Source organism: Silene latifolia, chromosome Y, assembly GCF_048544455.1.
Source record: "Silene latifolia isolate original U9 population chromosome Y, ASM4854445v1, whole genome shotgun sequence".
Classification (NCBI taxonomy): Eukaryota; Viridiplantae; Streptophyta; class Magnoliopsida; order Caryophyllales; family Caryophyllaceae; genus Silene; species Silene latifolia.
This window is the reverse complement of record NC_133538.1, coordinates 57,040,706-57,112,794: the sequence shown is the minus strand read 5'-3', so window position 1 is coordinate 57,112,794 and position 72,089 is coordinate 57,040,706. Positions and strand designations below refer to the sequence as shown.

General features: G+C 37.3%; 3 protein-coding genes and 2 non-coding genes across 5 annotated transcripts; 2 read left to right on the top strand and 3 right to left on the bottom strand.

The window, feature by feature from the left end:
- Positions 1 to 32,508: 32,508 nt before the first annotated feature.
- Positions 32,509 to 32,615, bottom strand: LOC141636234 (small nucleolar RNA R71). The gene has a single exon (XR_012540860.1). It is a non-coding gene; the product is annotated as a small nucleolar RNA R71 (small nucleolar RNA).
- Positions 32,616 to 33,236: 621 nt separating this feature from the next.
- On the top strand, positions 33,237 to 34,205 carry LOC141628114 (uncharacterized). Its single transcript, XM_074441293.1, has one exon. It carries the CDS (start codon positions 33,237 to 33,239, stop codon positions 34,203 to 34,205), a length of 969 nt encoding a protein of 322 aa, XP_074297394.1.
- Positions 34,206 to 46,709: 12,504 nt separating this feature from the next.
- LOC141635457 (small nucleolar RNA R71) lies at positions 46,710 to 46,816 on the top strand. Its single transcript, XR_012540146.1, has one exon. It is a non-coding gene; the product is annotated as a small nucleolar RNA R71 (small nucleolar RNA).
- A 5,692-nt stretch (positions 46,817 to 52,508) lies between these two features.
- Positions 52,509 to 52,895, bottom strand: LOC141628113 (uncharacterized). Its single transcript, XM_074441292.1, has one exon. It carries the CDS (start codon positions 52,893 to 52,895, stop codon positions 52,509 to 52,511), a length of 387 nt encoding a protein of 128 aa, XP_074297393.1.
- Positions 52,896 to 53,638: 743 nt separating this feature from the next.
- LOC141628112 (uncharacterized) lies at positions 53,639 to 54,349 on the bottom strand. The gene is made up of 2 exons (XM_074441291.1): positions 54,189 to 54,349; positions 53,639 to 53,996 (listed from the first exon to the last, which is right to left on the bottom strand). The coding sequence occupies exons 1-2, from the start codon at positions 54,347 to 54,349 to the stop codon at positions 53,639 to 53,641; spliced, it is 519 nt and encodes a 172-aa protein (XP_074297392.1).
- Between the last annotated feature and the right edge of the window lie 17,740 nt (positions 54,350 to 72,089).

The following is a 72,089-nucleotide window of genomic DNA, read 5'->3' as shown; positions in this document are numbered from 1 at the left end:
GCCTACACCGAGCCCGAGTCACGAGGCCCATCACGTCAAGACGATGTCTCACCCATCGTCACCCTAGCCCATTTCTTCGAAGGAGTCATGTCTTCTTCATGCAGGCCCAGTCAGTCTTTCACAATCGGACGACGACCAAGCCTGTCAGCTAAAGATGGCCCATTGCTAGCCGTCGAACCCAACCTTTGCCTAACACTTGAAGTCTTACGGTCGGTCCTAGAGTTCTTGTCGGTCGCAGGTCCGTACTCAAAAAGGGTCGAGAATTTTTCTTTGAAGTAAGATTGGTTCAGGAAGCTATCTTGGTGATACTTCCAATCCACATCATCGTCCTTCCGCAGTTTCCTTCTAACTTCAAAAGTTGGTTCGGTAGCCCATTTCAGATAAGAGGGAGAAACCCATGTTATTTCTGGTGGATCTATCATATGCCAAATAATCATACCATTCTAAGCCTGGAGCCATGCTTGACACGTAGAGTAGGTAACATCAAAGTTTGTCCCATGAGTACCTTCAACGGCTGGAACAGTCTGTCACCGGCCGAATTGACAAAGTACTCAGTCAGGGTAGATATAAATGGGTTGATCTAGGCCCATCATCATGATGTACCTTGTTTTATCAATGTCTGAAAGACCCGTGAATGAGTCCAGAGAAAGCCAAGGTAAGACCCAATGAATGTGGGACCCTGCCCCATTAGTCAACATATCGCGCCAATAAGCCGACGTTTGGCCGAATGCGCACACCAGTGATCGAGAGGTGAAGCTGCTCACATAATATTTCTTGGATGGTTGGGCTGATAATCCAAGTCTCTCAAAGAGCCACATCTGTCTAGCAGAAGTAGTTAAAAAGCCAAAAAAAATAAAAAGAAAAGGGGCGAAAAAGAAAAAGAAAAAAAGAAAAGGATGCAACACATCTAGGAAGCCCTAGAGTGCCACCTAAGCAAGGTGTCGTGTGGGCCTCAAGTTGCGCACCCCTCGGGCTGGATGGTGGGCCGCCTCGGGCTTTGTGCCCAGATCATGTTGATTTCGTCGACTTTTGATTTATTTCGCGGGCCGGAATGGCCAATTTACATTTCTACTCCTAACTAGTCGATAGATATTCACACGCCTTTAGTAGGCTAAGTTTTTTTTATGGGTCGTATGAAGTACGAGTCACATCACGATAGTTGTGTTCCGGGAAGAATCTCTGGTCGGACTATATTTTTCAGTTACTTGTCGTTAGGAGCACCTAGACCAAAACACAATTTATAAATTCACAAACAACTCTACAATTAGTAAAGAGGCAAGTAAAGGTTGGATCCCAAGGGACGGGAATTGAGATGAGATTTCTATTGCAACTAGTGGTGTCTTAAGGGGTGTCACAATTGGGGTTTGATGTAGAAGATCACTAAATTAAATAGCAATGAAAGTAAACAAGCAAGATGAATAAAAAGGGATGTAAACAATTGATAAAAGGTACTAGGGTGTCATGGGGTCATAGGGGATTCATGGGAATTGATCATACAAACATATTCTCAAGTTATAAGCAAGCAATTATTGTTGTGATGGATCGAGTTGGTTTATATCTTACAATCCTAGGAAAGTTTGGGCCCCGGAGCCGAATCGATTAGATTGTACAACATCACCTACAAGTCGACTTAATCTTCCCTACTCAATAATATGCATGGTTTAATGAGACTCGAGTTGGTTTATGTCTTACAAGTCTCATTGAAAAGATAGGTGATGGGTAAAAAATGCAAGGATTCATAGGCTCACATTTCATCAAACATAACATGTGCGTAAGTTGAGATCACAACAAGCAAGCAAATAAACTATGAAAGCATATTAATTTAAGCATGAATCATCCCCCATGTTGGTTTCCCCTAATCACCCATTAACCCTAGCTAAGGAAACTACTCACTCATTATCATGTTGAACATGCTAGCAAGGTTGTCAATCATACCAACAAAGTGAAACATGATGAATAAATGAAAGTGATTAACAATAATTAAAGAGGGATTAAGAGAATTATACCTACTAATGATTCCAATAATAAAGCAAAGAATAGAAGAAGTACTTGAATGCTTGATTGAGAGGTTGTCAATCTCCCAATAATAACCCAAATAATCTTCAATTACCCAAAATAAAGGATGAACAAGAGAGAGATTAAGGAAATAAAACTAGTATTAAAACTTGATTAAATGTTGATTACAAGATTAAAGAGAGATTTTATTGATATTAACTACTCTAGGGATTTCTAAGAAGAACATATCTTCTAATTAGACTAATGGGGTATTTATAGTGGGGATTAGGTGTATGAATTAGGGTTAACTAAGGGCTTAAATGACGATTAAGTCCCTTGTTGAGGAAACGCCGGTCTCTTTTGGAAGACTCCGGTCTCTAGAAAAAGATGTGCATCCTTCCTTGAAGCTTGAAGAAGACGAAATGGGACTGTCTGGGAATCCGGGCGTCTTTAGCACGGGACAGGCGGATTTGGCGGTCTCTGCCCGAGCGCCCAGGGGTTGAAGACGGGCGGATTCTGGAGCTTTTGCACGGGCGTCTTCTGGAGAAGCCGCTCGGATTGTGGCTTGGTGGATGGGCGGATTCAAGGCAATCCGCACGGATTGTCAGGCAGTCTTGTTCCTTCTTCTTTTCTTCCTTTTTCTTCATAAAATCCTTGAGGATTTCCTCGGGGATGCAAGGATATTTTCTCATCATTGCCCATCTACTATAGTATGTACAAAGGCCTTTTAATCTTGTCTCTCCTTGATGCTTGGTCATTGAATTCAATCAATTTAGCCTCATTTTGCCATGAAAATGCAAGGTTTGCACTCCTTTCCTACCAAAGATCAAAACCTCAAAGAATATGCAAAACAAATAACTAAAGACAATAAATGACCCAAATATGCACTAAAAAGCATGGAAACAAAGCTAATTCGGGGACTAAATATGCTCTAATTATGGTCACATCAAATATCCCCAAACTGAACCTTTGCTCGTCCCGAGTAAAGAGGTAACAAAGACTAGGACTATTATTTAAACTAACCTAATAACATAGCCGATATGAGACCATTAGCGGGTCTCACTCCGCCCCTTCAACTCATAACAAGACAACCATGAGGTAGGATGCCTTCTTGCAAGGCAAGGTGGGTCTTGCCAAAATGGCGACACATCCAAACATTAAGCACACAAAATCAAGTAATGGATGCAGCTACAAAAGAATAGCCACTTTCCTCATCTAAGTGGCGGAAATTATCTACAAGGGAAGCAATTGAAGGGTACACACTCCTTCATAGATGCAATTTCTTCAAACTACTAAGCCTAGAAGGATACCAATAAATCACCTCCGAGTTGTGTCAAGCTAGAGTACCTTTGTCCTTAATCGTTAAATGCTTTTGTCAAGAGTAGACTCCCTACGGTGTTAGAAACACTGGAGGATCGCGGAATTCCTCCTCTTGCCTAGACAAGAAAAAGGGTCGTCCCCTCTCTACCATGCACAAAAATGGATACGATGGATAAAGGGATCGATAGATATTTGAGTTTCACTTTGGGAGTTTGCTTTTGTTTTTGTTTTTCCTCCCAATTTCTTGTGGTATTTGACATTTGAGAACATTTCCTTGCCATTTCTTTTTGATTTTTGGCATTTCAACACTTGACAACTTTTCAACTTTTTGCATTTCTTTTGAACATTTTCAAAGTCACCCCATATGTAGTGAGGGTAGCTTATATTTGAAGCTTTAGGAGTTCTATTTTTGCTCCTCTTTTCATTTGATGCATTTTGCAAACTTTCTTTCACTTTTCATTTCATTGAACTCAAATTGATTTCTTTTTGTGCCCATTCCCTTTGATGACAAAAATGTGGTAGAACATGGATGATGGATGGATGCATGGTTTCAAGGGTCACCTTGGAATAAACGGTAGCCAAGGAGTTATCACACCACAAGGTACTCTTGACTAGGCCTTAATCCATGGGTCAAAGGATACTAGCATGACACATCCTAGGGTGTTTTACAAGTATTCTAACAAGAAAAGTCTTAAGAAGAAAGAGCATATACTAGGGCCTATATACACTTGTCAAACTTCCCAAGTAGACGTTTTCGCAAAATTTTTCTAACATGCAAACTACATGCCATGATGCAACTACCATATAAACATCCTAATCCAAATGATTCTACCAACTAATATGATATATAAACTAAATGCAAGTCCTAAGTTCACATTGTTATACCGCATCAAATAAAATAAAGCCACATAGTCATTAACATAAAGAGGAAAAAGGAGATTGGAAAGATCATACCATGCGGTCTTCAATATCCTCATGTCTCGGATGTGGCGTAGTCGATCAATGTGAACAAGGATAAAACAAACACAATATATACAACAATATATACATGACTACACTACAAAGAAAATGAACTTGTTTTTGGTTTTTCAGTTTTTCAAATTTTTATGGTTTTTCAAATTTTTGGATTTTTTTGGATTTTTGAATAAAGATTAAGTTAGCATTCCCCATCCCCACACTAATATGGGCATTGTCCTCAATGGCCAAAATGATGGGAAATCATGCAAGCATGATGCATGAATTCTACTCTAAATGCAAGCTATACTAATCTATATACTACATGATGCATGGGTTTTTTGTTTATGACGGAGAGCGTAATTTAGATTACCTCCCATTGCGTATGCATGTACTTCCGCAAACCGAGTTAGACATTATTTCTAATGTCCTAAAGTTGGGGTAGTTCATGCACACAAGATGCAATGCATGAAACTAAATTTGTCATTTTGGATTTTCAAAAGTGGGAACAATGAAATAAGAACACCTCAATGGGGCCGAGGTGTTAGTCCTCTATGTTGTTAGGACTCTCCAACCATGACAAAGTCAAATAATCTACAAGTTAACAAAACATAAACTTCTTTCATGAAAATTGAAACTAAAGAGAGGAGATGAGGAAACTTCACTTAAGCTTGAGATGGGTGCCTCACGCCCGCTCCATCTAGCTATGAAGAGATCCACTAGAGATTGTCGTCATCTCCCTCTAGATCACTATCCCATATTTCCTTGGATGCATCACTTGTATTTGGGTCCATGAACTCGTCCTCTTCACTTCCAAGCTCCACCGTGTCCCCTCCGCAAGAATTGTTGCTCCCTTCCTCTTGTCGCCCGTTTGCCCCTTCATCTGCTCTCTCCGAATTGGGGAAGAGTAAATCCATTTGTTCCCAAGAGGGAAATGCTCCCTCCTCACTAATCTTTCCCCTTTGAATCATATCGTGGTATTGAGGATAGAGTGTATAATAATTGTCCACGGTAGCTTCATATTGTCGGAAGTGCAAATCTTGTAGAATTCCTGTTACAAAGTCATCACGGGGAAGGATAAAGGGGTTGGGATGGTTGTACGTGTTGGGAAATGTGTCCTCCGACAATAATGCGATCACGACTGTTGATCATGATGATCACATGTTTAAAGTCTCGTTTTAAAGAATACAATTGGGAAGTATTTTTTACTGTCAACTGGTCAACATATATCGGTAATGATTGACTGACTAGAGTTTGACATTACTGTCGTGCGACGGTGGTGTCAGTTGACCCCCTAGGTCATACCTATAGGGCAACACTCTTAATTGATCATTTAATTAATCGTATAACGTTACGAGTTAATTAAATTACTTGAAAAATTGACGGACGATTTTGGAAGTAAAATTTACGTATCACATTGAAATATGATTAAATGAGATACGGTCTGAGTAATCAAATTGTATCATTACTCGGATGAAATTATTGTAAAGAAACAATTGAAATTGAATGAATTATTATAAATACAATTTGTTGTGATTTATAAATTGGTAAAATATTTTGGTACAAGTAATTATGAATTACTAAGTCGATTTTTGTATGTGACGTATTTTTAATAATACGTTGATTTTTAATATGTTAAAAATGCACAACAAATTTATGTAACATATGACATGTGACATAAGTCAAAATTGACAAAAAAATAATATGGATCCCATATTATAAGTGTACCGAAATTAAGAGGGAATTAGGCTAAAAATTGTGTTGTTTAAATTTGTGGAAAACACAATCATTTATATTATAGCCTAGCCATGCAACCCTAGTTTGCATTGTGAAGGCAAACAAGAGCATGCATTGGGTCTTTTTCTTCCCCCTTTCTTCCCTCGTACCCGGTTTCACCATAGAAAAGGCAAAAGGATTTTTGTCTTATTTTTGATATACACTACATGCATGAGTGTAAAAAATTATTCATTCATTCCATCTTATCAAAATAAAGATTTTAGAAAGAGAAAATCATCTTCCATTCCCCTCTCTCTCAACCGGTTTTTGAGAGCAAAACCTAAATATTTTTGGGTCATTTTTCTACAAGAATTAACATTATCTAGTACTTATAATATTAATTTTATTAAGAATAAGCTTTGGGTATAATTCCTTGGGAGAGATCCTACATTTGGGTCTTTGTTCATCCAAAAGGAAAGGTCAAGAACAAAACAGAAGGATATCTCTTTTGTGCCCATAAGAACCGAAGTTACAATGTAAGGATGATTTCTTCTTTATTTTGCTAATTAGTTTGCATGCATAAGACCTTTATTAATTTTATGACAAATTAATTTAAAACATATATGAATATGTTATGTATTTAGATCTACTTTTCCTTCAATCGGTATCATGAGCCATGGTTGTTTGCATGCAAATCGGTTAAAAGTTTTTCCGAGTTATAAAGATTAACATATAAAACTTGTAAAATTTGTGTTATTATGATATATCACGAAATTAATTCATGCATGTTAAAATTTCTGGTCCTAAAATGTTTTAGGATATTTTGGTTAAATTTACGGATTTTTATTGTTCATATTATACAATAATGGCATTTAAATATGATTTTATGAGTAAAAATGTCATTTTCGGTCTAAAATTAGCTATACTTCGAATTTTCCAGTGATTTTTGGATATGTTGTCACATATATTATTTTGAGATAATCTGTAAATTTTCATAATTTTTGGACTTGTTATGCTCGAAAAATGGATTTTTCATTATTAAATTCGGATTTAGGTGAAAAATAGGTTAGTATGAGTTAAATCTCGAATCTGGTCATAGAAATTTAATATGTTGTCACATGCAATTTTACAAGATGTGTGTAAAATAATGGGCTATAGTGAAGTCTTTTTGCATGATTTATGGATTTTTGAAGAAAAATAGCATAAATAGTGACATTATTAGTGAAAAATTAATAAAACATAATCTATGACTAAGGAAAAACGTCAAATGTTGCATTTTATTAAATTTTTCAGATCTAAAATTGAAAAGTTGATGAATAAAATTTTTCTCATGTTTTTATGATTATTTTATTAAAAATCGATAAACCGCAACATTGTTTTTCCGGAAAAATTTCGAAATTTTTGACCTAAGGTTTTGAACATTATGAGTGTCATGGTATTTTTCCAGAATGTTCATGAGTTTAAATTTCAAATTTTGAATTTATTTGAAATTTTGTGATTTATTTGAAGTTTATAGCTTATTTTTGTAATTTTTAGTCCATTAATGAACAATTTTATAAATATGAGTTAATTATGGTCAAATTATTAGTGAAGACTAAATTTTGAGTCCTAAGAGGTTAGGGTAATTAACTTATGCATAAATATGAATTTATGTAATTTTTTGTGATTATAAAATGTTGAAATCACGCAAATCCGTAAAAACCGAGTAATATACGATATTGGCTAATTAAAGGTGATTTAGCATAAAATTGGGCATGTTCATACATATTATAATGCTGCATTTTTCTTTATGATTGTCATAATTTTAATTTATGTAATTTTTGAATTATGTAATTTTACTTAGTATGGCCTTAGATTTTAATTGGTATTTCCCGAAATGTATGGGAATATCGATTCGGTTGTAATTTTATTGTGATCTCGTATCACCGTTTTGTAATTTAATAAATTTATTTTATTTTAGTTACAAATGTATAATAGGAAATTATGTAATTTATTGTGTAATTTTATTCATTTCGGAGTTCCGAAAGACGGATTTCTTCAAGAATGGCGATACATAAAGACGGTGTTACATCGAGATGCGTGCCACAACTGAAGTTCAAGGGACCAATTGAGTTGGTTTCCGAATATGTAATAGTTAAATAGTTTTTCTATTTTAGGAAAGGCCATACTAGGATTTATTTATTTTTATGCTTGCATTTTATTTTATGTCGCATGCATCGCTAAATCGCCATAACTAAAACATGCATCTTCTTTCATCGAGTTAATCGACCGTGTCAATTAAAATTATCGTAGTTCACCGCTTTAGTTCACTTAAAACGTGATAGATAATAAATTGACATGACCTCTCGCTAAAACAATTAATTGAGACATAGCCTTACCAAATGGTAGAAACCATGAAAACCTATTTCGCGAGGGAGTGCACTCGGCTACCCCGGGGTACAAACCTTGTTACGTAGGGGAAGTGGGTGATAATTGTCTATCCACTGAATTCATGTTGATAAGGGTTTCATCGGCTACCCCGTGCCTAAGTTGATGTGGGTTTGGATAATGGACACATTTATTCGAAATTTGGATTGAACTCAACAAAAGTTATTGATAAGGGTTTCATCGGCTACCCCGTGCCCTTGTTGATGTGTTTTGGGCTATAGATAAACATTAGAGTAATTTTATCGACCAAGAGTTCTAAAAGTAGAATCGATTAAAAGGTTAATCCACCGAATTATATTGATAAAGGTTTCATCGGCTACCCCGTGCCTAAGTTGATATGAATTTGGGTCTTGGAATCATTTACAATAGTTGGGTAGAGGTCACTATTTAAATGTTCATATCTTGTCAATTTTGCAAGTATGATTTAAGAAAAGACAAATGTTAATATTTCCTTTTCCTCCCTACTTGTAGTTCATTACAATGAATCCTTCAAACGCTACCACACCGATAACTATTGAGTCTTACCACAATGTTCTTGACGACGTTTTCTCCAACAATGATTTCGACACTACTAGAGAACTTTATTTTGGGATAGGTTCGGATGGAAACCTTAACTTCATCACTTCTTATAAACCACCTACTACTACTAGACCTCGTGTGAGTCCGTCTCAGGAAGACTACCTCATACAATCTATAGGGTCTTTTTCTCTGGAAGATAAAGATGCCAAAACTAGTGGGAGCTCAAGCAATCAAGTTCTTGCTTCAAAGGGCAAAAAGTTCAAGAAGAAGGGAAAGAAAATCAAAAACTTCAAGCAAGTTAATGATGAGTTCCATTATTGTTATGGCATAGGACATTGGCTTAGGAATTGTCCCGTATATTTGCGAAATATAAGGGAAGGAATCATCACTCCAAAAGGTAAAATTCCTAAAGAAATTTATGTTATTGATATAAATTATACTTCCACTACGACATGGGTACTAGATACCGGTTGTGGTACTCACCTTTGTAATCATTTACAGGGTTTAAGAGATGTGGAGAGGCTTAGCAAGGGAGATGTGGATCTACGCCTTGGAAATGGAGCTCGGGTAGCGGCCGAATCCAAAGGAACATATGTTTTAGCTTTGCCTAATGGATTTGAGTTGTATTTACATAATTTTTTTATGTGCCTACACTCTCTAAAAACATTATTTCAATCGCCATGCTAGACATGGACGGTTTTTGTTTTGTCATTAAGAACAATCGTTGTACTATTTCAAGGAATGATTTGGTTATAGGCCAAGCTTCTTCCATCAATGGCATTTACATTTTAGAGACCTGAAATCCGACTAATGATATCTATAACATTCAATCAAAGAAACTCAAAACAAGTGACCCAAGTGAAGCGTTCATTTGGCATTGTCGATTAGGTCACATAAACGAGAATCGCATCAAAAATTAATTTCACCTAATGTTATTACACCATTTGATTATCAATCATATGGTACATGCGAATATTGCCTACTTGGCAAAATGACTCGTAATCCTTTTAGTGGTAAAGGGACACGAGCTAGTGAACTATTGGGACTCATACACACCGATGTGTGTGGACTAATGACTATCACCGCTCGTGGAAATTATGACTACTTCATAACCTTCACCGATGATTTAAGTAGATATGGGTATATCTATTTAATGAACATAAGAGTGAAGCGTTTGAGAAATTAAAGGAATTTCAAAACGCAGTAGAGAACCAATTCAACAAAAGGATTAAGGCACTACGATCCGATCGTGGTGGAGAATACCTTAGTCTTGAATTCGATTCACACTTGAAAGGTTGTGGTATTATATCACAACTTTCTCCACCCGGAACACCACAACTCAATGGTGTTGCCGAAAGGAGAAATCGAACCCTACTTGATATGGTTCGATCCATGATGAGTCAAACCGAGTTACAGAACTCGTTTTGGGGATTTGCAATCCAAACTTCAATTCTGTCTTTAAATAATAGTCCCACTAAATCCACCGAAAAGACTCCATTTGAAACATGGAAAGGAAGAGTTCCTAATCTATCCTACATGAAAATTTGGGGATGTGATGCTTACGTCAAGATTAAACCCGACAATAAGCTTGCCCCAAGATCCGAAAAATGCATCTTTGTAGGCTATCCTTTGACCTCTCGAGGTTACTACTTCTACAAACCTCAAGATAACAAAGTGTTTGTGTCTTCCGAGGCTGTCTTCTTAGAAAGCCAGTTTATTTCTAAGAGACAGAGTGGGAGAAATTTTGAACTTGATGAAGTTCAAGAGCCACAAACCGAAGTAGAGACGCAAGAAGATGTTCTTTCGTCGTTTAACGCGGTTGTCCCTCCTCCACTTAGAAGAACGGGCCGAGTTATTCGCCATACTGATCGATATGTGGGACTTATCGAGGAAGATGGAACACTCGATGTGTTGCTTATGGAAAGGGACGAGCCCGCCACCTACAAGGCCGCAATCTGTAGTCCAAATTCCTCCTTAAGGCTTGAAGCCATGAAGTCCGAAATGGATTCTATCCATGAAAACCAAGTTTGGGACTTGGTAGATTTGCCTAAAGAAGCAAGACCCCTTCAATGCAAATGGATATTCAAAATCAAGAATGGCATAGAAGGACATGACGATGTCTACAAAGCTAGGCTAGTGGCAAAAGGATTTACCCAAGTCCAAGGTCTCCATTATGATGAGACCTTCGCCCTCGTAGCCATGCTAAGATCCATACGGATTTTGTTAGCGATTGCCGCATTTCATGATTATGAAATATGGCAAATGGATGTCAAAACCGCTTTTCTAAATGGGTATTTAGAAGAGGAGGTGTACATGATACAACCCGAAGGTTTTGTTGATTCTAAAAATCCTAACAAAGTGTGCAAGCTTAAGAGATCCATTTATTGTCTTAAGCAAGCATCTAGAAATTGGAATCATCGATTCTATCATGTTATAAAATAAAATGGTTTCACTCGAAGTGTTGAGGAACCATGTTTATACATGAAATTCAGTGGGAGCAATGTTGTGTTCCTAATCTTGTCTGTCGATGACATACTACTCATTGGAAATGATATTCCAATGTTGTCTTCTGTTAAGAAGTGGTTAGGTAACCACTTCCAAATGAAGGATTTAGGAGAGGCACAACGCATATTAGGTATCCGGATCCATAGAGATAGATCCAAGAGGATATTGGCACTAAGTCAATAGTCTTATATTGATAAGATTCTTCGACGGTTCAGCATGGACAAATCCAAAAGGGGCTTGGTACCTATGGTAACCGGGACGATATTGAGCAAGACTCAATCTCCCTCCGAACCCCATGATGTTGAACGCATGAAGTTGATCCCTTATGCTTCCGCTGTTGGATCAATCATGTATGCCATGATATGCACACGTCCTGATGTCTCGTATGCCTTGAGCATGACGAGTAGATATCAAGGAAATGCAGGTGAGAGTCACTGGATTACTGTCAAGAACATCCTTAAGTACTTGAGAAGAACTAAGGATTCTATCCTAGTGTTTGGAGGAGACACTGAGTTGCGTGTTAATGGATACACGGACTCAAGTTTTCAAACAGATAGAGATGACTTGAAATCACAAGCTGGTTTCGTTTTTATGCTCAATGGTGGTGTCAGTAGTGAAGAAGCTTCAAGGAAGTCAGAATCGAGGATTCTACAACGGAAGCTAAGTACATTGCAAAGATCGAAGCTGCTAAGGAAGCTGTTTGGATCAGGCAATTCACGGAAGGTCTAAAAGTAGTACCTACCGCCAATGATCCCATCACTCTCTATTGTGATAATAGTGGGACGATCTTCCAAGCTAAGGAGCCAAAGTCTAGTAATAGATCTAGACATGTACTTAGAAAATATCATGTAATAAGAGATTTCATTGAAAGAAAGGAAATTGCGATTTGTAAGGTTGGGACGGATGACAACATAGCCGATCCGCTCACCAAGCCTTTATCGCAGGCTAAACATGATGGACATATGGCGTCCATGGGACTTAAACGTGTACCAAGTCTATGTTAGATTTTGAAATGAAATAAAAGTGTTGTTTTTGTTCATGTTCATAATCACATTTGTCTTTTATCTTTAATTTATACATTGTTACATCCAAACGGGTCGTAGTGACAATTGAACCCCGTTAAAGTGAACACGGATTAACATAGTATTTGCCCATAGTCACTTGTATGAGGTGACGTCTCGAAGTGACTAGAGTGTGATGCGATTGATGGCAAGTTCAAGTGCCATAGAGTCATGTGAGATGACTAGTCGATCACATAGGCAGACTGTTAGGAACATTTTGTCGGGCCTTATGACCGCTTATAGAGTTCTGGCAATTTATATAGCCTGGTCGTGGCGAGAGCTACTATAGTATATAAATGAGTCGATTCTTTTGACTAGAGAATATTCGCCTAAGATGGCACAGTTTCAGATTAACTTTGATTTGTGTTACTACGACCTTCGTAAATAGGGTGAAATGGGCATATTTTGGGTTATGATGGCTGTGGCTAGTCAAAGGGAATGAGTGCGATAGGAATTGTCCACCCCTAGTCAGGGTTATAACAATATCTCAGGGCCACTCGAGGAGTAATGAACTAGAAATGCGTGGCCACGCTCGGAAAATATCTATGATAGATAAGTTCGGTCAATCAGTTATTCTCCAGATCGAGGAAACCACTCTCGATATGATCACTTGCAAGTACAACCTGAAAGACACCTTGCATTGAGTTGGAGATAGTAATAGGACAAGAGAATTGGTGACGCAAACTTGTCGAGGACAAGTGGGAGATTGTTGGGAAATGTGTCCTCCGACAATAATGCGATCACGACTGTTGATCATGATGATCACATGTTTAAAGTCTCGTTTTAAAGAATACAATTGGGAAGTATTTTTTACTGTCAACTGGTCAACATATATCGGTAATGATTGGCTGACTAGAGTTTGACATTACTGTCGTGCGACGGTGGTGATCAGTTGACCCCCTAGGTCATACCTATAGGGCAACACTCTTAATTGATCATTTAATTAATCGTATAACGTTACGAGTTAATTAAATTACTTGAAAAATTGACGGACGATTTTGGAAGTAAAATTTACGTATCACATTGAAATGTGATTAAATGAGATACTGTCTGAGTAATCAAATTGTATCATTACTCGGATGAAATTATTGTTTAAAGAAACAATTGAAATTGAATGAATTATTATAAATACAATTTGTTGTGATTTATAAATTGGTAAAATATTTTGGTACAAGTAATTATGAATTACTAAGTCGATTTTTGTATGTGACGTATTTTTAATAATACGTTGATTTTTAATATGTTAAAAATGCACAACAAATTTATGTAACATATGACATGTGACATAAGTCAAAATTGACAAAAAAATAATATGGATCCCATATTATAAGTGTACCGAAATTAAGAGGGAATTAGGCTAAAAATTGTGTTGTTTAAATTTGTGGTAAACACAATCATTTATATTATAGCCTAGCCATGCAACCCTAGTTTGCATTGTGAAGGCAAACAAGAGCATGCATTGGGTCTTTTTCTTCCCCCTTTCTTCCCTCCTACCCGGTTTCACCATAGAAAAGGCAAAAGGATTTTTGTCTTATTTTTGATATACACTACATGCATGAGTGTAAAAAATTATTCATTCATTCCATCTTATCAAAATAAAGATTTTAGAAAGAGAAAATCATCTTCCATTCCCCTCTCTCTCAACCGGTTTTTGAGAGCAAAACCCAAATATTTTTGGGTCATTTTTCTACAAGAATTAATATTATCTAATACTTATAATATTAATTTTATTAAGAGTAAGCTTTGGGTATAATTCCTTGGGAGAGATCCTACACTTGGGTCTTTGTTCATCCAAAAGGAAAGCTCAAGAACAAAAGGGAAGGAGATCTCTTTTGTGCCCATAAGAACCGAAATTACAATGTAAGGATGATTTCTTCTTTATTTTGCTAATTAGTTTGCATGCATAAGACCTTTATTAATTTTATGACAAATTAATTTAAAACATATATGAATATGTTATGTATTTAGATCTACTTTTCCTTCAGTACGGTTGGTAAGGAAATGGGTAGGGAGGTACTTTGATTTTCTCATCTTGAGGTTGTTGCTCTTGTTGTTGTTGTTGTTGTTGTTGGGCATTTGGAGGTGGTGGTGCTTGCCTTGCTTGGGTTGGGTTTGGAGGGATGAGGTAGGATGGGATTGGTGATAAAGGTCCTCCTCTTGGTGAGATTCTTGGTAGGCCGGTCATTGGTAGGTAGATTGGATCGCTTCCTTTCGTTATCCACTTGATCCTTTTATCAACCCCCTCAAGGGTTATCCAATGATGATGAATAAGAAGAAGGTCTTCATTTATCCTTGTATTTCCGGAAAGAGGAGCATACTCATTATTATCATTGAATCTTGGATTTAAATGCTTTGCAATCTTCGCAATGAGCCCTCCATTAACAATGTGTCTCATCCCATCATCATCACCGTTCCTAAACTTTGCCCATTCTTCGAGTAGCACAAGAGGCGCATTGAAGCGGTACCCACCCCTTCCTTGGATATTGAGATAAGACTCCATGAACACAAGGTCAAGTTCGTTCACTATTGCCGGATCTCGGCGAGCAAGTAGAGTGCCAGAAAGGAACCGGTAAGTAAGTCTCAAAATGGGATTTTGTATGTGGAAAGCTAGAGACTCCTTGATGTACATGAAATCTCGGCCGGTCATGGCCCTCCATAGGGGTGCAACACAATATCTCTTCGGTTTTGATGTCCGGGTAGGCGAGACATCGAGACCAAGCACATTAGCAAATTCCACTAGAGTCATCATTCTTGAAACACTTTCCAACCTAAATTCTATGCATATTGTTCTATTCAAAGTTGTAATCTTCAAGAAGCTCAAAAATTCAAGAACAAGGGATCTGTAAGTTTGCTCATGCATGTGGAAATGGGTAGAGAGACCAAACAACTCAAAAAGAGCTTCCACTTGGTGATAAATCCCAAGTTTCCTCAAAGTATCATGACATAAAAACTTAGTAGGAAGAATGTTCTTACGAAGAAGCCGGTGGAAGACGAGTCTTTGCACATCATTGACGAATTCAACATTTGAGAAATCATCAAGTCTTGTGAGATCCACAATTTCTTCATGCTCCCTTCTTAATGTGTTGACATGGGAGGTAGAAGAACTTCCTCTTACCCTTGGTCTTCTCCTTTCCCTAAAGGAAGATCCCCTAGGTGGCATTCTTTGATTGTTGAGTTGGAAATTTTGATTTGTTAAAGTATGAAGATGCTCCTTGTGGATTGAATGTTGTCTTTGGAACCCTAGAAAATTGGGGCTTTTTGATTTTGTGGGGTAAAAGAGTGATTGGGATATGCTTTGGAGTCATAAGGAGGTGGGTTTTTATAATATAAGTGGAAGGAATGGTGATGTGTCACAAATTGTGTGGTGGGGTGTAATAAAAATAGGAAAACTCGTGGTTGATTCACAGCAGGAAGACGAGCGGATTCGAGCATAAGACGCTCGGATTCAAGCATCTCGGGACGAGCGGTTTTGTGGGAAGACGCCCGGATTCTGTCACAGTTAACTTTCCAAAAATATGACGCCGCCAAGACGTGTGTCTCGACCCCAAGACGCTCGGATTCTTCTGAAAGAAGACGGGCGTCTTTTCCTAAAGAGGGGCGGATTCTGAGAGAGTATCCTTTCTTGAAATGCACTGGCAAAAAGACGGGCGTCTTTTTGCAAAGACGGGCGGATTACTTAGGTCGAGCGTCTTCTTTGCCAAGATGCTCGGATTCTCCAGCAGTCCCAAAATTTCAATTTTACAGCCTAAAAGGACGGACGGATTCTACCTAAAATGCCCGGATTGCAGCAAGACGGGCGGATTCCAGGGAAGACGCTCGGGTTCCTTGCTGCGGATTTTTCTTTGTTTTCCTGGACTTTGACTTATTCTTCCCCACACTTGAAGATTGGTTCCTTCCTTCATTCAAAGTTCGTTAGTGACCCTCCCTCACTTACTCTCATGGGAAGAGTTTATGTTTATAATTACAGGAATGCAATAAAATTATAAATACAAGTTAGAGGGTTAGAATATTTACAAGTGGTGGTTTAGGGAGGACTCCACCAAACTCTCCCTTTGATGGTTCTTTCAAAGATGAGAAGGCCCGAGGTAGGTGACCTCGACCTCTCCAATAAACGCTCCCTCATAGTATGGTTCAACCTTTGACCATTGACCTTGAACTTGCTTCCATTATCCGCCTTGATTTCAAAATCCCCATCCATCTAGAGTTCAACTTTCTCGGAAAGAGTCGGTAGCGGGAATTGAATAGAAGGACTTTATCCCCTTTGTGCAAGGCTTTTTGTTTAATCCTCTTGTCATGGAGCAATTTTGTCCTTTCCTTGTAGATCTTGGCATTTTCGTAGGATTGTAGTCGGAATTCCTCCAACTCTTGAATTTGAATCATCCTCTTTTGACCACTCAGTCTGAGATCAAGGTTAAGTGCTCGGATTGCCCAAAAACCTTTGTACTCCAATTCGATTGGCAAGTGGCATGCTTTTCCATAGACAAGCTTGTAAGGGGAGGCTCCTATGGGAGTCTTATAGGCCGTCCTATAAGCCCAAAGAACGTCATCAAGCTTTGTGCTCCAATATTTTCGGGTCTTGTTCACAACTTTCTCAAGGATTTGCTTGATCTCTCTATTCGAAACTTCAACTTGACTGCTTGCTTGAGGATGATATCCCAAGCCGGTCCTATGTTGAACACCATATTTGGTCAAAAGAGATGCGTGTTTCTTTTCATGAAAATGCGTTCCTCCATCACTTATGATTGCTTTAGGAACTCCAAATCTTTGGAAGATTATTTTCTTGAAGAGTTTGGTGACCGTTTTTGCATCATCATTTGGAGTGGCAATTGCCTCCACCCACTTTGAGACGTAGTCTACGACCACAAGGATGTACTTATTCCCATTGGATGTCACAAACAGACCTTGGTAGTCGATCCCCCAAACATCGAAGATCTCTACCTCTAGAATGCCCCTTTGCGGCATTTTGTTCCTCCAAGTGATATTCCCCGTTCTTTGACAAGCATCACAATGAATGATGAATTCTCTTGTGTCTTGAAATATTGTAGGCCAATAGAAGCCCGATTTAAGAATTTTTGCAATGGTCCTCCTTGCTCCATGGTGCCCACCGTAGGGTGATGAGTGACACCCTTCCAAGACTCCTTGGACCTCCCATTGAGGGATGCATCTCCGGTAGAGCCCATCACTACACTCCTTGTAGAGGTTTGGGTCATCCCAAAAGTACCTTTTTACTTCGAATAAGAACCTCTTTCTATGATTGTGGTTTAAATTTGGAAGGAATACTCTTCCAACAATATAGTTGGCATAATCGGCAAACCATGGGGTGATGTGCCTTTCAAGTTGTGTTTGAATGGCCATCAAGATATCGTCGGGAAATGAGTCATTGATCGGTGTTTCTCTATGTTCATCATGAAACCGGATCCTTGACAAGTGATCCGCCACTACATTTTCGGCTCCTTTCTTGTCTCTTATTTCTAAGTCAAATTCTTGAAGGAGCAAGATCCATCTCAACAATCTTGGTTTTGCCTCCTTATTTATCAAGAGATGTCGGAGAGCACGGTGATTCGAAAAGACAATCACCTTGGATCCAAGTAAGTAGGAACGGAATTTGTCTAAAGCATAGATAATGGCAAGAAGCTCTTTCTCGGTGGTATCATAATTCACTTGGGAGGGATCAAGAGTCTTGCTTATATAATAGATGGCATGAAGAGCTCTACCTACCCGTTGGCCAAGAACCGCTCCAACGGCGTAGTTACTAGCATCACACATAATCTCGAACGGTAGTTCCCAATTTGGAGGTTGAATGATCGGTGCCGAGATGAGTGCTTCCTTGATTCTATTAAAGGCTTCAACACACTCATCAGTGAAATGGAATTGGGCATCTTTAAGCAAGAGTTGAGTGAGGGGTTTCACTATTTTTGAAAAATCTTTTATGAAACGGCGATAGAAACCCGCGTGACCGAGAAAACTCCTCACTTCTCTAACATTCACGGGAGGTGGGAGTTTCTCTATCACCTCAACTTTAGCTTTATCGACCTCGATGCCCTTTTCCGAAATTAAATGACCCAAAACAATTCCTTCATTGACCATGATGTGACACTTTTCCCAATTTAAAACAAGACTAACATCTTCACATTTTTGCAATACAAGAGAAAGATTATGCAAACATGAGTCAAAGTACTTTCCATAAACGCTAAAATCATCCATAAAAACTTCCATTATGGTCTCTAGGTAGTCGGAGAAGACACTCATCATGCATCTTTGGAAAGTGGCGGGGGCGTTACATAAGCCAAAAGGCATCCTCCTATATGCAAAAGTACCATAAGGGCATGTGAAGGTGGTCTTATGTTGGTCGTCCGGGTGTATGGGGATTTGAAAGAATCCCGAATACTCGTCAAGGTAACAGAAGAATTTGTTGGAGGCTAACCTCTCAAGCATTTGGTCAATGAATGGTAGGAGGAAATGATCATTTCTTGTTGCGGAATTCAATTTTCGATAGTCAATACACATACGCCAACCGGTGATCTTCCTTGTGGGTATTAGCTCATTCTTTTCGTTTGTCACCACCGTGGTACCTCCTTTCTTAGGTACCACTTGAACGGGGCTAACCCACAAAGAATCCGATATGGGATATATGATTCCCGCATCAAATAATTTCATAACCTCTCCTTTGACAACTTCTTGCATGTGGGGGTTCAATCTTCTTTGAGGTTGAATGGTAGGTCTATGGTCCTCCTCTAGATGAATTCTATGCATGCAAAAGTTGGGACTTATCCCCTTAAGGTCATCTAGACTATAACCTATAGCCTTCTCATGTTGTTTCAACACATCAAGCAATTTTCCCAATTGGTTCTCATAAACTCTATCATTAACAATCACGGGTTTGGTCTTTGATTCATCAAGGTAAGCATATTTCAAATTTGGGGGAAGGGGTTTTAGAGTATGGATTTGTACCTCACTTTCCTCCTTTGGAGTTTCATTGAGAATTTGCTCCATCTCCATTAGGCATTCCTTTCTCATGGCATATTCAACTTGTTCTTCATGCTCACCAATCTCATCGCCTTCGAATTCCATGACGAATTCCTCTTGCTCTTGAGCTTGTAAGATGTCTTCTAGGATGGATTGCTCATCTTTTATAGGTTGACATGCTTCCACAAGGATGTTATGCACTAATTCGGATTGTGCATGAGTGAGTTCTTTGTTAGCTAGAGCGTCCTCAAAAAGATCTACCTCCAATTCCCAATACATATTTTTAGCCTCACTTGCTTCCAAGGCTTCCAATGCTTGCATGGGATCTTTTAAGAAAGGTATACTTAAGTGGTCCTCTACAAAACAATCTATAAGGTCCATCTTGAAAAATATCAAACAACTTGAAAATAGTTAGAACAAACCTTGAGGAGTTTTACTTCCCCAAGGCAAAGAAAGACACAACTAATAACAATATAAGAAAATCTAAATCAAGTTAACACCGTCCCCGGCAACGGCGCCATTTTTGGTCGGACTATATTTTTCGGTTACTTGTCGTTAGGAGCACCTAGACCAAAACATAATTTATAACTTCACAAACAACTCTACAATTAGTAAAAAGGCAAGTAAAGGTCGGATCCCAAGGGACGGGAATTGAGATGAGATTTCTATTGCAACTAGTGGTGTCTTAAGAGGTATCACAATTGGGGTTTGATGTAGAAGATCACTAAACTAAATAGCAATGAAAGTAAACAAGCAAGATGAATAAAAAGAGATGTAAACAATTGATAAAAGTTACTAGGGTGTCATGGGGTCATAGGGGATTCATGGGAATTGATCATACAAACATATTCTCAAGTTATAAGCAAGCAATTATTGTTGTGATGGATCGAGTTGGTTTATATCTTACAATCCTAGGAAAGTTTGGGTCCCGGAGCCGAATCGATTAGATTGTACAACACCTACAAGTCGACTTAATCTTCCCTACTCAACAATATGCATGGTCTAATGAGACTCGAGTTGGTTTATATCTTACAAGTCTCATTGAAAAGATAGGTGATGGGTAAAAAATGCAAGGATTCATAGGCTCACATTTCATCAAACATAACATGTGCATAAGTTGAGATCACAACAAGCAAGCAAATAAACTATGAAAGCATATTAATTTAAGCATGAATCATCCCCCATGTTGGTTTCCTCCAATCACCCATTAACCCTAGCTAAGGAAACTACTCACTCATTATCATGTTGAACATGCTAGCAAGGTTGTCAATCATACCAACAAAGTGAAACATGATGAATAAATGAAAGTGATTAACAATAATTAAAGAGGGATTAAGAGAATTACACCTACTAATGATTCCAATAATAAAGCAAAGAATAAAAGAAGTACTTGAATGCTTGATTGAGAGGTTGTCAATCTCCCAATAATAACCCAAATAATCTTCAATTACCCAAAATAAAGGATGAACAAGAGACAGATTAAGGAAATAAAACTTGTATTAAAACTTGATTAAATGTTGATTACAAGATTAAAGAGAGATTTGATTGATATTAACTACTCTAAGGAGTGTTAAGAAGAACATATCTTCTAATTAGACTAATAGGGTATTTATAGTGGGGATTAGGTGTATGAATTATGGTTAACTAAGGGCTTAAATGACGATTAAGTCCCTTGTTGAGGAAACGCCGGTCTCTTTTGGAAAACTCCGGTCTCTAGAAAAAGATGTGCATCCTTCCTTGAAGCTTGAAGAAGACGAAATGGGTCTGTTTGGGAATCCGGGCGTCTTTAGCACGGGACGGGCGGATTTGGCGGTCTCTGCCCGGGCGTCAAGGGGTTGAAGACGGGCGGATTATGGAGCTTTTGCCCAGGCGTCTTCTGGAGAAGCCGCTCGGATTGTGGCTTGGTGGACGGGCGGATTCAAGGCAATCCGCACGGATTGTCAGGCAGTCTTGTTCCTTCTTCTTTTCTTCCTTTTTCTTCATAAAATCCTTGAGGATTTCCTCGGGGATGCAAGGATATTTTCTCATCATTTCCCATCTACTATAGTATGTACAAAGGCCTTCTAATCTTGTCTCTCCTTGATGCTTGGTCATTGAATTCAATCAATTTAGCCTCATTTCGCCATGAAAATGCAAGGTTTGCACTCCTATCCTACCAAGGGATCAAAACCTCAAAGAATATGCAAAACAAAGAACTAAAGACAATAAATGACCCAAATATGCACTAAAAAGCATGGGAACAAAGCTAATTCGGGGACTAAATATGCTCTAATTATGGTCACATCAAATATCCCCAAACCGAACCTTTGCTCGTCCCGAGTAAAGAGGTGACAAAGACTAGGACCATTATTTAAACTAACCTAATAACATAGCCGATATGAGACAATTAGCGGGTCTCACTCCGCCTCTTCAACTCACAACAAGATGCCTTCTTGCAAGGCAAGGTGGGTCTTGCCAAAATGGCGTCACATCCAAACATTAAGCATACAAAATCAAGTAATGGATGCATCTACAAAAGAATAGCCACTTTCCTCATCTAAGTGGCGGAAATTATCTACAAGGGAAGCAATTCAAGGGTACACACTCCTTCATCGATGCAATTTCTTCAAACTACTAAGCCTAGAAGGATACCAATAAATCACCTCCGAGTTGTGTCAAGCTAGGGTACCTTTGTCCTCAATCGTTAAATGCTTTTGTCACGAGTAGACTCCCTATGATGTTAGAAACACTGGAGGATCGCGAAATTCCCCCTCTTGCCTAGAAAAGAAGAAGGGTGGTCCCCTCTCTACCATGCACAAAAATGGATACGATGGATAGGGATCGATAGATATTTGAGTTTCACTTTGGGAGTTTGCTTTTGTTTTTGTTTTTCCCCCCAATTTCTTGTGGTATTTGACATTTGAGAACACTTTCTTGCCATTTCTTTTTTATTTTTGGCATTTCAACGCTTGACAACTTTTCAACTTTTTGCATTTCTTTTGAACATTTTCAAAGTCACCCCATATGTAGTGAGGTTGGCTTATATTTGAAGCTTTAGGAGTTTTATTTTTGCTCCTCTTTTCATTTGATGCATTTTGAAAACTTTCTTTCACTTTTCATTTCATTGAACTCAAATTGATTTCTTTTTGTGCCCATTCCCTTTGATGACAAAAATGTGGTAGAACATGGATGATGGATGGATGCATGGTTTCAAGGGTCACCTTGGAATAAACGGTAGCCAAGAAGTTATCACACCACAAGGTACTCTTGACTAGGCCTTAATCCATAAGCCAAAGGATACTAGCATGACACATCCTAGGGTGTTTTACAAGTATTCTAACAAGAAAAGTCTTAAGAAGAAAGAGCATCTACTAGGGCCTATATACACTTGTCAAACTTCCTAAGTAGACGGTTTCGCAAAATTTTTCTAACATGCAAACTACATGCCATGATGCAACTACCATATAAACATCCTAATGCAAATGATTCTACCAATTAATATGACATATAAACTAAATGCAAGTCCTAAGTTCACATTGTTATACCGCATCAATCAAAATAAAGCCACATAGTCATTAACATAAAGAGGAAAAAGGAGATTGGAAAGATCATACCATGCGGTCTTCAATATCCTCATGTCTCGGATGTGGCGTAGTCGATCAATGTGAACAAGGATAAAACAAACACAATATATACAACAATATATACATGACTACACTACAAAGGAAATGAAGTTGTTTTTGGTTTTTCAGTTTTTCAAATTTTTATGGTTTTTCAAATTATTGGATTTTTTTGGATTTTTGAATAAAAGTTAAGTTAGAATTCCCCATCCCCACACTAATATGGGCATTTTCCTCAATGGCCAGAATGATGGGAAATCATGCAAGCATGATGCATGAATTCTACTCTAAATGCAAGCTATACTAATCTATATACTACATGATGCATGTGTTTTTTATTTATGACGGAGAGCGTAATTTAGATTACCTCCCGTTGCGTATGCATGTACTTCCCCAAACCGAGTTAGGCATTATTTCTAATGTCCTAAAGTTGGGGTAGTTCATGCACACAAGATGCAATGCATGAAACTAAATTTGTCATTTTGGATTTTCAAAAGTGGGAACAATGAAATAAGAACACCTCAATGGGGCCAAGGTGATCGATGATTAAACTAATAATATATCCCCAGCGGATACTCCCAATTTCAAAATCAGAATCTGGGCCTTAGGCCCAATTCTTCAAAATTCGTTCAAATCCAAGGTCGAAGACTCAATCTTTTTCCGAAGTGATCTAATTTTCAAAGGTCGATGACCTTGTTGTGTTTTTATGTGAGGTTTATCGATGTATGTGTTGTTTTCCTATGTCTAGAGTGTAAGAGAAAATTCTTCAACTGTGGGCTCTGAAGCCGTTCGCTTCAGAGACCATTATTAAGATAAACGGATGACATCTACCAACGATTCAGGAAAAATTCCTCAGCTGTGCCAAACTACGATGCGAGTTTGATTCCATCACAACGGATACGTAGGCGCCTAAAGATAAGGCTCAACCCACCCTCAATTCAAATTATGGCAAGTCGATGACCCATGATGATTTGATGTGCTGAGATGAAGATCAATCCCGAGCGAAGTTCCAGGTATGATCTCTTCTTATGGCCGGCGAGCTTATATACGCAGGTCTAATGGACCCTAAACGACCCGCGGAATCCTCAGGTCGAGAGGGACCTGGGTATACTTTGACTAGCGCCTTGTCCAAGCCTCAGTCAAAGTGGGGGCTCTGTAGATACCCGTATGTGTCGATATTGGCATCTACGGAAATCCCGTCAAACACCCAATGATGATAGGATAACATGTATTCGTCAGTTGGCATTGTCGTTGGTTGCAGCTCATTTTACGATGTAGAATGGACGTCGTCGACGGTTTAATTTTAAATGAAATTTAAAATTATTTTCCGAATTTATCTTATTGAAGATAAAAATAGATTTTTTGTTGTGAATTTATTTTGATTTGAAAAATCATTTCAAATATGAGTCGTTTTAAAGTTGATTTGGAAAAATCGATTTAAAGTGGTTTTGGATGCTTGTTTCTATACAAAGCCTTTTCTTTGTGTGATTTGGCCAAGAATACCAGCAAGCAACCCCAGCATAGCACTCACCATACCCCCAACTGAACCCAGGTTCGAACCCCCACAGCAGCACCTCCCCGACCCTTTTTTTTCGTCCTTCTGGCTGAGAATTACCCCTTCTCCAAGCCACGAACCTGTCTCATTTTTTAGCCTACATTCAACCTGAGATATAGAGCCTGCCAAAACCTCCAAAATATCTTCATTTTAGCAGCCGAAACCGAACCCTTACCCCCTCCTTAAGTCTTTTATAAACCCTACATTTCCACTCCTATAAATACCTCCCATCAACCACCATTTCAAGAGGTTGGAAAACATTGATAGAAAACCTTCAAGCACACACCCACACATCCTATGAATACCATAGAATCCAGTAGCAAACCACAAGAAAAATTAACTCAAAACCAAGCTCGAATCCTTTCGAATAACCGAGTATGAAGAACTCGGCCTTCGCAAGTTTTCCAGCCGGACCACCCGTGGGAAATCCTCAATTTTCGTGCCCTTCTATTAAGAACAACCAGGCCTCACTTACATATTCCAAAACTAGACTCCCATGATTCAAAAACATATTTTCAATCAAAAAATCTTTGAGAAACGAATTCACAAATCAAGTATCAACCTTTTTTTCGAAGAAAAACGTTGGTTTCAGCATTGCTGTTTCGTCGAAGACGGCCCCTCGAGGTAAGATCTACAATCGGATACGAGAAAAGACTTTCTCAAAGATACATTTAGGTTGAGAGTGCAATATAATCCCTCGTTCTCCCTTTTATTTCAGTTTCTATAGTTTTTATTTCGTATTCATATCATGTTGTTTAAATCGAACTAGAATAGTACGAGTATGAGTTAAAGTACCATTCCAACACCAGCGTTGACTCGAGTTTAAAAGGCATAATTCGTCTAAAGTGATCAATTTGCCTCGCTCGTTTACATATCCTCGTGTTGGAAGAGGGAAATTCATTGAAAATGAGTTTCTTTCGACTTGTAAAACGTTTGTTACTTCTTGTTGTCTGTCGCGCATGGTTTGGCCCTTTGGCCTTATTTTTCTCTACTTATTTTTATTAATCGTGGCACCATTCTCAAGGCAAGGCTTGCTAAAAAACCTGTTTAAATCAAATATTTAAATTAATTCGACAATTCTCAAGTTCATTAGACATTTTAGGACAAGAATTCTTAAGATGTAGATGAATCGATCAACATGTAAATGAAATTTAAAAATTATTCTAATTCAAAATGAATCCATTTTTCTACCGCCTATTTCTCATTAGTATGGGACTGCATGCCTATCATCCTCCCATTTAAACTCGATGACTAAATTTAACGATTTTTCGGCTTGAGTTTTTCCTCAAAAACCGTGTAGAGTCACACGGTTTTTCTCGTTGTTTTGTTGATCAATTTTCAATCTTTTGACGATCCTATTTTCATAAATAGTGGTTGTCTATTTTAAAACGAGGTTTTAATTTGTTGCTTTATGTTAATAGCATGTTTATTGTTTTCATAATTGAATTTTGTTGCGTAGTTTTTTATCAAAAAGAAGCTGTACAGCAGGATACTCAATCGAGTTGGTCAGTACTCGATCGAGTATCCATGTTTTGGTTGCTATTTTGTCTCCGTTTTAAGTTGTTTTTGATTCTGTAGTTAGATACTCAATCGAGTGACCCCAATACTCGATCGAGTGTCCTTTGTTACAGTACATAGTTATTTCGTTTCATTTGTTTACATCTGCCTATTCGTTTGTGTAATATTATATGTTTTTAACTATTGCATATCATGTGAATGAAACCCGACTTGACCTAGATTAGGCCTTGCATGACCTAAATATTGACCGTGGTTAGTGGTTTAGGATGCCTAGATTCACGTGCGTTGTTGCTTTGTTTCATTCGTCATTCGTTGCTTCGTTGCATTCGTTGTTCGTTTTTTAGTTGCTTTCGTTGTTCGTTGTTTGGTTGCTTGCTGTTATAAGTGTTTTATGAACAAACCCCGAACTTTTGTTCATCTTTCTTATGCTAAGCATAAGAATTTCAATCCCTCTATTTTGGTTGCGTTGTTTATTTAGAATGAAATTCGCATGCTAAATCACTTGACGAGTTTTATGCATTAAACGACTTAGAAACTTGCTTCATATGTTAGGAAATAAACATAACGGCTGCATTTTTCTCATGTGCTCATATCCGAAATAGCCATCCTTTTCCATGAGTAGAGACCGTTATTACAACGGGCGGGGTTGGGTGTTTTTTTAATGAAATTATTTATACTTCCTAACACGTAATCGCACACGAATTCATTTCTCTAAAATTTGGTTTCTAAATTTCACCTTAAAATTTAGTGGCGACTCTTTCAACGATGTAAAATGTTTTTTGAAAAGGAACATTTGCGTGGATGAATTTCCCTTGTCCACACATATTAACTCATCTTATAGAACGGTCTGAATAAACTAACAATTCACCTCAAGATGCCAATTACTCATCCAACATATCAATTTAAGACAATAACAAATAAGAGGCATAACAATTGAGTAGTTATCCTACCTTATAAGCAAAATCTTCAATAACACAACTATAAGCAACTAGAAGGCCTCTTCTTCAAATCCTTCACCTAAACAATTAAACATTGTATGTAGTTAATAATTAATTGTATTATATGAATTAAGATGCGAAACTTCCAAAAAAAAGCTAGAAAACCACCCACAACATCCATAACAACCGCCCCCACACAAGGCTCAAGTCACTGTGGCACCATGGTGGTCACGGCCGGGCAACGTCCCCCATGGCCTACCCTCGGTGGTCGGTCCACGGCTTGATCAATGGCACGGTAGTCAAGAGTGATGGTCAATGGTGTTTAATTATTAAGCGTAAACAATTAAATTAAGAGTAAATTATATTTTACTCCCTTTTGAAATCAATTTTTTTTTTATTACTCCCTTCTGAAATTTTTTGCTAAAATTAATCCCTTAAGTTGCATTTTTTGCTAAAACTGCTTCTAAACTCCACTTTAAGTGACTTATTTCGTCTGTTTTTGAACTTATTTCATTTGTGACTTAGCCAATCTAGAATTTGAAAGGTATAACTATGTAGACATATGTAGGGGGAGTTCAAAAACAGAGGAAATAAGTCAACTTAAGTTGGAGTTTTGAAACAATTTTAGTAAAAAAATGCAATTTAAGGGAGTAATTTTAGCAAAAAATGCAACTTAAGGGAGTAATTTAAAAAACAAATTTCAAAAGGGAGTAATTTTAAAAATGTTGGTTTCAAAAGGGAGTAAATTGTAACTTACTTTTAAATTAAAGATGTGATTAAAGAACATACAAATTAGTCTTAGGATTAAAAAGGTGAATGCTCCTCTAATTCTCTTCTTATTTCTCTCCTAGTTTCTCTCTCATATTTTACGTGAGTAACATATGAGGCAAATAACCAATATGTGAAGGGTGGTGGGATTTTTATATAAAATTAGGTGAGATGTAAGAAGTTCTAGGAAGCTCACCTTATTATATTATTTTCTTACTAAAATATCTAATGTAGTATAAGCGTTCCCTAAACAACACCTCCCTTCCCTTGACCTCATTACTCCACACGCCTCACACTTCCGGGTTTTTTTTTAAACTTCCGACTTATATATAACCCATATCTTTTTTTTTTTTTTGCAAAAAGTTATCATTGAAGAAAAGAAATTACAAATTGCAAAAATATCACACTAGGAAACTACTTAAGCAATCACTTAAGCCAAAAATATGCTCTAATTAAGAGCAAAACCTAGCTATCATGAAATTAGACCTCTTCTTCATAAGCATACGAACTGAGACCAGGAACTTAATGCTATTAACAATGTCCTGAACTGTGTGCTCTTGCCCATTGAAAACCCTCCCATTTCTTTCCAACCAAAGCTTATAAACAGCAGCTGCCAGTGTCGTACTAAACCAAATTTTGTCCCAGCCAGTTTTACTCATATGATCAAAGCTCTATTTCATCCCAGTAAGAAGATCAGAGCTGTGGACAGTCAGTTGCTGCCAAGTCTGTAGTTCAGACCAGACAGCATGAGTAAAAGAGCACCTAAAAAACAGATGCTGATGATTTTCCCCTGGTTTGATATATAACCCATATCAACATTTATTAAAATATTTATTAAAAATGCACATTTTCTACTATTGACTTGACCTTTGACCACGTTGACCATGACTAAAAATGCGAGGTATTACAGTCTTCCCGCCTTAAAAAGAACTTCATCTCGAAGTTCACAATACTACTCATCCCGAAAGACAAAAATAATTTAAAAAACTTAGCGAATAAATATGCTATAAAAGTCTGGGTTATTACATTCTAGCCCTCTAAAAGAAAGGTTACATCCCCGTAACCAACCATAGATATACAAAAAGATGGGGGTACTTCTCCTTCATCTCAGTCTCAAGTAGCTTCCACCACATTGTGATCAGACCATAGAACTTTAACCAACGTTGTCTCAACCATTTCTAGTCTTCCTCACCTTTCTATCCTAAATCTCCTTAGCTACCTCTACATAAGACAAACTCTCGTCCATCTCAACTATCTCAAGTGCCAACATATGGGTAGGATCACTCACATACTTCCTTAGCTGAGAAACATAAAACACATTATGGACTGTTTAAAGCTGGAGGTAGTACATGATGGTACGCTAACTTCTCCAACTCTGTCAGAATCTCATAAGGTCCAATATATTTCTGACTCAGCTTTCCTCTTTTCCCAAAACGCATCAACCCCTTTATTGGTGACACCATCAGCAATACCTTGTCCCCTACGGCAAATTTTAATGTCATTTCTTTTCAAATCAGCATAACTTTTCTGTCTGTCTTATGTAGCTCTCATCTTCTGACGAATTATATGAACTTGCTTCGCCATCTCTTGGGTCATTTCTGGTCCCAACGTCATGACATCTGTCATATCATTCTGACAAACTGGACTCTTACACTTTCTCCCATATAAAGCTTCAAAAGGTGTCATGCCAATACTAGTATGGTAACTGTTATTGTATGAGAATTCGATCAAACCCAACCTTTCCTCCCATGAACTACCAAACTCCAGCACACAAGCATGCAATATATCTTCTGGTGTCTTAATAGTTTTTTCTGCCTACCCATCAATAGCTGGATGAAATGGTGTGCTCATTTTTAACTAAGTACCCAACAAAGTTTTCAACTCCTGACGGAACTTAGAAATAAACCTCGAATCACGGTCAGAAACAATATCCTTAGGCACCCCATGTAGCTTGAGCACGTTTTTAGTATAAGCCTTGGCCAACTCCGTCTTACTCCAGGTATCTTTCGTTGGAATGAAATGTGAAGTCTTAGTCAAATGATCCACAATCACCCAAATCATATTATTACCCTTCTGAGACCGAGGCAAACCAAAAATAAAATCCATTGAAATGCTTTCCCACCTCCATTCACATACATTTAAAGACTATACCTTACCCCGCGGCCTCTTATGCTCACCTTTCACCCTTTGACAAGTTAGATATTTTGAGACAAATTCAGCAACTTCCTTCTTCATCCCTGACCGCCAGACGGTCTTCTTTAATACTTTATATAGTTTATCCCCTCCAAGATACACAGAATATGGTGTATTATGAGCCTCTGACAAGATTTTCCTCTTTAATTCTTCATCCTCAGGTACTGTTAAGCGTATAATTTACTATATTTTATATACTTATTTCCCATAGTTTTACTTATATTTTCAGCATTATATTTCATTTTAGTAATAAAATTCTTTCGTAGAACAACTTACTGTGACTTATATAATTATTTGTAGGAGAAGCTATTTTGATTCTAATATTAGCAAAATAGCTAAGCAAGGCGATGAATAAAAGACGATAAAATAAATAAGGACTTCAGGCTCTCCAAGTCCACAAAGTAAAGACAAAGCCATCCAAAATAAAATGAAAGACAATTATTGAATAATGTTGACAAGACCATCATTTTACAAATGATGAAATAAAGAAAACATATTTGTAGAAGTTGGTCTATTGAGCATCAAGTCTTGAAGCATTCAATTTGATGATGTTACATGAAGAATTTTTACAAGAAAAACGCATGTTAATATTTACATGGGTGAAGAGTTATTCTAATAATTACAAGATGAAACATCTCAAATTAATTCTTTAATTCATGAAACATTCGTCATTTGAAGAAACTTCATGCACTAAAAGCACAAACCGTAGGAATAATTTTTTATGTAATGTATTTACATTAATTATTTTTGTAAACGTACGTGTGCTACTTAATTTAGAAACTCAGATGATCACCTGTATAAAGAAGGTGATGTACATTTGAACACACAGACAGAGACACAGGCAGTAAGCAATAAAATAATTAGTTCCATATTAAATTCTATTCATTCTCTCATTATTTATATCAATTATCTTTATTATATACTAATATTGTTTATGTTATTCTTTGACGACAAGCTCAATCTTGGTTTTCAACTTTGTTCTTACCGTAGTAAATTCTATATTTAATCTCTCTTATTTCTCTCTTTTATGTCAACACTATTTATTCATTTAAATTATGTTTTCTTTTATCATAATTGTTATTTCAGTCATAATTATGCCATGAGTAGTCTTGTATCTAGGGCTTGGTGAAGCCTTAATATGGATTGAGCAATGTGTTATTTTAAAGATTATTTAATGGTTGAACTTAGGTTTGATTAGGCTATGTTAAAGTATTAATTTATTGGCCATAATCTATATATGTAGCTCTTGATTAATACTACAATGAGAGTTGAGTTTAATCCTTTTAAGTTAACATATATATTGTGATTTAAATTTAATTAATTATTACTCAGTTGAAATTGCAATGAGAGTTGAATTTCCACTTAGAGAACCCGAGTTAAAATTAGACCTCTCCTATGAGAATGGTGAGAGTTATAGTTGAGACATTTTAATTTTGGTCCTTAAAGCTCCTATATGTGCTATAACTCCCATGAGATAAGGAAATATTTCACTATAAGAAGGCTTATATTATATCTTGAGAGAGAATAACAAGCATTGGTTTTAGGTTTTAGAGTTAAAACTAGAATATTAGTCTCACCTAAGTACACAATTGAATATGTTGTTCCTTTTAATCCTCTATGTTGATCAATCTATGTTAATGGTGATATCGTTGTCCTAAAGCTTTTTATTAGTGAATTAATCTCATTATCTAGTTATTATATCTTATTTTTATTTTGTCATACCTGACACATGCACAAATATTATTCTGACATAGATAAATCAAATCTTAAATCGACTAGTACTCAACCTTTACTTCCCTGAGATCGACCCATAAGTGCTAAACATGTTTTGGGCGCCGTTGTCGGGGAAGTAATGGTTTGATATTAGTTAATTTTAGATTACTTTAGACTACGTTTTTTTAAGCGTATGCAAGTATGCATCTTTTGTTACTGATTCTTCTTCTTTAGTATTGTTGTTAGTCTTATATGCACATGTGACATTCAGGTGGTGAATTGTTATTTGACCCTGAGATTGAAGCTACAGTTAGGAGACGAATCGCTCCAAGAAAGAATAAGAGAAAGGAGCCTGAACTCGATACTATTGAGTCTCTTATAGAATTTTATACACCAATCATCATGACTTTTATGCGAGATGAAAGAGCTCCAAATCCGAATTTCAATTCAAGTATTTCAAAGCCTAAAATTAATGCAAACAATTTTGAGTTGAGGATTCTTTGATCGAGTTTGTTCAAACCAATCAATTTAGTGGATCACCAACTGAAAACTCCAACGAGCACCTGAATACATTCCCTCATAAAGCTGACATCAAGATTAATGAAGAATTTGATGACACCATTTGGTTGAGATTATTCCCTTATTCTCTTCGAGTGAGTGCTTGTGAATAGTTGAATAATTGTGATCTTGACTCGTTCGATACATGGGATAAGCTTTCTACCGCTTTTTTACCAAAATACTTTCTACCAGGGAAGACTGCCAAGTTTAGAAACGACATTACAGAATTTGTCCAACATGCAGATGAATCTCTATATAAAACTTGGAAAAGGTACAAGGAACTTCAACGGCAATATCCTCATCACGGGATCCCATCTTGGGTATTTATTCTTACTTTCTACAATTCCTTAAACCCGGAGTTGCAATGAACCTTAATGCCGCTGCTGGTGGGCGGTTAGACGGGATTTCTTAGGACAAAGGCAAGGCTCTCATAGAGGATCTAGCAATAAGCACTTATCATTGGGGTAGTGACCATCACGTTCGAGGGAGCAAGACTAAAAATGACTTTATTAATGTGGTGCAAGCCAAAATTGATGATCTATCTCAACAAGTGGTTCAGCTTAAATTGAGTAGTGGTTCTAGTTCTTCATCACCCATAAGTCAACTTTGTGGGGTTAATGGGCATGACTCTTCTATGTATGGGAATGCTTCAATGCTTGAGCAAGTTAATGCTCGTAATGGGGAGCACCAATGGGACCCTCATTCTAATACTTACAATCCAAGATGGGCTCATAAACCTAAGCTCTCATATGGAAACACCAGTAACATCTAGAATGCCCAACATGAAGTTAAGTAGCCTTTTCAGCAACCGCCTGGTTTTCAACCAAGACCGTCTTATCATCATTCACCCATTCAATCTCGTCCCCCATTTCAGCAACAAGAACAACAATTTCAACAACCCTAAGCTCCTCAAAAATCTAATGTGTAGTTGATGTTAGAGCAAGTTCTATCCCAACAATCTCAATATATGCGGGACCAAAACCAGAAAAATGAAGAGTTTTCTACACTGATTTCTCAACTGAAATCCTCACATAAAATTGTAGAAACCCAACTTGCTCAAATAGCCCAACAAATAAGTCAATCTGTGAAATCTCATGGTCAATTTCAGGGAAACACTGAAGCTACTCAAAAAGGTCAGATGAATACTTTAACCCTAAGGAACGGGAAGGTACTTGAAGAGACTACTAATCCTAAGAGCATTGTTGTTGAAGATAAAGCTATTGTGATCGAGGATGAGGGCAAGGCAATGGAGGAAATTGTAGTTGAAAAGAAGGAAGCTGATGAGAAGGAAGCTTCGTTAATTCCACCTAGAGTATATGTGTCACCTGTACCTTTTCCTCAAAGGTTAGCCAACACAAATTTAGAGCAAAAGTACGGAAAATTTCTAGAGATCCTAAAAGGAATGCACATTAATATTCCCTTTTTGGAGGCTATTTCTGAAATCCCATCTTATGGAAAATTTCTCAAGGAGCTTCCTTCTATTAAAAAGAAACTTGGAGCCAACATGACTATTAACTTGTCTAAGGAGTGTAGTGCCATACTCCATAATAAGCTTCCTCTAAAGTGTGACGATCCTCGCAATTTTTCGATCTCTTGTTCTATTGGAAGTATTTATATTCAACATGCTTTGTGTGATTTAGGGGATAGTGTTAACCTTATGCCTCCATCGATTTCTAAGAGGTTGCAAATGCTAGACCAAAAGCTGACTAGAGTTTTACTGCAACTAGCTGATCGGTCAGTCAAAATTCCACTTGGGGTCGTTGAAGATGTTGCCTTAGCTATTGGGAAACTTGTTATTCTATGTGATTTCTTTATCATGGACATTCTGAAGGACACTCAAGTACCCATTATCTTGCAGCGTCCATGTTTAGCTACTTCTGGAGCTATGATTGATGTGTGAGAAGTGGAAAGCTCTCATTGCAAGTTGGTGAAGACAAGGTATGATTTGAGCTTAGCAAAACTATGGATGATCCTTCTATGAGTGATAGTTTCTACCGAGTTGATGTTTGAGAGGATTACTTGTCTGAGCCTTCTTTGGAGTGTACATCGTCTGATAAACTACAAGATTGTCTCACCAACACTAATTCTAAGGATGTGGAGTTGTTAGCCTATGTTTGGATGCTTGATTCCTCTCCATCTCATTCAACTGAGTCTCCACTAGAGGCGTTACAGGTAACGGGTAAGCCAGGGGAGAGTTCTAAGCCTTCTAAGGTAGAATTAAAACTACTTCCATCTTCTTTAAAACACGTGTTCTTGGGAGAAAATTCAACTTACCTAGTTATCATCAATAGTGCACTCAATGACAGCTAAATTTCTAAATTGTTGATTGTTCTTCGAAAATATAAAAGTGTCATTGGGTATGCAATTGACAATCTTAAGGGAATCAGTCCATCCTTTTGTAAACATAGAATACTACTCTAGGACGACAATGCATCCTCCATTAAGCCTCAACGATGCCTAAATCCTAATATGAAGGAGGTTGTCATAAAGGAGGTTTTGAAGTTACTTGACGTGGGCATAATCTATCCTATCACTGATAGTAAATAGGTGAGCCCGGTTCATGTCGTTCCAAAGAGAGAGGGGATGAATGTCGTGAAAAACGTTAAGGATGAACTGATTTCTACAAGAATTGTTACCCGGTGGAGAATGTGCATTGACTATCGCCGATTGAATAAAGCCACCCGGAAGGATCATTTCCCCTTTCCATTTACAAACCAGATGCTTGAACGACTAGAAAAACACTCCTACATTTGTTACTTGGATGAGTATTCCGGATTTTTCCAAATCTCAATTCATCCAAGTGATCAAGATAGTACTACATTTACATGTCCATTTGGCACTTATGCTTATCGTTGGTTGCCATTTGGATTATGTAATGCTCCCGCCACTTTTCAAAGATTTATGATGGCTATTTTTTCTGGTTATGTGGAGCAATTTATGGAGGTGTTAATGGATGACTTCTCTGTGGTTCGCACTAGTTTTGATGATTGTTTGATAAACCTTGAAAAATTATTAAATCGGTGCCGAGAAGCTTATTTTGTTGGTGTTGTTATAAAACTCGTCGTCAAAAGTTACTCAACCAAAACAATATTTATAACTTCACAAACTAATCTTGTTAAAGAGGCAAGTAAAGGTCAGATCCCAAGGAACGGGTATTGATGTAGGATTTTCAATTGTAAATGGTCGTGTCTTAGGGTGTCACAATTTGGAGTTGAGATAGGAGATCAATTAAAACTAATCAACAATAAAAAGAAAGGAAGGTAGATAAAATGAAGGTGTAAACAATTGATTAAAAGTACTAGGGTATCATGGGTTCATAGAGGAATACATGGGATTTGATCATACAAACATATTCTCTACTAGATGCAAGCACTTATTGTTGTGATGGGATCGAGTTAGTGTATATCTTACAATCCCTAAGAAGGTTTGGGTCCCGGAGCCTAATCGATTAGATTGTACAACACCTACAAGTCGACTTAATCCTTCATATCCAACTATATGCATGGTCTAATGAGACTCGAGTTGGTTTATGTCTTACAAGTCTCATTTGAAAGATAAGTGATGGGTAAAAAATGCAAGGATTCATAGGCTCACATTTCATCAAACATAACATGTGCACAAGTTGGAATCATAACAAGCAAGCAAATTAATTATGAAAACATATTAGATTAAGCATGAATCAATCCCCATGTTGGTTTCCCCTAATTTCCCATTAACCCTAGCTAAGGAAACTACTCACTCATTATCAAGTTTAACATGCTAACAAGGTTGTCAATCATACTAGCAAGGCAAAACATGATTAACAAATGAAAATGATGAAGAATAATTAAAAAGATTAAGGGAGTATTATACCTATGAAGATGATTCCAAATAATAAAGCAAAGAATAATAGAAGTATTTGATGATTGATGGAAGGTTGTCAATCCTCCAAATAAACCCAAATAATCTTCTAATTACCCAAAATAAATGATGAACAGTAGAGAAATTAAGGAAAGATTAAGGAATGAGATTTGTATTAAGACTAGATTACAAGATTAAGATGAGATTACTAATTGATTACAACTTGATTAAGAGAGTATTAAGATTGCTTGCTAATCTAGGTAGTACAAAGGGGTATTTATACTAAAGATAGGCACAAAGATTAGGGTTACCAAGGGCTTAAATGACCATTAAGAGCCTTAAGAAAAGTTGAGAAAGTGCTCCTCTCCAAGGAGATGCGCATCTTCGTTTTGCTAGTCCCACATAGATATGCTCGTCCCGAGCGTCTTGGAAGCTGGCACGGTAGTTCCTGTAAGTAGATCCGAGCGGATCATGGAGGAGACGCTCGGATTGCGAGGCTTCAAGACAAGCGTCTTGCTGTCGGGACGCTCGGATTATTGCTGGGCAGGGGGACACTCGGATTGGCAGCAATCCGCTCGGATCCTGGGTCAGACACTTTTATTCTCTTCTTTCGTCAACAATCCGCGGGGATCTTGTTGAGGATGCAAGGATCCTTCCATCATTGCCCAATCTACTTTATTATCTACATATTCCTTCTAGTATCGTCTTCCCTTTGATATTTGGTCATTAAATGCGATCAATTTAGCTCCATTTTGCCATGAAAATGCAAGGTTTGCACTGCTCTCCTACCAAGGAAACAAAACCTCAAAGAATATGCAAAATGGGAAACTAAAGATAGTAAATGACCCAATTATGCACAATAAAGCATAGGAACGAGGCTAATTCGGGAACTAAATGTGCTCAAATATGAGTCACATCAAACATCCCTAAACCGAACCTTTGCTCGTCCCGAGTAAAGAGGTGACAAAAACTAAGACTTTATTCAAACTAACCTACTAATATAGCCGATGTGAGACAATTAGCGGGTCTCACTCCACCCCTTCAACTCACAACAAGACATCCATGAGGTAGGGTGCCTTTTTGCAAGGCAAGGTGGAGCTTGCCAAAATGGTGATACATCCAATCATTAAGCACACAAATTAAGTAATGGATGCATCTACAAAATAATAGCCACTTTCCTCATCAAAGTGGCGGAAATTATCTAAAAGGGAAGCAATCTAAGGGTACACATTCCATCATATATATGGTTTCTTCAAACTATTAAGCCTAGAAGGATACCAATAAATCACCTCCAAGTTGTGTCAAGCTAGGGTACATTTGTCCTCAATCGTTAAATGCTTTCGTCAAGAGTAGACTCCCTATGGTGTTAGAAACACTGGAGGATCGCGGAATTCCCCTTCTTGTCTAGACAAGAAGAAGGGTCGTCCCCTCTCTACCATGCACAAAAGTGGATACGATGGAAAAGGGATCAATAGAACTTGAGTTTCATATGGGAGTTTGCTTTTTGTTGTTGTTTTCCCCCCCAATTTGTGGCATTAGACATTTTGAGAACATTTATTTTTGCCATTTCCTTGATGTTTGGCATTTTCAACACTTGACAATTTCAACTTTTTCTTGCATTTTCTTTTGAACATTCAAAGTCACCCCATTTGTAGTGAGGGTGCTTATATTTGAAGCATAGGAGTTTTCGTTTTTGTTACTCCTCTTTTCTTTTGATGCAATTGCAAACTTTTTTGACTTTTCATTTCAATTCTTGAACTCAAATTTTGAAAAACTTGTGTGCCCATTCCCTTTGATGACAAAATGTAGTAGAATATGGATGATGGTTGCATGGTTTCAAGAGTCACCTTGGAATAAATGGTATCCAAGGAGTTATCACACCACAAGGTACTCTTGACTAGGCCTTAGTCCATGGTTCAAAGGATACTAGCATGACACATCCTAGGGTGTTTTACAAGTATTATTCTAACAAGCAAAGTCTTAAGAAGAAAAAGTATCTACAAGGGCCTTATATACACTTGTCAAAATTCCCAAATAGATGCTTTCACAAAATATTTCCTAAATGCAACTATATGCCATGATGCAACTAACATTTATACATCCTAATGCATATGCTTCTACCAACTAGTATGCCATATAATCTAAATGCAATTTTATAATCACAATGTTTATACCACATCAATCAAAATAAAGCCACATAGTCATTAACATAAAGAGGAGAAAAGAGATTGGAAAGATCATACTATGTGGTCTTCAATATCCTCATGTCTCGGATGTGGCATAGTCGATCAATGTGAAAAAGGATGAACAAACACAATATATACAAACACAATATATACAAGACTACACTATGAAGGAAATGAACATGTTTTTGGGTTTTTCAATTTTTCAATTTTTTATGGTTTTTATGATTATGAAATAAAAAGACATGTTTTTTTATTTTTCAAAAATTTTCAATTTTTATCATTTTTGTTTAAAAAGTCATGTTAGAATTTCCCATCCCCACACTAGTATGGGCATTGTCCTCAATGGCCAATACGATAAGAAATTATGCATGCTATATGAAAATGCATGATTCCTAAGCTAAAAGCAAACTATATGATATATATATATATACAAAAGTGAATGCAAACTAAGCTATGCTATATGATGCATGAATTTTTGTTTGGTTGAAGAGCATAATTTAAATTAACTCTCAATGCATGTGCATAAACTTCCCCAAACCAAAATAGACATTATTTCTAATGTCAAAAATTGGGGGAGTTCATGCATAAGGATGCTATGCATGAAACTACAATTGTCATTTTGGATTTTACATGGTGGGAACAATGAAAATACTCATGATCAAGAATAGAAATTTATGAAAACAAGAGAAATGAGCAAAGCTAAGGGAGGTGTAGGAAACTCACAAAGTATTGTGGCATCCTCCCAAGAGCTTGCTAATCCTCAATCATCGCCTATGGCGGTGTCACTCCCATCTCCATCATCATCTCTGACTTCCTCACTAGCATCGTCATCCTCATCTACCTCCATAGACCCGCAGGTTTCACCACATTCACTTGAGCTCTCTTCTTCTTCCTCACTACCCTCTTCTTTTGAGGGAGTTTGGAATTGATTTGGGTAAATTTGGTTGAGAAAATTGATTTTGATGGATGGAGGGATTGAGGGTTTTGAGGGTTTTGGAGATGTGTTTGTGTTTTGAATGAGTAAAATGAAATGGGAAAGGGGGGTTTTAATCCCGTTATATTTTAATTTCAGCAGGGGAGACAAGCGTCATGTGGTCGGGACGCTCGGATTCTCTGTCAGCTGTTTCAGAAAAGAAAGCCCGTGCTGAGACGAGCGTCTTTTGCAGGAGACGAGCGTTTTTCTGAAGGGAGACGAGCGGATTCTTTTGAGGACGCTCAGATTCCTGGTCAGGGAGAAATTCCAGATTTTAATAGAAGCAGGACGAGCGGATCCTCACTAAGACGAGCGTCTTGGTGGAGACGAGCGGATTCCTTTAGGAGACGCTCGGATCTTCAGTCACAGAAAAATTTTCCTTTCCAGCTCTCTCAGGACGAGCGTTTTTTCTTACAGGATGCTCGAATTTTTTTATCCAGGACGAGCGGATTGCTGTCAGGCCGCTCAGATTGTCCTTGTACCTCACCGATTCAGTTCCACCCGTGCGTATTCGTATAACCCATGTCATTTACTCTTCATTCCTTTGGTCTTGATTGTGGGGGCACTACGAAGGCTTGGATAGCCTAGGCAGTTGCTATCTCCATACTATGTCAAAACACTACACATCAATAAACATATAAGTCCCTCCCTCACTTTCTCTCAAAATGATAATCTTGATAAAAGCATAAAAATATAAATCCAAAATTGACAAAAATGCAATACAATAAGTAAAATGCAAGTTAAGGGGTTAGAATATTTACAAATGGTGGTTTAGGGAGGACTCCACCAAACTCGCATCCATGTATGAGAGGTCAAGGGGCATAGCCAAGGTGCTGTTGATGTTGCTCAACACCTTGAAGAAGTAATCGAAGGCTTGTTCATTGTCATTATAAAAATTTTCAATTGACTTTTGCACATTGTATTGTTCTTCATTGTGGTGACTTGAGTGGAAATGGTCACCAAAGCCTTAGTCTTGGGTCAGAGCTGTTGGTAATTTAAGTGTAATTACCGGTTCATTTTAGCATGTTCGGGTTTAGTTCGTAGATGGGTAAGTTCGTTATAATATAATGTAAGTTCGGGTAGTACGCAGTGTACACTTGCATAATTATTTACGAATTTACGGAATAGTTTTCATTTGAACAACTACGACTGGGGGTTTCGGGGCAATGCCCGGGAAACTTTGACGGGTTTTAATTCCCACAATAGATATTAAATATGTCGGAATTTGTGAAAAGTCACAACTCTTCACAAATACATTCCCCTGTACCTTTTCATATTTATATAAATAGAATGGATTGAAGATGTTTGTAATACAGAAAATCATAATCTTCTATTTGCATCAAAGAACGTTTAACATTCTACACAAAATATTTCTATTTTACGTCTCTGATTTTTGTGCCAAATATCAGAGGGCACCGTCTCATCTCAGTAAAAAGTTCGACTATACCCAGGCACTGTTAAGGGTCGAATTATTCTATTAGGAAAGCGGAGTCGATTCGGTGCGGTGTTATTATTGTCAATTCCTGTTTCGTACATACTCAATATCTAACAATCTAATAGAATAATTTTGAAATCTGTCAAGATGACGAATGTCAAGGAATGATAATGAAGGAAATATTCTTAAGAGTATTTACGTTTGTGTTAATGACGGAATTGGTATACAATATATAAACATGGGAACACAAATCAGAGAAGTTGGTTTGTGGTTCCAGAATTTTGTTTTGGATGACTTTAATCACGTGAAAATAAGAGGAACTCAACATGGTATTAGTTAAAACAATTTACTGATGTTGTACGTGCGTGAGTACTCCTTGTCCTCCGTGCGGAGTAATGGGAAGATTCTCTCTTGGGATTAATTGCACACTGGGATAATACATGCGGTATAATAACCAGATAAGTAAAATGTGGTTTTATATGGATTGTGCATTTGTGCCCGGTAAGCGAGACGGTGTCAAAATCTAGAATTTGTTATTCATGAATTCATAATTTTGCGTTCGAACGATGAAGAAGATCGGGAAAGCCAAATTTTCGGTATATGAGTTTGGCACTCGGTTAAAAATGTGGAATGATTTTCTCGTTCAAATATAGTGTTCGGCACTGGGATTCCGATAGAGTGTTCGTTTCGAATGAACCCAGCAAATTTGATCCGGGTATCAACAGCATCGCTCGAGATAATTCTTTCTTTCTATCACTGATATTTGTAATATGAAATAATATAATTATGCCTGCCATGGTAAGGATGAACGAAATACAATGTATTGTTGCTATTGGAACGATATTTGTCAAAGTCTGATGCATCACATAATACAAGATAAGTTTTCCTTCATTTACTGTTATGATTATTGTGATGCGTAATTTGTCCAAGAAATTGGTATTGTCAATCATTGAAAATGAACTTTTTTTTTTGCATCTTGTACTTGGTATTTGTCAAATACCATAAGCATTGAAGTGGCATGGAACAATTGTTTACTTTGATATAGTGCATGACGGAATGTATGATTATAATTACTTCTTGGTTAATGTGGTTGATTTCATTTGATATGTTTGTTTGGTGATTATATGAATCACCGTGGATCTTTTGTTTTCACCTAGGTAGCACGGACACTTCTCCTAACCAGTCGTCCTGTGTCCGACACCGTGTCGGACACCGACACTCCTCGGACACACGTCGAACGTGTCGGACACCTATAAAGCCATGTCTAATTTTCTACATTTATTCGGGCACGTGTCCAACGCGTGTCCATGGTATTTCGGCCGTGTCCGACACGTGTCCATGACATTTGGATATCATTTGGGATGAATGATGTTCTTTAAGCGTAAAATGAGATGTCGAAAGAGATTGATTAAAAGATTCGTTTGGATAGTAAATGAAAATGAGTTATAATCAAGGCAAGTTTTAGCTTCACTTATTTAAATTTAATATCAAATACTTTTATAAAAATAAAATCGAACGTTTATAATTATAAAATATATATTTTATTAAATTTAAATAACGTGTCCCGTGTCCTAAATTTCAAGGGATGCCGTGTCCCGTGTCCGTGTCCGTTTTGGTGCTACCTAGGTTTTCACAAAGATTAGTACTCATTATTTTATTTGGTGATCTCTTCATCATAATTGGTACCAATTTGGTGATGTGATGTCTGTAATAGGTTTTCTATTTTGGTATTCTTATTAAATCTACAGGTGTTTATTCTTGAGCATTTAATCAAATTTGGATTAATAAGTGTGAGTAATTAAACCCTGTTGGCTAAATTCATCAAAATTTATTTATTTGGTGATTTGATGGTTGGTTTATTCATCAAAGTCCGGTAAGAATTTGTAATATCAGTTTTGATTATTTAATTATTTTTACCATATAATCTCAAGAATGATGATTTGCGATAACTATCGTGAGATTATGGAGTCATGGTGGTTTAACCATGTAAGAAGTACATCAATAGCATTGAATGTACAGTTATTGAGTAGTCATTTGTTGTAGGATTATTAACAAGTTGATCTTTGGCATAGACCAAAGATGATTTACTTTGTAAAAGGTGGTTCTATTATCGTGTTCTTTTATGAAGGACGTGGGGGAGGTAATATGATCCTTAGTATTAGGATAAGGGTGAGAATATGATTATTATTCTCCGGTTAATATTCCAAGGGTTGAGTATGACGGTTTTATCTAACAGTAAAAAGTGAATTGAAGTCATGAATCGGGTTTTCACAAGGGCTTAATTATTGCGGTTTGACAAGTTGAGTAAGTATACTAGTATAGCTGGTACTCATCTTTGGCCAAGGATTAAGCAAGTGTGACAATGTATAAAGTAAACCATGAATTATGGTTTGTCCTATGTCATTTTTCCTTCGGTTTTAGAGGGATAGTATTTTGCAAATTGAAGTACCAAATGTAGAAGGTGATTATCTACTAGTGGTAGTGTATTTTACTTTGGAAAGTATCAAGAGTATATGAACTTCCAAGAAGCGAATTTACATTATGATTTTGACATTGGAGTTAGTATGAGTAGTGTTAGCATAGCAGGTTAAGACTAAGTAGCTAAGGAAATTAATTAATCTACGGTATTACTTAAAATTATTAGACCAATTTTATCCATGTTTTTTTGATAGTAAATAACGGTGCACCGGGGTGTTTGCTATAACACGGTTTATGGACTATCATAAATGGGGATGATCTTGGTTGTCTTTTGTGAGATCTCATTTTTTAGTTGATCACTTTGCATAAAGGATCATTTAGGGACTTGATTATAAAGTCGGTTAACGGGATGAGACTAAAACTCGTATAAGATCCTTGGCGATAGAATACCCAATTCCCCTCTAATTCAATGTTAAAGGCTGAATTCAATGTGGATGGCCTATTGGTAAGAGATTTAAGCACACTATAATTTATATCCCGAGGTTTGTGCTTAGACTTGCATGTTGTAAGGTTGATCTTTTGAAAAAGTGTGTTTGCAAGGACACGATGAAAAGAATCAACCTATGTGAACATGAAGTACAGCCGCTTCAAGATAGTATGGGTTTGACTCCTGATATGTTCATGAATAGATATGGGACACTAGGCTTGTAAATAAGTGTCGGTTTTGTAACTTTAGAAGTAAATTAATTTATGTGTGAGTTATCTTCATGTATTCAAAATGGGTAGAAAGGGTTCAATGCTAAGTCACACCCCGATACTCGAATATTTGGAATGTGTAATTTTACTATGTGGAAATTCAATCTTCGTGACATTTTCATTTATGCAAAAATTGGTATATTTGTTAGCTTATCTAAAATCTTGAATTACGCTTAAATGGGGGAGGAATGTTGGTAATTTAAGTCTAATTACCGGTTCATTTTAGCGTGTTCGGGTTTGGTTCGTAGATGGGCAAGTTTGTTATAATATAATGTAAGTTCGGATAGTACGGAGTGTACACTTGCATAATTATTTACGAATTTAGGGAATAGTTTTCATTTGAACAACTATGACGGGGGGCTTCGGGGCAATGCCCAGGAAACTTTGACGGGTTTTAATTCCCACAATAGACATTAAATATGTCGGAATTTGTGAAAAGTCACAACTCTTCACAAATACATTCCCCTGTACCGTTTCATATTTATATAAATAGAATGGATTGAAGATGTTTGTAATACAGAAAATCATAATCTTCTATTTGCATCAAAGAACGTTTAACATTCTACACAAAATATTTCTATTTTACGTCTCTGATTTTTGTGCCAAAAATCAGAGGGCATCGTCTTATCTCAGTAGAAAGTTCGATTATACCCAGGCACTGTAAAGGGTCGAATTATTCTATTAGGAAAGCGGAGTCGATTCGGTCCGGTGTTATTATTGTCAATTCCTCTTTCGTACATACTCAATATCTAACAATAGCATTACCAATATAAGGGTTGACTAACCCTTCAAACTCATCATCTCGTAGTCCGCATACTTCATCTACTTGTTCCCCAATAGTATCATGAGTTGATGAGAACAACTCCTCTTTCTTCTTGTCATTATGGCCAATGAGGCATTCTTCTTCTCTTGTCATGAGTGGTGGTGAGCTATTCAAGCTGTCATTCTTGTTGAAACATTCTTGCTCTTTGGATGGAGCATCTTGGAGATTATCCACTTTCTTCCCCCATATGGGTGGTGATTCTTTACTGATAGCTTGTTCTTTGCATTGATAAGCCAACTTCTTCCTATCACTTTCTCGGCTATAATGATCAACCATGAAACATGGCTCATGTAAGCGGGGAGCTCTCATTGTCTTGTCAATATTAATAGTGATTATTTCATCTCCCACTTAAAGTGTGAGTTCACCATGTTTCACGTCAATCACTGCTCCCGCGGTGTGTAAGAAAGGCCTTCCTAAAATGATAGGAATGTTGGAGTCTTCCTCCATGTCAACAATAACAAAGTCCACTGGGATGAAGAACTTGCCAATTCTTACCGGCACCTCCTCCCATACCCCTAAAGGTGTATTCGTTGATCGATCCGCCATTTGAAGTGTGATATTAGTGCACTTGAGTTCTTCCATTCCTAGCCTCTTGCACACCGAATATGGCATGACAATCACAATTGCCCCAAGGTCACATAGAGCTTTGTTGATTGTGGTGTCGCCAATGGTGCATGGAATAGAGAAACTTCCCGGGTCCTTTAGTTTTGGAGGTGAACTTCGTTGTAGGATGGCACTACTCACCTTAGTGAAAGCAATAGTCTCAAGCTTCCGGATGGATTTCTTCTTTGTAAGAATATCTTTCATGTATTTTGCATAGGCCAGAACGTGATTGATTAATTCCGTAAATGGAATTGAGACTTCCAAGTTCTTCACAATCTCCATAAACTTCCCAAGTTATTCATCAAACTTAGGCTTATCTTGACGACTTGGAAATGGAAGTCGAATCACAATAGGCTCTTTCTCCTTAGCCTTCTCTTTGTCATTCTTTGAAACTTCTTGAATGGTGGGTTCTTTATCCCTAGAGTTTTTCACAACTCTTTCCTTGTCACTAGCATTCACAACATCTTTATCAACGGGCCTCTTTGGCCCTTCATACCTCGTACCACTCCTCAAATGGATGGCACTCACCGACTCATGTCTTGGGGGATTACCTTGAGGTGGCAATTGCCCCTTTTGTCTTTGTGAACTAGAAGATACTAATTGAGACATTTGGGTCTCCAACATCTTTGTGTGAGCTAGTATGTTGTTAATGGTGATGTCTTTTGCTTGGCTATCCTTTTGTATTTGAGTGAAAAACTCTTGTTGGTTCTTTTTCATTTGGACGACCGCTTTTTGAACATCAAAACCTTGGTCATTTGTTTGATTGTATGAAGATTGGTTTTGATAACTTTGGTTTTAATTGTAAAAGGGTATTTGTGCTTGGTTTCTCATTGTAGGTGGGGTGTATGTTTGTTGAGAGTTTTGAACATTTTGACTTTTGTATGAAAGATTGGGATGGAATTTGGTGTTTTCATTGTAATAGTTGGAATAAGGGGTGCCACTTTTGTATGCTTGGAAAGCATTCACTTGTTCCCCTACATTCACTTTGGTCATGTCCCAAAATTCCACAACTCTCACATACTCCACTTGGAATTGATGCTGATGCTACCATAGCATTAACATGTTGCTTTGGTTATTTGGAGGCCTCTCCTAGTTTAGCCATGGCCTTCTCAAACTTCAAATTAATGGTGTCAATATGAGCACTAAGTTGAGCACCCAATTGAGTAATAGAGTCTACCTCATGCTTTCCTCCTCTATTAGCCATCCGACGTCTACTATATTGTGAGTTATAGACTGCCATTTCTTCAATCTTGTTCCATGTTTGATTGTCATCAACTTCGGTAAACTTACCATTTGAGCCCATATTAAGAATGTTTCGGGAGTCTTCATATAGACTATTCCAAAATTGTTGTACAAAGAACCACTCGCTAAGTCCATGGTGTGGACAAGATCGACAAGTGTCCTTGAATCTCTCCCATGCTTCATACAAAGATTCCTTATCCCTTTGTTTAAACCCGGTGATTTGGGCTCTCAACATGTAAGACTTCTCCGGAGGATAGAATTTTTTGTAGAAAGCAAGTGCCAATTTCTTCCAAGAATCAATACCAAGAGTAGCATAATCTAGGCTCTTCAACCATTGTTTCGCGGTACCAATCAAAGAAAAAAGAAATAAGACCCATCGAATTTGGTCTTGAGTAACTCCGGTTTGAGAAATCGCATCACAATAGTCACAAAAAGTCTCCATATAAGAATGAGGGTCATCACTAGGCATCCCCCCAAATTGACTTCTCTCAACTAGTTGTATGAATGCGTATTTGGCAATGAAATAACCGGTTAAATGTTGTGGTGTAGGAGTACCATTCGGTAGGTCCTCCTCGGTTGGTACGGAATGTTATGAAAATTTAGGCATTGTGAGTTTATTTTGTGGTTGGTTTTCTGTTGGGTTATCCTCTCCTTCTCTTGCAAAAGGGTTGGTAAACTCAATATTATTTGGTTGAATGTCCACAATCTCACCAATACCTCTCAAATTATTTCTAGTAAGTCTTCTATTGTTGCTCAAAGTTCTTTCAATTTCAAGATCAATGGGTAACAAATTACCTTGTGATCTTCTATACATGCAAAATATCAAACAACTTGAAAACAATTAGAATAAACCTTGAGGAAATTGACTTCCCCAAGGTGAAGAAAGACACAACTAAAAACAATTCAAAGAGAATCAAATCAAGTTAAGACCGTCCTCGGCAACAATGCCATTTTGGTGTTGTTGTAAAACTCGTCGTCAAAAGTTACTCAACCAAAACAATATTTATAACTTCACAAACTACTCTTAGTAAAGAGGCAAGTAAAGGTCAGATCCCAAGGGACGGGTATTGATGTAGGATTTTCAATTGTAAATGGTCGTGTCTTAGGGTGTCACAATTTGGGGTTGAGATAAGAGATCAATTAAAACTAATCAACAATAAAAACAAAGCAAGGTAGATAAAATGAAGGTGTAAACAATTGATTAAAAGCACTAGGGTATCATAGGTTCATAGGGGAATACATGGGATTTGATCCTACAAACATATTCTCTACTAGATGCAAGCACTTATTGTTCTGATGGAATCGAGTTAGTGTATATCTTACAATCCCTAAGAAGGTTTAGGTCCCGGAGCCGAATTGATTAGATTGTACAACACCTACAAGTCGACTTAATCCTTCCTATCCAACTATATGCATGGTCTAATGAGACTCGAGTTGGTTTATGTCTTACAAGTCTCATTGAAAAGATAAATGATGGGTCAAAAATGCAAGGATTCATAGGCTCGCATTTCATCAAGCATAACATGTGCATAAGTTGGAATCACAACAAACAAGCAAATTAATTATGAAAACATATTAGATTAAGCATGAATCAATCCCCATGTTGGTTTCCCCTAATTTTCCATTAACCCTATCTAAGGAAACTACTCACTCATTATCAAGTTTAGCATGCTAATAAGGTTGTCATTCATACTAGCATGGCAAAACATGATTAACAAATGAAAATGATTAACAATAATTAAAAGGATTAAGGGAGAATTATACCTATGAATATGATTCCAAATAATAAAGAAAAGAATAATAGAAGTACTTGATGATTGATGGAAGGTTGTCAATCCTCGAAATAAACCCAAATAATCTTCTAATTACCCAAAATAAATGATGAACGATAGAGAAATTAAGGAAAGATTAAGGAATGAGATTTATATTAAGACTAGATTAAGAGTTGATTACAAGATTAAGATGTGATTACAAATTGATTACAACTTGATTAAGAGAGTATTAAGACTGCTTGCTGATATAGGTAGTACAAAGGGGTATTTATGGATCGTTTGGTTGCCACTTAGAAAACATAGGCATTCGAAAATCCCATTATTTTGAAAAACATGGGTTGTTTGGTTGCCATAAATTTTGGAAAATGTAGGAATTAGAACTTCCCAAGAACTTCCAATGCCTACATGATGTACGAAGTTGCTTACCTACTCCCCCTGGTCATTGGAAGCTCCTGTGGAATTTAATTCCTACATGAGCAACCAAACACATTTCCGAAATTCACCCGAATTGGATGAGGGAACTTAATTCCCGTGAATAGTATTTTCCTAGGAAAATTAAGTTCCTTGATCAACCAAACAACCCCTAAGGGCTTAAATATTAGGGTTACCAAGGGCTTAAATGACTATTAATACCCTTAAGAAAAGTTGAGGAAGTGCTCCTCTCCAAGGAGATGTGCATCTCCGTTTTCCTAGTCCCACATAGATATGCTCGTCCCTAGCGTCTTGGAAGCTGGCACGGTGGTTCCTGTAAAGAGATCCGAGCGAATTATGGTGGAGACGCTCGGATTGTGAGGCTTCAAGACGAGCGTCTTGCTGTCGGAACGCTCGGATTGCTAGGCAGGGGGACGCTCGGATTGGCAGCAATCCGCTCGGATCCTGGGTCAGACACTTTTTTTCTCTTCTTTCCTCAACAATCCGAGGGGATCTTGTTGAGAATGCAAGGATCTTTACATCATTGCCCAATCTACTTTATTATCTACATATGCCTTCTAATATCGTCTTCCCTTTGATGCTTGGTCATTGAATGCGATCAATTTAGCTCTATTTTGCCATGAAAATGCAAGGTTTGCACTCCTCTCCTACCAAGGAAACAAAACCTCAAAGAATATGCAAAATGGGAAACTAAAGATAGTAAATGACCCAATTATGGACTCTAAAGCATAGGAACGAGGCTAATTCGGGGACTAAATGTGCTCAAATATGAGTCACATCATTTGTGCTAAATTGGGATAAGTGACATTCTATGGTACAAGAGGGGGGTCGTCTTAGGACATATTATGTCTAATCGTTGTATTGAGGTAGATAACGCAAAAATTGTGGTGATTGAGAATCTACCACCTCCTCTCAATGTGAAAGGGGTAAGGAGTTTTCTTGGACATGCGGGATTTTATCGCCGCTTTATCAAAGATTTGTCTAATATTGCTCGTCCTTTGACCGAGCTTTTAGCTAAAAAAGCCCTATTTTTGTTCACTGATGTTTGTCTTGAAGTTTTTAACAGGTTGAAAAAAGCTTTAATTAGCGCCCGGATTGTTCAGCCACCGGATTGGAGCTTACCATTCGAGCTAATGTTTGATGCGAGCGATCATACATTAGAAGCGGTACTGGGGCAAAGTTATGATGGTAAGCTACACGTCATCTACTATGCGTGTGAAGCCACCCATTATAACGGATAATTAAATGAATAAAATGCAATGGAAAACACGAGTTTTTTTTAAAAAAAAAATAGATTCAAAACACACGGGTCCACTATTAAAAGAAAACGAGTTCAACGATAGTAACCTTAAAGTAATTACAAACCATATTGTCTAACTATCGGGGGGGAAACATTCCCAAAAATTACAAGTCTCAAGGTGAGTCTAAGCAAGCGAAAGGTAAATATCAATAAATCTCGACATTCGCTAGCTCACACATGTGTTCACCCCAAGTAGCACCAACTATCACCTGTCATTCATGTAACATGAATACCATAGTCAGTGGGGAATAACTCAAGGTTCTCCCAGCCATATTATATTTAAATAAACATAATTAAGAACGGTAATTAATACAATACATAATAAATATAATAACATAGATAACTTGACATGTGGAAATAAGAATGGACATTAAATACACATATCATTAGTCGCCAAGTGCATGGAATACAACAAGATAGTATACATACGACTTATCAAACATGAGGACGACTCAAATGGTAAATGGCATAAGAAAATAAACAAAACTATGCAGGACTCTTACTTCTCTAGACTCAATTCCTCCCGGTAGGACGACGATAATAATACGGTCCTAGTCTAAACCTGGCACCAGACTCTCGGGATGAACATTCCCCGATTCAACAAATGATAACATATCGTATGCGAGACTCAAAACATGGCCCACATAACCTGCCCAAAGGCCGAGTAACCTCAAATTTGGTTTCATACCCACACAACCTTACCAAAGGCCCAAAAAGAGGCGCATAGAGAATGAGTTAACCAAATCTCGGCAGAACGACATGAGAGTGGCGTCAATAATGTTAAGCCAGTATATAATGCACAATGACATTATCATAAGAAGACAAGATGCGCAACAATAAATGAGAGCCCACTACATGACTCAACTGACCAAAAAGAGAGAGCATGGTAAACATGGGTGAAACATCCAAAAACCGTCATTAAACATGTAAAGGCAAGAAGTATTCAATGTCATAATGATAATAAGTGTCAACACACCATACGTAAGTATTATAACCAAGGTAAAAAGTATAATAAACAAGAAACAAAAACCCCAATGCAAAATAACAAGTTTAGAACTCGAATACAACAAGGGTCAACTTTAAACGATCATAAATCGAGTTCTAGACATGATAATAAGGTGAAACTAATTGGAGGTGATAGCTTGTCCTCTTACGGTTCTAACGGTAGGTCACACGCCCAAAACAAGAAATAAACGAGGGAGATAGGACTATTTTAGTAAAACGCAATAGTTCAGTAAAAGTTATACCCGTCCGGGTGAAATTTCACCCCTCAGCGACAAAACCAAAAACACATTTTACCCGACCGTGTATAACTTTACCCGACCAGGTAAAACTTTACTCGACCGTGTAAAATTTTACCGCTCGGAGAAACACAGGTGAAACACTTAAATCTTCATCCTTTTCCTTATTCAAAGAAGGTGAACCTCATGTAAACTCAACAATGCTCAACACCAAGCAACAATGGAGACATGGAAAATCCCTAAACACATCAAATTCCAACCTAATACATGTAAGGAAATCACTAGATCATGTTATCAAGACAAGTGTAAACATGGGTTTTATCCAAAATAAAACCATCAAAATCCCAACTTTACCCAATTGACAACAATTGTAACAATAAGCTTAATATTCTACATACATGGTTAAGACAACACCCAACAACAATTATTTAAGAAAGAAACATGGTTAAACATGTAAAGTTACTAACTTTATCAAACCAAAGACTATTTCTTAAAAAATAAAGCACATAAATGATATAATACTTAGTAACCTATCACCGTTACCTTTTAGCACTTCTAGTCTTCCAAAGTCTCGTCAATCTCGTAGCAATCCACGTCCCGGTCTTCAAGGTTGCTTCCTAAACAAGAATTTCAAAGAAATTAAGTTAATTACCTTAACCCTAGAATGAAGGAATTTAGAAAACTTGATAAATGATTGGACTGGATTACTTGGAAAGATGGAGAGCGAGAAAAACGAGAGAATGGCGCGAAAATAGGATGATTTGGTGGTGAAATGAGATAGTTATGCAAGTTTTAAGATCTCAAGTGAAAAATGGTGTTTAATGGAGGTTTGAGAGGAGAGATTTCAGATTTTTATGAATGAGGAAGAAGAAGTGGAAGGGTTTTTTCCGCAAAAAAGAGATCCTAAAAGGGCCCAACATGACCATACTTGGCCAAACAACCAAAATGACTCGATTTCTACTCAAAATTGATGTAGAATCTGTCTCTAGGTTCCATTTAGGCAAGACGGTCCCAAATTCTACAAACTCAAATAAAAATGCTATTTTTATGAAAATAAGGTTTATTATGTAAAAAAAAAAAGCTAATTAATTATAAATTCCAAAGCAGGAATTTCGCGGGTGTTACAATCATCCCTCCTTTTCAAAAGTTTCGTCCTCGAAACTTGAAGCAAGGGATAATACCTCAAGAAAACAAACTCGGATACTTGGTACGCATAGAAGCTTCCAGCTCCCAAGTCTCCTCTTCCTCATTGCCACACTTACACAAAACTTTCACCAAGGGTACAACCTTACTCCTCAACTTCCTATCCTTCTTGTCCAAAATGCAAATTGGTCTCTCTTCAAAAGATAGACTAGGCTCAAGCTCGGGAATTTCATTTCGCAACACATGACTTGGATCGCTAATGTACTTTCTAAGTTGAGACACATGGAAAACATTATGAACTTTACCCAAACTCGGGGGCAAATCAAATTTGTAAGCCACGACACAAATTCTCTTCACAACATCATAGGGTCCAATGTACTTTGGACTCAACTTCCCTTTTACTCCAATTCTTTTTACACCTTTCATAGGGGATACTTTCAAGAACACCTTATCACAAACTTCAAACTACAAGGGTCAACGGCGAACATCGGCATAATATTTTTGGTGATTTTGAGCGGCTTCCATCCTCTATCGGATGAGCTTTACATGGTCAATCATCTTAGTTAGCTTGGCGGGTCGTAAATCATGAACATCACTTGCTTGATCCCAATAAATCGAGCTACATCACTTTCTTCCATACAAAGCTTCATAAGGAGCCGTCTTGATAGAAGCATGGTAACTATTGTTGTAGGAGAATTGCACCAAAGGTAAGCTCTTTTCCAACTAGCTTGAAAGTCTAAGGCAAAAGCACGCAACAAATCTTCAAGGGTTTGAATAGTACTCTCGGTTTGTCCATCGGTATCAGCATGAAAGCGGTACTCATCAACAACTTACTACCCTTAGCATCTTGCAAAGCTTTCCAAAATCTTGAACAAAATCTAGGATCACGATCTGACACGATCTCTTTGGGAACACCATAATAACGAACGATCTCCACAACATAGGCACTAACAAGTCGATCCAAATTCTATGTCTTTTTAATAAGAATAAACCTAGCACATTTGGTTAATCTATCAACAATTACTCAACCGACATCCTTTCCACTAACGGTCTTAAGTAACACCAAAAAAATCCATGGAGATGGATTCCTATTTCGATAAAGGAACATCCAAGGGTTATAGCAAACCTCCGGGTCTCTTATGCTTAATCTTCACTTGTTGACAAGTGAGTCACCTTCCAACATAAGTCACAATGTAATTCTTCATGTTAGGCCACCAAAATTGAAATTTCAAATCCTTGTACATCTTGTCACCTCCAGGATGAATCGAATAAGGGGATAGATAAGCATCATCAAGAACTCTCTTTCTCAAATCTTTGGCATCCGGGACATAAATGCAGCCTTTATAAGGAATATATCCACTAGCATCAATCTCATAATTCTTAGCTTTTCCTTCAAGAAGCTTGGCTTGAAATCCTTTGAAAGTAGCATCATCCACTAGATTATCACAAATCTCACGGTGAATAATGGGCTCGGCAACTATAGCACCAAGGTAATCAAAACCACTTTCCACAAATTGTATGCTTAATCTACGGAAATCGGTGCAAAGATCATGGGGAAGAACACAGATACCACTTAAAGAATGAGTCGACCTTCTACTAAGGGCATCGGCAACAAGGTTTATCTTTCCTTCATGGTACAACAACTCCACATCATAGTCATTCACCTACTCCAACCATCGTCGTTGTCAAATATTCAGCTCTTTTTTGGTGAAGATATACCTTAAACTATTATGATCAGTGTAGATAAAGCAATGAACTCCAATGACGAAATGTCTCCACATCTTCAAAGCATGAACGACGGCGGCTAACTCAAGGTCGTGAGTAGGATAGTTCATCTCATTAACTTTCAATTGTCGTGAAGCATAGGCAACAATTCTCATATTAACCTATCTTAGAAGCATCACAAAACACATCCAAATCCACACGATCCTCGGGCAAAGTCAAAACGGGAGTGGTAGTCGAACTTCCCTTCAACTCTTGGAATGCATGTTCACAAGCTTAAGTCCAAAAAACTTGTCTCTTTCTTCAAAAGTTGAATCATCCGTCTAGCAAGATTGGAAAAATGTTTCACAAAGCGGCGGTAGTAACCTGCCAAACCCAATAAACTACGAATCTCACCAACATCGGTAGGACTCTTCCACTCAATCACGGCTTCAATCTTTGAAGGATCTACCATAACACCTTCCTTAGATATCACATGGGGAAGGAACAACACCTTAGACAACCAAAATTCATACTTAGAGAAGTTGGCAAACCACTTTTGACGGCGAAGAATCTCCAAAATGGTACAAAGATGATCGACATGCTCTTCCTCGGACTTAGAAAAGATGAGAATATCGTCGATGAAAACTACAACACACTTATCCAATAACTCACTAAAAGTTCAATTCATTTGGTCTGTGAAGATAGCGGGAGCATTGGTCAAACCAAAGGGCATACTCTTAAACTCCAAATGTCCATATCTCGTGATAAAGGCGGTCTTAGGGATATCGGACTCACGAACGGGGATTTGAGGATAACCGGATCTAAAATCAATCTTGGAAAAAGTAGAAGCACCTTTGAGGTTATCAAACAAATCTTCAATCCTCGGAAGAGGATAATTGTTTTTTATGGTAACACGGTTGAGTTCACGGTAGTCGATACAAAGTCTCATGGATCCATCTTTCTTCTTCACAAAAAGAACAGGAGCACCTCAAGGTGAGGCACTAGGTCGAATGAATCCTTTATCAATCATATCATCAAGTTGCTTCCTCAACTCCTTCAACTCGGTTGGCGCCATACGATAGGGAACTTTGGCAATGGGGCCGGTTCCGGGCAAAAGGTCGATAGAGAACTCTACATCAGGCTCGGGAGGTATTCCGGGCAACTCATCATTAAATACATCGGCATACTCACGAACAATGGGCACTTCTTCAAGCATTGGCAACGAAGTAGTGGTAGAAGTTACCAGACACAGGCAGGCTTGGCAACCTTTCCTCATCATATTCACCATCTTCAAGGTGGAAATCAACTTCACACCTATTTTGGAATGGGTTCCCTTATAGGTTACACAGGCACCTAACGGACTGTTAAGATAAATATTTTGATCTCTACACTCAAATCTAGAATAATACTTGGATAACCAATCCATACCCAAAATTACATCAAATTCCTCAAAGGGAAAACAGAGTAAGGTAGCGGGAAAGGTAGTCCCCGCAATGGAGATAGGAACATCGGAATATGAGAGAGAACAAGAAATAATCTCTCCGTATGGTTAGGATATAAGAGTATCTTCACTAGTAATATGATAAAGGGTTAGCTTTTCCGAAAAATTAGAAGATATAAACGATAAAGATGCGCTGGTATCAAAAAAATAAGGCAAGGATGATAAAGAATGGAAAACATACCTGTAATGATATTGGGATGAGCGGCGGCTTAGGCTTCACTCATAACAAAGATAGTTCCTTTTGGCTTGGCATTTTAGTAGCAGAATTCTTCCTCTCGGGGCAATCATTGAAGCGATGTCCGGGCTTCTTGCAATGGAAACAAGTAAGGGCTTTGACATTGCAATCAACATAAGGATGATAGGGCTCCTTGCAAACAAAACACTTATGATCCTTTTGTTTCCAATAAGTTGATGGATGGGCTTATCCTCTTAGCACAAACTTCTTCTTATTAGCATGGTTTGATGAAGACGAGGGGACAAAGGGTCTCTTTCCATGGAAGTTAGGGCGATGAGAGTGAGAAGCGTTGTGAGGCTTAGCTTCTTCTATAAATGCCTTCAAAGAACTTTCGGCCCAAATGGCATCATCATAAACTTCCACAAAGTTTGTTGAGTCTCTTCTCACCATGCTCTCCAACTTGGGATTCAACTTGTTCTTGTAGAAGTAGACACGATCCTCTTTATCCCTCACGAACTTAGAGGCATAGTGAGCAAGGACTTGGAACTTCTTAGGATAGAAACTAGTCTCCATAAGAGTCTTGAAGCGGTTTAATCATAGTTAGGATCCTGGGAAGCGGTAGCACCGGTCAAAGTCCACCACCTATCGGCTTCTTGCATAAAAAAGTGAGAGGCTAACTGATATGACTCCTATTTACACACATTTAGCATATATTAGGGTCGTTTCTTGTCTTTAGCCTCCTTTCTTCCATATACTATGAGGTTTGGCGTCCTTTGTAGGAGAGGAAGACTAGGTTTGCCTAAACGGAGTGGAACAGAGCTAAATTGAAAACATTTAATGACCAAGCATCGAAGAGGAGAATAACACTAAAGGCCTAAGTTAATAAAACAAGGAAATGGGAAATGACAAAGGATCCACACGACCCATGAAGGACCCCCATGGATTAGGGGGCATCTAAACAAAGAGAAGAAGAAAAGCAGCTCAGGACGGGCGTCCTAAAACTTGTCCGGGCGTCCCCATGCTCAGGACGGGCGTCCTTGAACCAGGATGGGAGTCCCTTGATGCAGGATGATTGTCTTCAAAGCCAGGTCGTGCATCCCCTTTCCAGGACTTGCGAGGCATTGAAATTCAATTAAGGGGTCTAATCGTCATTTAAGCCCTTAGTTAACCTAATCCTTGTTTCACTATATATGCCCTCTTTGTAATAAATTGAGGGTTAAGCCCATGTTGAACCATATAGCTTATATGTTTATGTTTTGATGATGTCAAGGTGCTTTACATTTTATATACTTGTTGCGTGTAATTGTTTGTCAAAGTGTTTTAAAATCAACTTATTACAAGCCAGCAACCAAGAAGATTGTGATGATAGTATGAAATGTTCAAGCCTCTATTCAAGATCAAACGATATAAAGATTCATTCAAGATTTATATGAAGACGAAGTCCGTCTAAAGATTAATCAAGCTTGGATGATGACGTAGCCTATACTCGAAGATCTTCTTGAAGATTAGAATAGTATAGGTGATTATCTCGTAATGATAACCAAGAATGAGTTTCTTGAATTGGTAAAGTTATAGCTTTGAAGCTATAACATTACTAGTAAAAGAGCTCAATGTTATAGCTCTCCTACTATAACATTGAGATGCGGAGTTTAATATACACGACTTATAGTATTTCGAAATTGTTTTGGAAATTGTTTATAGTTTACTTTAAAGGTTTTGATAAAAGTATTTATATAATAAAGCCCGGTTTAGTGCGGAGTTTTGTTTTATGTTGGACGTTGACTAGTAGTTGTTTTGGACCAACTTATGAGTTGGACCTTGCTACTAATTAGGGTTTCAACAAGACCTCTCTTAAAACCTAAATTCTAACCCATATATTGAGCTAGGGTTTGCACGAGTCACGAGGTTTATGAGCCGTGACATCTCGTGTTACCTAGGGTATATTTGGTAAAGATTTTATTCTATATTAATATCTTTACATATCTTATATATCTTACTTAATATATTTGTTTATGATAGAAGATATTCTTTTTTTAGGAAATCTTATCATATCTTAGAATTTATAGTAAAGATAATATTTGAATAGATTATATTCTATCTTTTGGAATATTCTTTGTTATCTTTTAAGACTTTTAGGAAAGAGATAATAGAAGATAAGATTTGTTAACATATCTCTTTTATTCTGCCAATTAGGGCTTCTATAAACCGAATTGCCTTGCTCTTTCTTTCCTATAAATACTTTGCTATTTACAACGTTTAAAAGAGAGACCTTAAGCATAAAAATTGACTTTAATTTTAAAAAGCAAACCGTGTGTTTTCAAGCAGAAAAACCGATTTGTTATTTTGAAAGGTCGTGTGTTTTAAACTCGTATACTCGCTCTTATTTTCATCGTTATAAGATAATAGTGCTTAGTTGATTTCTTACTTGTTCATTAACGTGAACCTTTGTTAGAATCATTAGTGCTTTCTTATTAGCGTAAGTTACTCACTCGAGTATTTAACGGTACTCATTGAGTTACAGCTAGAGTTAGTTGGACGAGTTGGGTTAGTAAATTTGTAATCCGTAGAAAGGTACTAAATTTATTAATCGAGAATAGTGGACGTAGGTTTCGACTTGTGAAACTGAACCACTTCAAAAACCGTGTGTCTCCTCGTTCTTTCGTTCGTTTGTTTATTTGGTTTTACATTCACTAGTTGATTAGTTAAAGTTTAATCAATAAACTTTAAATAATCAATTATATACACATAATCGAAAAAGCTTTCAACAGTTTTAAATCCTCAATTCACCCCCCCCCCTCTTGAGTATTTTAGATCAATAGACTCTTCAATTGGTATCAGAGTCTCGTGCTCTTGATTGCCTAACCGCAAAGAGGCTTATCTATCTTTTTTTTCATTTATCTTATCGTTTTATATTCCTCTGCCTATCACGTGATAAATGGATTCCAAATATCTCAGTTGTCCCGTCTTTGATGGGAAGAACTATGGATTGTGGAAAAACATGATGACTCACTATGTGAAAGGTCATGATTGGGAGTGCTGGAGGATTATCCAAAACGGGCCGCACAAAATTATTGTAGGATCCGAGGAAGGCACTACCTATGAAAAGAAAGAAAAGGACTATGTCGAGGCCGACTACAAGAAGGCCGAAAAGAACTCCAAAGCAATAAGTCTCCTGCAAAACGGAATGACTTCTACAGAGTTTGATCGATTTTCTTCGTGTTCTACGGCCTGATATGGGATGGGCTTGAACTAGCTTATGAAGGTACTTCCATTGTTAGGAAGCACCGAATATATTTGCTTAGGCAAAAATATGAGCTATTCATTATGGAGCCTAATGAGTCCCTAGATAGTATGTCCGCAAGGTTTTCAAGCATCATAAACGAACTGAAAAACCTAGGTAGGAAATTCAGGACTGAGGACATTGCTAGAAAGGTTCTTAGGAGCCTGACTAAGAAGTGGCGTGCTAAAGTCACTGCAATGGAGGAATCAAGAGATCTTGAAAACCTATCCTATCAAGAACTCATTGGTGCTCTCATGGCCCATGAAATTACTCTTAACAAATATGACGCTGAACCGAGCTGAAATAAGTGTATGGCCTTAAAAAGCGAAGAAGTTGACTCTGAACTAGAGGATGAAACTGTTCTGTTTGCACGCCGTTTCAAAAATAAGATATTTCGAAACAAACAAACAAAATCATCCTATAACAACAACAACAACAAGTCATTCAACAAAAAGGTTACTGAATCAAAGTCGTCCTTCGCAATTAGAGGTTGCTTCAAGTGTGGAGAATCTGGTCATATGATCAAGAATTGTCCAACATGGGAAAAGATTAAGGACAAGACAAAACGTGAGAAGACAAAGAGAGAATTCAAACAAGTTATGATGGCTTCGTGTTGGGGAGACCTTGACTCAGAAGATGACGAGGAATCTGAAGACAGCGAAGTTGCTAACCTTTGTCTCAGCAACGTTAGTCTTGTCCTAATCTCCGACAGCGACGATGAAAGCACAAACTCTCACTCAAACTATTGCATTCTCGGAGAATCAGACGAAGATGACGATGAAGAGGTAAGTTATCTTGAGCTTAAAAAACGCGTTATGAAATTGTCTAAAAGTGCTTTAATTGAATTCTTTGAACAATCTCTTGATAAGTGTCACGAACAGGACTTGGAATTGAAAGATATGAAGGAATAGATTCTCGAAATCGCGGAAGAGAATCATACTCTCAAGGCCAAAGCTAAGAAGTTGAAATCTAAGGTTATAGCTGAGAAAGCAACAACGTTAGATTCTACTATGGCGGAAAAGAAGGAATTATAGTCCAAAGTTATAGCTAATGAAGCTATAACTTCAGACCTAAAGCTTAACAACAAGCACCTTCAAGCCAAAGTTATAGCTAATGAAGCTATAACTTTAGAACTTAGAAAAGCCAAAGAAATTTTGGAAACTAGGGTCACATCTGATGAAGCAGTGATCTTAGACCAAAAGAAAGAGATAGATTCTCTTTCAATGCAATTAAAAAAATCTAAGACCGATATGATCAATGTTAGGAGATAACACACCGATGTTGTGTTCATTCTTAACAAACGATTCCAAGACTTTCGTGACAACTTTAAAAAGGACAATGATGTAGATCACACGAAATGTCAAGAGGAAATTAAAAACCTAAAAGACTTACTTCTACACGCTAGGAAGGTCCATGATAAGTGGGAAGGTAGCACAAAAGTCCTAAAATTCCTAACCGAACAATCTGAAAATAATATGAAGATGGGGTTAGGACATGAGTGCTACAGCCGTAGAGATCACTCTAAATGCAAATCAACACCTTCGGATTTTGATTTCACAAAAAGGAAGTATGCTGATCTTCCTGAATTCCTGATTTCCAAAAACTGTGGTCAAACGGGTCACATCCAAATCAATTGTGTCAAAAAGGCTCATGACATACGAAAAAATGCCGACCATGCTAAAACTATTGACAAGATTGACGAGAATGATGAAACCCCCATTGAGGAACCTAACGAAGAAAGGAACAATAAATTTCGTTGGTTCTATGACATGGCCTTCGACTACAATAAGAAACCTAGCACCTCACAAAACCCTTGTCGATCTCAACCTAGTAGACCTATTCACAAGGGAAATAGTCATGAAAGACCTAGAGAAGTTCCTAGATCAAGAGAAATTCCTAACCCAAGAACTCCTCCCAAGCATAATAAACCAAGGGTTAGAAAAACGGTTATTAGACAAGTATGGATTCCAAAGGATTTAATATATAGAGTAACTAATCATAAGGGACCCAACTTAGCTTGGGTACCTAAAAATTGTATCTAATCCTTTCTGCAGGAAGTAGTGAAAGAAAACAATCAATGGTATCTTGATAGTGGATGTTCAAGACACATGACCATAGATAAGAACCTGTTTCTTTCACTCAAGCCCTTCAACGGAGGAAAAGTGACGTTCGGAGACAACAAAAAGGGAAAAGTAATCGGCATTGGCAAAATCGGAATTTCTAAGTCTCACGCGATCAGTGATGTTTATCTTGTGGATGGTCTAAAACATAACTTGCTAAGCATATCTCAACTATACGACAAAGGTAAAAAAGTAGTTTTTCATACTGATAGTTGTCGCATTATTATTGAAAGAACTAGCAATGTTATCCTAGAAGGCCACAGGAAAAGAAATGTTTATATGGTAGATTTAAATGTTGTGCCTACTAACTCTTTCTTATGCATGAAAGTCACTCTTGATGATCCTTGTCTATGGCATAAACGATTTGGTCACATTAGCTCACTAACCTTGAACAAACTCAATAAGTGGGACTTGGTTGAAGGGTTACCTAAGATCAAGTTCGACCAAGAAAGGATGTGTGACACGTGTGCTAGGTGCAAACAAGTAAGATCATCGTTCAAACCAAAAAGAGTAGTAAGCACAAATCAAACCTTGGAATTAGTACACATGGATTTATGTGGACCAATGAAGGTAAGAAGTAGAGGAGGTTCCAGGTACGTCTTTGTTCTTGTAGACGATTATTCAAGGTATGTATGGCCTATCTTCCTTCATTCAAAAGACGAAACATTTGATGAATTTGATTGTCTTATGAAACGAGTTCAAAACAAATATAAGACTAATCTTGTATCTATTCGTACAGATCATGGCACCGAGTTTGACAATCAAGCTTTCATAGAATATTGTAGAGTTAATGGTGTAGGGCATAATTTTTCTGCACCAAGAACTCCTCAACAAAACGGTGTTGTTGAACGTATGAATAGAACTTTAGAAGATATGGCACGTACAATGCTTTTGTGTAGTGGTTTATCCCGTAACTTTTGGGCTGAAGCCATTAGTACTTCTTGTTACATCCATAATCGTGCTATGATTCGACCTATTCTTAAGAAAACCCCCTACGAACTCCTTAGAGGTCGTAAACCTAATGTCTCCCATCTCCGTTGCTTTGGGAGTAAATGTTTTGTTCACAACAACGGTAAAAAAAGGTTAAGTAAGTTCGACCCTAGGAGTGATGAGGCGATTTTCATAGGATATTCAGATCATAGCAAGGCTTACAAAGTCTTCAATAAAAGAACTATTTGTATTGAAGAAAGTGCCCATGTCATCTTTGATGAGGATAACGTGTTTGATAAGCCTGTACAGGATGAGGAAGAAGACTTGGATGAACCCGACTTCCGTCTTACAAGAGACGATCCCCCGGAATTGGAATTGGACGATAATGAAATTGAGGGAACGAATGATGAACTTGATCGTTCCTCAAAAGATAAAAAGAAGAAAAACAGAGTTATAGTTGATGATACTATAACATTGACTCAAGATAAGGACTCCCAAACCAATGTTATAGATGATGTTACTATAACATTGAATCCAAATCAAGGTGTAGAGTCCGAGGTTATAATCGGCTCTAATACAACACCCGGATTGGATTCAGGGGGAACTTCCTCCAATTCCGATCCAAATTAAGTTGGGACAAGCTCAAATAACAATGATGAACCAAGCACTTCAACAAAGTGGAAATACAAGAGCTCACACCGTATGGACAATATTCTAGGGAATATTAAGAAGGGTGTTCAAACAAGACGATCCTTGAATAACTTCTGCTCCTTCTACTCTTTTCTATCCATGATCGAACCATCAAATATCAATGAAGCTCTTGCAGAATCGGATTGGATTATAGCCATGCAAGAAGAACTGCAACAGTTCGAACGAAACAAGGTTTGGCATTTAGTTCCTAGACCAAAAGATCGTTCAGTTATTGGAACAAGGTGGGTCTTTAGGAACAAACTAGATAATGCCGGAGTCATTGTCAGAAACAAAGCAAGATTGGTGGTCCAAGGTTATAATCAACAAGAAGGAATAGATTATTACTAGACCTTCACACCTGTCGCTCGTCTTGAAGCTATTAGACTTTTAATAGCATTCGATGTACATAAAGGAATGAAGCTCTTCCAAATGGACGTCAAGACAGCATTTCTGAATGGGTATTTACATGAAGAAGTCTTCGTTGAACAACCTCCCGGATTTAAAAATAGCAAATTTTAAGATCACGTCTTCAAGTTGGATAAGGCCCTATATGGATTAAAACAAGCATCTAGGGCTTGGTACGACAGGTTATCCAAGTTTCTACTTGACAGTGGATTCAGTAGAGGATCTGTTGATAAAACCCTATTTCTAAAGTCCGAGGAATCTGACCTTTTAGTTGTTCAAATATACGTCGATGACATTATCTTTGGATCTACCAACCGAAGTTTGTGCAAATACTTATCTGAGTTAATGATCTTCGAGTTCGAGATGAGTATGATGGGAGAATTAAAATTCTTCTTAGGTCTGCAATTACAACATACTGAAGAAGGCATTAAACTCCATCAACAGAAATATATTAAATAATTAATTCGGAAATTCGGGATGGAAAACTCTCGTGCTATGCCTACTCCAATGGTCGAGAACAGGAAATTGACATTGGATGAAGACGGTAAATCAGTTGATGAAACTACTTACCGTGGGATGATTGGGTCACTGTTATATTTGACCGCAAGTAGACCTGATATTATGTTTAGCGTATGCGTTTGTGCGAGATATCAATCATATCCCAAAGAATAGCATATGACGGCCGTAAAACGAATTTTACGATACTTAATTGGAACGGCCAATCTATATTTGTGCTATCCGTTGGAGTGTAATTTTGATCTAGTCGGTTATTCTGATGCCGACTATGCAGGATGTTCTCTAGACAGAAAAAGTACGTCGGGTGTCGCTACATTTGTCGGACCGTGTATTATTACGTGGGGTTCGAAGAAGCAAAATTCGGTTGCCCTCTCAATTCCTGAAGCCGAATACATCGCTGCAGGACTGCTATGTACTCAATTATTATGGCTTAAGTAACAATTACGTGATTATGGTATTGATGTAGGATGTATTCCTATTTTATGTGATAATACTAGTGCAATTATTATTTCTAAAAATCCCGCATAACATTCACGTACCAAACACATTGAAATAAGACATCACTTTATCAAGTAGTGTTCGATTTCTCCGTTCGGACACACCATTTAATTGAGGTGTTCCAGGTGGAGTCAACTGTAAAACTATTCCACAGTCTTTAAGGTGTTGATCAAACTCATTTGAAAGATATACGCCACCACGATCTGAATGAAGTGCTTTAACCTTTCTTCCCAGTTGGATCTCAACCTTATTCTGGTATTCCTTGAATTTTTCAAAAGACTCACTTTTATGCTTCATTAAGTAGACATATCTGTATCTACTCAAATCATCCGTGAAAGTGATAAAATATCTATAGCCGTCTCTTGCGGTGATTGACATAGGTCCACATACATCAGTATGTATGAGTCCTAATAGGTCATTAGCGCGCATTCCAACACCTTTGAAGGAAATTCGAGTCATTTTGCCGATAAGAAATGATTCACACGTGCCAAATGATGAGAAATCAAATGTAGGGATAGTCCCATTCTCAATGAGTTTCTTTACACGTTTTTCATTTAAGTGTCCCATTCGACAATGCCATAGATAAGTTTGATCTTTGTCACCAACCTTTAATTTCTTATTATTCACATATAACATATCTGTGGTTTGATCTAAGATATAAATTCCATTCATGGAAACTGCTTTGCCATAAACCATTTCATTAAGAGAGAAAATACAGCTATTGTCCTTTATTGAAAATGAAAAACCGTCTCTATCAAGTACAAAAATAGAAATAATAATCTTAGATAAACTGAGTACATAGTAACAGTTATATAAATATAACTTAAAACCACTAGGGAGCTGGATTACGTATGTTCCCATTGAAACTGCAGCAACTCTTGCTCCATTCCCCACTCGTAGGTCCACATCACCCTTTGCGAGGGGTGTGATGTTTTTTAGGCACTGTAAATGATTACACAAATGAGAACCACAACCAGCATCTAGTACCCAAGTTCCGAAACTTGCATGGTTAATCTCAATCATATGAATATAAGATGACATACCAACAGGAGTGACGCGGCCTGCTTTTATGTCCTCACGGTACACGGGATAGTTCCTCCTCCAATGCCCAGTCTTGTAACAATGGTGGCACTCAACGTTACCGCCCTTGCTCTTTTCCTTGCCTTGTGAGCCACTAGTCTCACCAGGCCCACTCTTACCGTTTCCTGACTTCTTATTCTTTGCCTTTCCTAAATTTAGGTCGCCGTGAGCTTTGCCCTTACCCTTATTCTTGTTGGAAATCATGAGAACATCTTGCTTCATGCTCCCACTCAATTTCATATCCTTCTCGGTCTGTACGAGAAGTGAGTGTAGCTCATGAGGACTTTTCTTCATGTCATTCATGTAGTAATTTGCCCTGAAGAGGGCAAAACCATCATGAAGTGAATGAAGCATACGGTCAATGACTATGCTCTCACTGATTTTGCAATCAAGTGCCTCCAGTTTCTCGACATTCTCAATCATGTTAAGAATGTGTGGGCTAACCGGTTGGCCCTTCTGGAGTTTCGCATCAAAGAAGTGACAGGTATGCTCATAAGTAACGATTCTCGGTGCTTTTGAGAACTCATTAGTGAGCGTGGTGAAAATCTTGTTTGCACCTTGGGCAATGAAGCGTCTTTGCAAATTGGTTTCCATTGCAAAAATGAGTACGTTCTTTATCGCACCCGCTTCCATGACGAAGTCAGTCTAAGCAAGTGACTCGTTAGCTCTTGCATTGGGGCCAGGTTTGGCGGTATTGGCTCGATTAAGTACTTGAGCTTACCGTCGGCAATGGCGACATTCCGTAATGATGCCTCCCGGTCGCAAAGTTGGACCGTTATTCTTGATCGTGTGGGTGATTCATGTGGTCCGTGAAAGTTTTGAGCCAGGACTCGCGTGTAAGTGTAGCACTTGGCATAGGGATATCATTATTTCCAGCCATTTGTTGTAAGCAGTATTATCAATATAAAACGAATTCTACACTGCGAAAAGAAGAAGAAAAATATAATAAGCATACTCATCGTTCTGATTTAAGTCTAATGCAAAAACTGTTATAATGTGAAGACTCAAGCATTTATACAATTCACCTCCCTCAAGAATTATATAAATGATCCCAAGACTCAATTATCTGTAAATTGATAAGCCAACCTCTTGGCTAATTCTACTTTTAGAATTCTTGGTTGATAAATTTCTGTAAAGTTTATCTATAGTCCATCATAATCACGAGAAACTCTTCGGATTATAATGTTGAGGTAAAATAAGTCAACACAAACTACTTACCTAACGTAGAAGGGGTCACATGGAGAGTAAGGTCCTATATGCCTACCGACGAAGAAGGGATTGTAGGAAATATCGGTATACTTCATCAAGAATTTCGGATTATAACGAAATTATAAATATGAAATTGCTAGTCATAAATGAAATTACATAAACAAAAGAATAGAGATTTAGAATTAACCTTTGGTCCTAGCAATTTGGCCTAAGAACAATATCGAAATCGATGTTCTCCTAATCGTTGCACCCAAAATGCTTTGAGAAATGCCTCTCAATTTGCTAGAATGAGATCCCCAAAATTGATAATTATTTTTAGGATTTTGGGTTTTTTTTTTATGAGAGAATTAGGTCAAAAGAATAAGAGAAATGATCTCACTTTTTCTCCCTCTTAGGCCCTGTAAATGATTACACAGATGAGAACCACAACCAGTATCAAGTACCCAAGTTCCGAAACTTGCATGGTTAATCTCAATCATATGAATATAAGATGACATACCAACAGGAGTGACGCGGCCTGCCTTTATGTCCTCACGGTACACGGGACAGTTCCTCCTCCAATGTCCAGTCTTGTGACAATGGTGGCACTCAACGTTACCGTCCTTGCTCTTTGCCTTGCCTTGTGAGCCACTAGTCTCCCCAGGCCCACTCTTACCATTTCTTGACTTTTTAAACTTTGGCTTTCCTACAGTTAGGTCGCCGTGAGCCTTGCCCTAACCCTTATTCTTGTTGGAAATCATGAGAACATCTTGCTTCATGCTCCCACTCAATTTCATATCCTTCTCGATCTGTACGAGAAGTGAGTGTAGCTCTTGAGGACTTTTCTTCATGTCATTCATGTAGTAATTTGCCCTGAAAAGGGCATAACCATCATGAAGTGAATGAAGCATACGGTCAATTACTATGCTCTCACTGATTTTGCAATCAAGTGCCTCCAGTTTCTCGACATTCTCAATTATGTTAAGAATGTGTGGGCTAACCGGTTGGCTCTTCTGGAGTTTCGCATCAAAGAAGCAACAGGTATGCTTATAAGTGATGATTCTAGGTGCTTTTGAGAACTCATTAGTGAGCGTGGTGAAAATCTAGTGTGCAACTTGGGCATTGAAGTGTCTTTGCAAATTGGTTTCCATTGCAAAAATGAGTACGTTCTTTATCGCATCCGCTTCCATAACGAAGTCACTATAAGCAATTGACTCGTTAGCTCTTGCATTGGGGCCTGGGTTTGGCGATATTGGCTCAGTTAAGTACTTGAGCTTACCGTCAGGAATGGCAGCATTCTGTAATGATGCCTCCCAGTCCGCCAAGTTGGACCCGTCATTCTTCAGTCGTGTGGACTGATTCATGTAGTCCATGAAAGCTTTTAGCCAGGACTCACGTCCAATTGTGGCACTTGGCATATGGATATCATTATTTCCAGCCATTTGTTGTAAGCAGTATTATCAAAATAAAACATATTCTACACTGCAAAAAGAAAAAATATAATAAGCATACTCATCGTTATGATTTAAGCCTAATGCAATACTGTTATAATGCGAAGATTCAAGCATTTATACAATTGACCTCCCTCAAGAATTATATAAATGATCCCAAGACTCAATTATCTGTAAATTGATAAGCCAACCTCTTGGCTAATTCTACTATTAGAATTCTTGGTCGATAAATTTCTTTAAATTCTATCTATAGTCCATCATAATCACGAGAAACTCTTCGGATTATAATGTTGAGGTAAACTAAGTCAACACAAACTACTTACCCAACGTAGAAGGGGTCATATGGAGAGTAAGGTCCTATATGCCCACCGACGAAGAAGGGATTCATAGCTGTTTGGCCTATAAAGACTAGTCTCAATTTCCGTTTTAGAGGAAGATCCCATCAACTTTATTTTAATTCATTTTAAGTGAACTAATATCTAGCATGCGAGAATGAATAAACTAAGATGATGGTTTAAATTGTGTGACATCCTTATGTCCATGATAACTAACATTCAATCTATATGAGTCAATTTTCATGCATATTAGTAGGTGGTTTGGTTTAGGCGGAATATGATACGCTAATTATCATGTGAAGAAAAGCAATAGGAATGGAAAAACGTAAAACAAAAACAAAGTCCTAGTGTGGCCTATCTACCAAATTGAACATAAATACAACTTTGGAATCCTTCCTAGGACCCGAGAAGCTTGTCTTGATCTTCCATCTTGGTCCATGTAGCTGGAGTGAGCAATCCAATCTCCATCTTTAGTCTTCTCAAAATTACAATTAAAAATTACATAATAAACCTATTTACATTCTAATTTCAAAACCATAATATAAAAGAAAACCAAAACGAGATTCGAGATCTCAAAATTAAATTAAAATTATGTTTCCATCATTACGAAAACATAATTAACTAAGGCCACACTAGGTATTACAAATTACAACCGATTGCAAAAATACGTAAATAAACCATTCAACAAAACATTCAACTAAATAAAAATGCATCAACTATAAATTAAACATTCAAGACATAATTCCTTAATTATGTAGAGTAATTTATCCAAATCACCTATTTTATAATTATCAAAATTATGTGACAATTCCTCAATTACTCACAATAATTCCAATCTTAATTCACATTAACCTATAATATGAATTAATCTAACATTATTTTAAACCTCTTTAAAATAATATGTGTATCTCAAATTTGTGAACCTTTTCACAACAAATAATCATACATTATAAATTTAATGTATAATCAATATTGGCCAAAACAAAACAAAAAAAAAGTTATTTTGCTCTCGACATAATAAAAAAAAACGGAAAAAAAGTTTTTTTTTTTTTATACTCGGCATTTAGCCCTAAAAAAACAAAAAAAAAACAGTTTTTTTTCTCTTTCTCGGCATTTCCACAAAAACGAAAAAAACAGAATATTTTTTTTTCTTTTTGTCTCGGCATTTGCCATAAAAACGAGAAAAACAGTTTTTTTTTTCTTCAATCGAAAACAACCACTTTAATATGAACAATTTGTTTAAAGTTGCTAGTATAACAAGATTGGCATAATCATCAACATTTAAATTAATGAATCATGATCTTAAACAACAATTTAACATCATGTGAGCCAAAAACTATATAGCAAAAACAAATAATCATCATGAAATCAATTTCCATTTACATTTTAATTTAATTCTCATTAAATCAAAACATCTACAAATTTATCATATTATCATCTTAACTAATTAAAACAATAATATGAATAAATCAAAATGGAAACAAGAACAACAAAAACAACAAAAATTGGCTCGGCAAAAAAAAAAACATTCGGCCGAACCCTAATTTTTTCTTCAAAATTTTTGTTTAAATCCATTTATGAAAATCATATAAAATAATTGCGTAACCTATGCTCTGATACCACTTGTAGGAAATATCGGTATACTTCATCAAGAATTTCGGAATATAACGAAATTATAAATATGAAATTTCTAGTCATAAATGAAATTACATAAACAAAAGAATAGAAATTTAGAATTAACCTTTGGTCGTAGCAATTTGGCCTAAGAACAATATCGAAATCAATATTCTCCTAATCGTTGCACCCAAAATGCTTTGAGAAATGCCTCTCAATTTGCTAGAATGAGATCCCCAAAATTGATAATTATTTTTAGGGTTTTGTGTTTTTTTTTTTATGAGAGAATTAGGTCTAAAGAATAAGAGAAATGATCTCACTTTTTCTCCCTCTTAAACCGTGAAAGAGGAGAAAATAAGGGGAGATTTTTTTTCTTTCTTTTTTTCGGTCAAACCACCAAACAAAAATAAGGAGGAAAATCTTCTTATTTTTAGGTAGTTATCAAAATGTATATTATGTGTACATTTTTATCAATTGTCATTAATTTCGTCACGTAATTAATAAGTCCACACACAACAGCTTGTAGTCGATTTATTAATACCGGTCTGTAATAATTTATTATGACAATCTCGTATAATATATACTTTAAGTATAAATATCGCATATTTATAATTTGCTAATTAAATATAACCGATTACGTTTAATTACGAATTAACATCTTAATTTGTTCAAGCTAACATTATATACATTAATTAAGTATAACAGTTTATATTCAATTTACGAATTTAACAATTAATTCGTCTCAGCTGGTATTATTTACTTGTATTAAATAATCGTCTCATCATCACATTGACTAACTGTTTAGTCCAATACATAGACTAACCGTTTAGTCATATTAGGCATCAATGTGATTATTTTTCATATAATCACATCTCTCAAACACATCCTTTAGGTGTGACTTTGAGGGACCGTTGATCACCGCCATCAGTATGATAATAATGTTAAACTTCTAGCAAACCAACCGTTATTAAGTAAACGTTAATCAACTGATAAAATACTAAGTATACCCTTGTGAACCTATAAGAGATTTATATATGTTATCACACTAACTGTGGAGGACACAAGCTCCAATAGGGATTCATAGTTGTTTGGCCTATAAAGACTAGTCTCTATTTTAGTTTTAGAGGAAGATCCCATCAACTTTATTTTAATTCATTTTAAGTGAACTAATATCTAGCATGCGAGAATGAATAAACTAAGATGATGGCTTAAAATAGTGTGACATCTTTATATCCATGATAACTAACATACAATCTATATGAATCAATTTTCATGCATATTAGTAGGTGGTTTGGTTTAGGCGGAATATGATGCACTAACTATCATGCGATGAAAAACAACAAGAATGGAAAAACGTAAAACAAAAATAAAGTCCTAGTGTGGCCTATCTACCAAAATGAACATAAATACAACTTTGGAATCCTTCCTAGGACCCGAGAAGCTTGTCTTGATGTTCCATCTTGGTTCATGTAGCGAGAGTGAGCAATCCAATCTCCATCTTTAGTCTTCTCAAAATTACAATTAAAAATTACAAAATAAACCTATTTACATTCTAATTTCAAAACCATAATACTAAAGAAAACCAAAGGAGATTCGAGATCTCAAAATTACATCAAGATTATGTTTCCATCATTACGAAAACATAATCAACTAAGTGGTCGAGCCCTCTTGAGAGGTTTAGTTTTCGGTACTTGTCGTTAGGAGCACCTAGACCAAAATAATATTTATAACTCCACAAATAACTCTACTATTAGTAAAGAGGCAAGTAAGGGTCGGATCCCAAGGGACGGGTATTAAAGTGAGATTTTCAATTGCAAGTAGCGGTGTCTGGGGGTGTCACAATTTGGGGTTCGAATAGAAGATCACTAAACTAAATAGCAATGAAAGTAAGCAAGCAAGATGATTAAAAAAAGGCATGTAAACAGTTGATAATAGGCACTAGGGTGTCATGGGGTCATAGGGGATTCATGGGAATTGATCATACAAACATATTCTCAAATTATAAGCAAGCAATTATTGTTGTGATGGATCGAGTTGGTTTATATCTTACAATCCTAGGAAAGTTTGGGTCCCGGAGCCGAATCGATTAGATTTTACAACACCTACAAGTCGAATTAATCTTCCCTACTCAAC

Coding starts and splice junctions, on each gene's coding strand:
- LOC141628114 (XM_074441293.1), top strand. CDS start 33,237: ATGTTAGAGCAAGTTCTATCCCAACAATCTCAATATATGCGGGACCAA.
- LOC141628112 (XM_074441291.1), bottom strand. CDS start 54,349: ATGAGAATTGTTGCCTATGCTTCACGACAATTGAAAGTTAATGAGATG. Junction 53,997..54,188: donor ACTGATCATAATAGTTTAAG/GTATATCTTCAC, acceptor CGATTTCCGTAG/ATTAAGCATACAATTTGTGG.
- LOC141628113 (XM_074441292.1), bottom strand. CDS start 52,895: ATGAAAGGTGTAAAAAGAATTGGAGTAAAAGGGAAGTTGAGTCCAAAG.